We start from the raw sequence: 57,975 nt of genomic DNA on the forward strand, positions 1-57,975 counted from the left end.
AAACCCTTTTTCCGCTAGATTCCTAGCATGGGCCTTTCCCCTTCGGATAATGATGGCTAGTTATCCGACACCTAGAAGCCGGTAATAGTAGAGGCAAAGTAAAAAGAATTCATCAGACATGAAGTCTGAAATTTTGAAAGGCACGTTGAAACTGAAAAATCTCTGGCAGTCATGATATAAAAGAATTCCTTTTAATAGTAAAATTTATTCAGTAAGGGTTACTCTCTAGTGGCCTGTGGAGTTTTGGCAACTTGACTTAAGATCAAATGGTTTAGCCCGCGTTTCTCACCAGATAGAATTACACGGGGGAAGGGAAGGAGTGCTCCGCTAGGATAGGTTTTGAAGGATGGAGAAAGGCAAGGTGAGCTTTACACAAAGCCTATTGTTCAGATATTATTCATTACCTTTCTTTTACCAACACACAGAATAATACTGCCTGTTGGATGATATTTAACCTTCAGTGGGATTTGGTAGAAAGAGTCGCAGTCAGAAGACCTGGGATTCGTTCCCATCACGTATCTCTACCTAACCGTGGTTAAGACGCTATCTCTAAGCCTGTTTATTCGTCAGCCAAATGAATAGACTACGATCAACTTTGTCAAGCTCAAAGAACTGTTGAAAAGATCAGATGAGATAATGCATGTAAAATAAGATTTAGAATTTATAAAACATTATATAATGAGTTATAATGGGCATTTCCTACATGCCAGAAATTGTTGGGCACTGGTAATTAAAAAAGAGCCCTTTGCACTTGTAGTCTAGAAAACAAACATGTAGACACATATTAGCCCAAGGAAGCAAATGCTATAAGAAAAAAAATTTTTTTTAATGCTGGTAATACAGCAGAGGACACAAATCACTTTATTGGGGAAGTTGAAGAAAGGGGAAGTACCAGGGAAGGCTTGTGACAAGACGTGCTATTTGAATTGGACCTTGTTGGATAAATTCAGTATATGTTCAGAGGGATGGAAAAGCAAATAGCCTGAGCAAACGTGCAGTCGTGTTACAATGCATGCCTTGGGAAAGCCAAGAATTTCAGTATAATTAGAACACAAAGTTCATGGAAGTGGAATAACCAGAAAAGCAGACTGGGCAGGTTATGTTGAGTCTGTATTAGCAATTGTATAACTGTCAATATAGAAAACTATATTAACCATTGTATAAATGTTAATATAGAAAAATTATTCAGTTCCAATATAGGCTGCCATTATGGAAAATATACAAGAAACATAAAGCACCATCCCTCATCACTAGGGTGATGAACCATTCCAGTTTGCCCAGGACCAAGGAGTTTCCTAGGATGTGGGACTTTCAGTCTTAAAACCTGGAACTTCCCAGGCAAACTGGGATACGTCAGTCACTGTACTTACCACAAAAATAATCCACAGAAACTTGATCATAATATTCCATAGTATCTCTGAAAATATAGGCAGTAATCCATTTGTTTTTTGTAGGGAGCCTCATGCAATCTTTGGATTTCCTAATGCATTTCCTTCCCATTTTTGGCAAATGTGCCAAGTGTTCACGCTTACCTAAGTAGAGCTATAGGTACCAGATCTGTGACTGTGTAAATAGAGCTTATGGAATGCACAGGGTTAAGATTTTTATCTGTAACCAATTACTGTCTTTATCCCCTAAAAAGACATCTGAGCTCAAGACTAATCCTCTCTAACCCTATCTGTTTTTAAGATGAAATGTGAAAATATACTTACTTAATCTTTCCTATAATTAGCAGAAAAAAAAAAAAAAGGCCAACTGTACGTCTCTTGTGTCACCGTAAAGATTGGAAAGTGATAAAGCATTTGTGTATTGTGGTCTTCTTGGATGTTATACACCAGAGCTATGGAAACTTTCTGAATGGCTACTGAGCACTTGAAATGTGGCTAGCGAGACTGAGGAACTGAATTTTTATTTTTAAATATTATTTAATTTGTGTGAACTTAATATTTAAATAGCCAGACATGTCTAGTGGCTATCATTTTGGACAATAAAGTTATATAAGAACCATTTTATATGCTTTTACATGCGCTGGAAACAGAGAAAATATTTTTGGAACATTGAGAAATCTCAATCTCAATGGCTGTAAGCTTCAAATTAGGACATACTTACTGGCAACAGCATAGTTTATTTATAAAAATAAATGTTTGGGCTGCTTAAATGAAGCCAAATGAAGAACTATTTCTGCCTTTGCTAATGCAATCTCTGTGGTTAGCTTCAAAAACCCTTGTGAAGTAATTAAGAAATAAACATTTTATTTTCCAACTCCAGCTGAAATGAAGGCTTAATGATTTAATCAAATACACATTATTCATTGATAAAATAATGATTTCCCATTCAAGTTTTTTAAGTTTATTGCTTTCAACTTCATGATGACGAATCAAGTCAGAGGGCTAGGGTCAGAGATGATTATTTCTTCTAAGTGTTAATTTCATCTTTTAAAATATTCTGATGTTTCCTGTGTCTAAAATTCTCTCTTCCTTTGATCTCTCATGTCTGCTCTGTCCTTACACCTCTTTTGCCTTTTGCCCCACTATTTAAAATTATCAAATCATTCCTACTTACAATTTCCAGAAATATGTTCTGATTTTCTTGTGATAACTAGAGAAGATAGTTTTGTTTTGTTTTTTAATTTTCATTTATTTATTTATTTGGTTGCATTGGGTCTTCGTTGCTGTGCGCAGGCTTTCTCTAGTTGCAGTGAGCAGGGGCTACTCTTTGTTGCAGTGCGCGGGCTTTTCATTGTGGTGACTTCTCTTGTTGTGGAGCACAGGCTCTAGGCGCACGGGCTTCAGTTGTTGTGGCATGTCGGCTCAGTAGTTGTGGCTCGCGGGCTCTAGAGCACAGCCTCAGTAGTTGTGGCGCACGGGCTTAGTTGCTCCTCGGCATGTGGGATCTTCCCGGACCAGGGTTCGAACCCGTGTCCCCTGCATTGGCAGGCAGATTCTTAACCACTGTGCCACCAGGCAAGCCCAAAGATAGTTGTTGTTTTCATTATGTTATCAGTAGCTTTTGAATAGTTTAGATTTTGTATTTACAGACAAAAACTGTTAGGGCTAGCTCATTACATTAAACGGATCAGAGTAGTAAATCAAGAATATTATATGGTCTAACACAATATTCTAAGGTAATTGAAATGTTTTTAAATGTCAGAATGACTATGGTCTATTTCAGTCTTCATTCCATCCATCCACCTTTCTCTCTTCCCTTCTGTAGTAGACTTATCTGTTTTAACCATATATGTCTTTTAAACCAGGAGTCCCCAACCTTTCTGGCACCAGTGACCGGTTTTGTGGAAGACAGCTTTTGCACGGATGTGAGGTTAGGGGGATGGTCAGGCGGTAATGCGCGCAGTGGGGAGCGGTGGGGAGCGGCATATGAAGCTTCGCTCGCTCTCCTGCTGCTCACTTCCTGCTGTGCGGCCTGGTTCTTAACAGGAGCGCCCCCAACCAGGGGTTGGGGACCCCTGTTTTAAACCACTCAGTGGAGTTACTTTTTTTAATGAGAAAACCACCATCATGCAGAAACACCAAAACTTCCACACCATTGTTTCTCAAATATGTTCATATATGGTGAGCACTTGAAGCTATTGCTAGATTATTACAACATGATATATTCAATTCCATTATTCAAACTAATAATTTATCGAGCATATGACAATATTATATGCTTCTAACACATAGCATAACCACTAATTCTTATTTCCATACAAGTAAAACCAGTCTGCTAAATTAAGCATAATAGGTGATTCTCCCAGTCTTGTATTGTATTTGATACACATTTATTTGTTTAAATGAGTCATGGTAGAGCAAACATTTAACAACAGTTGTTACAGCAAGGTTAAGATTTAGAAGATTCTATTCACTAACTTTTTCTTTAGCATGGTGAAAAATATTATTATTCAATTTTAATAGAAAATACCTAAAACTAGTGTTGTGCACGAACATGATTTAAGAACTACTGGTTCAGACTATTCTAAGTTGAATTACATTGTCAAGTTTCAATGAGACGTGGTTTCCAGATGGGCATTTGCTCAGTTCCTAACTATTTTGCAATTTTTTTTTAACCATAAAGCATACATTGGAAAAGCAAGACTGGGAGAGGAGGGAATCAAAACAGTAAAACAAACCCTAACCTGGATTCAATTTGATTAAATGGTAAATATTTTCATTCTTTTTTCCATTCATTAGCTTGGGAATACCTGGTATGGCTGATAAGTCAAAGATGCCAGAAATATAATTCTCCTTTAGAGAAAGCCTGGCCAAGTGAGGGAAAGACCCCGTTTCCTCTGAATAAACAATTACTGTATCCAATGTTCCAGACCTATATCCAGAAAAACAAAGTTTAAAATAGCAATTGTCTGCTTCTTTACCTCCTACCAAAACAAACATTAACATACAATGTGAAACAATTAGCAAAATATTTTAAAAATAAGATTTATTTGAAGCAACTATACTCCAATAAAAATTTAAAAATATTTCTTTATTTTACCAATTTTAATTTATATTGCATTTGTTTTATACTGTGTATATTTTATATCTACATATAAATTATATAATTTTATTAGGGTTGAGTGCTCAAAATATTTTTCCTAATAAAGATATGTAATAAAAAAAAATGAGGGGCACCAATTTACTACCAAATAAGTGACTTGAGGGCTTGAGTCATTCAGGATTTGTCTTTATTTCTTCCATAGAAGCTAACTTTGAGCTTTGTATGTGGTATACAATGAATAACTATTTGTAGAATTAATATTTTTTTCTCTTCCATATTTTAAAAGCTACTCTTTTCCATTGAGTCTCTTTTTGTACATGGTGGGGATTTTGAGAAGTATTCCCTCTTGGATCATCTGATCTATTCCCAGACTGTTGGTAGAGTTGATTTTTATTATTCCTAATTTACCCCTGATGGATGAGTGTCGAGTGCTACTTTGAATATCATTGGTAAAGGTGAATTCATTATTTCCCTTGCAAAAAAAAAATACAGCGTGAAAGAGCAATGCTGCATTTCATCATGCACCACTCTCCTCCCGCTTCACTATACCTCCCTCCCACTAGCCTCCTTGCAGTTGCTCAAGCTGAGTTTTTTCTTGCCTCAGAGTTTTCACATACATAATCCTTCAACTGGAAGGCTCTTCTCACTGTCAGGCTTACTCACCCATCCCTAAGGTCTCAGTCTAAATGCCATTTTTTCAGGGAGGTCCCCATTTTATACTCCCTTCTACTACCCTATACTTTTTCTTCACAGCACTTATCACAGCTGTAATTAACAAATACCCACATAAATGTGTATATAGTGTCTCCTGCTTTCTAGACTGTAAGCCAAAGCTCTCCTTTTCTTATTATCCAACACCTAGCATGGCGTCTGGCACAGTTGGCCTTAACACTCTATTCTTTGAAAATAGTTGAATAAATAAATAAATATTTTGTAAATTTGACTTAAATGAACAGCTGAGAACAATGAGATTCCATAGGACTTCATCATTTTGTGCTGAGCCATTCTTCCTCCCTTCTCCCTATTGCTGCTTACCACGCATTTAAATTCTGTCTAGTCATTGCGGTATTCCTAGAGGTGCAAGAATCATTATTCAGTTGGGCAACTCATTATGACTCCATCAGGATTCTAACTTCTGCAAGTTTTTCAATTGCCAGTCATTTTCCTATAGCAGCCTTGGATGTCCCTTCTAGAGTATCCAAGGTATTGTTTAAAATCACAGACCGCATGTTCAACTGAACTGTCATTATCATGGTATTTCCAGTATTTTGAACTAGTAGGAGATGACTGTCATCATCCAGATGCTCACACAAAAATTATGACTTCCTCATTTTAGTCAAGTGGTATTTGCACCATACCATCATCTTTAAGCATGTCCTCCCTTGCAGTGTGACTGACAGACCGAGGTTCTCTTCTTGGCCACCGTAGGTGTTAAATGAAAAAGATATGAAAGAGTCTAGGCTAGTAAGGATGAGAGTATGGAAATTAACATTTATTGAGCACATAGTATGTGCCAGATATGGTACAAATATATACTCTCATTCAATCCTCATGACAACCCTGTGAGGTAGGTAGTATCCCCTTTTCACGCATGAGGAATCCCTTTTCTGACAACATAGATTGCCTCTTGAATTTTTCTGTTGACATTAGCTTTCATTTATCTACTGTTATCCTCCCTATTGGAGAGATTTTGGCAACTGTGTAACCTGAAAAGCCTACTTTCACTCAATAAATATGAATTTAATGAAATAACTTTCACAGTAGATCATTGGATGTTTGAAAATGGGAACCCATCATCCTTCCATCTCAGGTTACATCCTCTTCTAGTCCTTGTTAAAGACGTCCTTGCCTACTAAGCACTTTTGCTTGATTTCCATATTTCCCATTTATTAAATACACAGTGTATTCATCATCGACCCAATTGACCCTCTGGGCTCAGTCTCCCTAGTCTCATAGGGGCCAGGAAGCCAGACTGTTGAAAAGTACAAGTTGAATGTTCTTAATCATGAAATGACCCCTCCAGCTTCTAGTTAAAATGGTACCAACAGGGTTCACCTACCTCAGAATTAGATCAAAGGGGACCATATTTCTCCTATATACACCTTAGGGGGAGCTCAGAAGTCTTCCTTAATGGTTCTCCTTCAGCCCTGCATGAACGGACCAGGAATGAAGTCCTGTATGTCCTTCCTCCCCCTTCTCTCTGAAGGATGACCTTGGTCCTCATCTATACTCCTGAGCAAGTAGAACCGTCAGTTTTCTTCTCATCAACTTCTTTATCAGCTTTCTCTTCCCTCATTTGATTCCAATTTTCTGGACCTTATAATAGTCTAGATAAAAGCGTGTTTCAAAGGAAACCAGCCTGTGGTGGGAGGGACCAGCTTATCTGTGCCATGCTGCGACAAACACTGCAGACTTGTAAAACCTCCCTTGCATTGACACGGTCCATCCATCTACCCTGCATCTTCAGGACGGGGATAACAGAAATGAAACTGTACGTCTCAGTCTCGAGGGTGTATGGTGTGTGCAGCCTCATCTAGCATCATTTCAGGTTTCTAGGGAAATGTGCAGGGGAAGATGCAGGGTCCATGTCCCGTACCTCCCTTTATGTCCCAGTAGAAAGTCTTTTCTCTGTTCTTGGAGGAATTGGTTCCAAGAGTATATGATCTCCCAAAAATGTGTGTTGCCCCAGGATCTTCAAAGGACGCTATAGCTATAGGAGAGACTCTCCACGCTGACGCCCGCCACAGCTGCGTACAATTCAGGCACCACCAATTCTGGTACTTGCAACACAGCCTTGTCATTTGCAGTTCGAGCGGCAGTTTCCAGGCGTGAGTGTAGCTCTCTAAGTGAGGGGCGGCTGTCCTCACTCCAACGCCAGCAGGACTTCATGAGACCGTACCTGAAAGGGAAACAAGAGAAACAAGAGAAGCTGTCTCCTCTCCTAACAAACCTTAACAAAAGAAACCTACGAGTCTTTAATCTACTTCTCATTGCTGTGTCCCATATGCTTCCCAGAGAATACTGTTCCTTCTCATCCTCCTAATGCTAAGTCTCTGAATATCATCTTCTCAACAGGACCCTTTTTATAAAAGGAATGACTAAATATTTCTTAAACTACAATCAGTATGACAGAACAGTTTTTTTTTCCATTAGATTACCAAAAGCTCTTAAGTGTTTTCATCTTACATGTTATTAATTTGCATCATTCCAGACCATTGCTATAACTTATCTACCAGTATGAGCTACATTACAGCAAGGAAAATAAGAAGGTATGGAATAATACGATTCATACTAATTTCAGATAATGTAATTAGATGGTTCCTTCCTTTAATCCAGGTCATTTCCCCCCTTTATTACTTAGCTTCTCCAGGAAATTGCCTTAATCGAGATAGAAGTACTTACCACTTTGAATCTGTCTTTGCTTCAATCCAGTTTCTAGAGAATTTACAACATAGCCTGTTTTCAAACAGTCTTCATCAAGTCTCATTCCTGCCCAAGAACTTACAGTGATTTCCCACTGCTCACCATATAAAGTCAACATCCCACCCCCTAGCTTCTTACCACATAGTTCTTGCCTAACTGAAGCCCTCTCCTCCTGACAAGTCAGTGTCTTGCTATGCCCTAGATGTGGTTAGTAACACCCAACTCTGTCTTTGCTCGTGCTCTGCCCAATTCCTTGAATATCCTCTCCATGGTTATCCTTTCCCACAGGTTTAAGTCTCAATTCCTTTCCTTATAAACCTCAGCATGCACTGTGTTTCCCACACTCATTAATGTTGTACGATGAGACTTTGTATAAGATGCTACTTTAATAATACTGCTAACGTTTTACCAAGAACTTACTTATTATAAAAGGCATGGTAGGGAAACTTAACATGCATTATTTCATTGTAGCCTCACAATAATTTTGAGGTAGGATTATCATTATACCTATTTGAAGATAAGTAATCAACGCACAGTAAAGTAGTAGGACTAGGGCTGAACGTGTGTCTTTTTGACTCCATGAGATGAATCTGAGCTTTTAACCATTCTACTTATTGCCTCAAACTTTATGTTGATTTTCATGTTGTTTCTGATATCCTTCTTCAAGACCAGGTACTTTATCAGTTAAATGTCTCTCCCCAGTATCAAGGACAGCCTTTTATACACATAAAGCCTATGAGAAATATTTGTCAACAACTTCATTCTAGTATACCCGGCCAGTATCACTATACTGTGTGTATGTGTGTGTATATACACATAAAAATATATATCAACAGTTTTGATATTTAACATTTTTTAACATGCTTGATGCTGTAACTGTTTAATGTTGGGAAACCCAGGTGCTGGAAATTTACCTTTTCAGTGCTGAAAAATTTACAAAATAGCAACAACTTTAATAGAAATGTATATTAATATATTAACTCCTGCCTTCTTAAAAATAATTTAACCTTTTCTTATGTTCTATAACAACCTTTTTTTGTACTTTATTGGTTATAAAATTCTGAGGGTAATTTTTAATTTTTCCATTTTCTGCCTCTACGTTAGTTCACCAACTGTCCCTTTCTGCTGACAATTTGATATCCTCCTTCTCCTGTCTAATTTCTTCTCACCCCCCCCCCCTTTTGGTTGGCTTCCAACATGCTTAGAACTGGGAAAACAGATAATCAATATTTTTTTAAGTTAAATATTAAATAGGAACCAGTGAGTAACTGTAGTGCAATGGATTTTATGACAACTATATTAGAACTGAAGCTAGTAGTCTCTAACTGAGACTGACATTTAAATAGATAAAACACTACTGTATTTTCATTGGATTTGGTCTATTTTAAAAGCTTCCAGAAGAACTAAGCTTTAACAACGTTAGCAGACTTAAATTTCTAATATAGTACTCAGTGGTTGCCTCAATATTTTGTGTGTGTGTATGTATACACACATACATACATATGATATACATGTACATCGTATATGTGTGCAGATGTGTTTTACTGCATAGGTTTGGTTTAGGGTTGTACATTAACACATAAAGGACAGCTGAGGGTCATCTGAGCCACTTTGAAAGGGGCACGACTGATGAAGAGCAAAAAAAGATTTTAAAAACCATTTACATGGTGTGTGTGCAGCTACTGGGTCTCTTCATGATTTTCCTTCTTTGGAGATACTGTAGGACGCTGGTAGGAGGGACTTCAGGATATGGAGGTGCCCCTGTTGGTATGGAAAGAATGAGAGTAGTAAGAGAACTTAAGGGTCCTCTGGAATATAAAGTATAACTAACACTACTCTCCATCCACCTGGGCTAATTGCCTGCAAAAAGTATAGCCATAGGAAAAATAATAGATATAATATAATTGCTCCCTGGTGATCAAGTAAGGATATAGCTTAGAGAATTTTGGAAAAAAAGAGACGGGAGGGTGGGTACTGATAACTTAGCAGAACGTTGAGTCTTTAGGAAAATAACAAAATAAAGCAAAGTGAGAAATGAGATCTGCCCTCTACTTCCCAAACATGAGAAGGTGCTATAGTTTCTCCATCAAGTGGATTAATAAATCTAAAGACAATACTTTTATGTTTATGCAAGATCATCCTTGGAATCATCCTTGGATTTTAAAACATCCCATGGAATTGGTAAAGTCTGGAGGGAAAGAAAGGGAAAGAAAGCAAAAGAAAGTTAAAAACAGAAAGAGGGAAGGAGAGAGAGAGGGAGGGAATCAAGACATTACACGACTATCTCAAAAATCAGGATTCTGTGTCAACTCAGTTCAACCTTCAGAGATTGTACCGAAACCCCTTCCCATAGCAAATGTCATCCACCACCCAAATAAACATCCTTGTATATCTTTGTATAGGCGCACACTACTTTGGGGATCCTCCTTACCTAGCGTCACCATCTCGTAGAGCAGTATCCCAAAAGACCAGCTGTAAAAGAAACAAGGCCATGGATTTAATTTCTATTTCTGCCTTTCGTAAAGACAGCTCACTTAAATACCAGAGGCCTTCAGTAAGAACCCCATTACAAAGGCAATGAAAGGGAATCAAGGGTGACTGATACAATAAGCAGTGAGGTAGTGCCATTAGAAAGCATTTCTGGGCTTCCCTAGTGGCGCAGTGGTTGAGAATCTGCCTGCCAATGCAGGGGACGCGGGTTCAAGCCCTGGTCTGGGAAGATCCCACATGCCGCGGAGCAACTGGGCCCGTGAGCCACAACTACAGAGCCTGCGCGTCTGGAGCCTGTGCTCCGCAACAAGGGAGGCCGCGATAGTGAGAGGCCCGCGCACCGCGATGAGGAGTGGCCCCCGCTTGCCGCAACTAGAGAAAGCCCTCGCACAGAAACGAAGACCCAACACAGCCAAAAATAAAATAATTAATTAATTAATTAATTAATGAAAAAAAAAAAGAAAGCATTTCTGTCCAATCCCCTTAGAATCTAAACTATTTGAGTACTGAATTTATGTCTCCTTTTTTCTATATTACACATTAATAGATATTTACCATTATTTGCTAAATTGTGAGTGTTTGTGCAAACGTGCAAAGATATTCACCCAAACATACAGAAATTCCCCTCTGCATCTTTTTCATCCTTTCCATTTCTCCCTGCTGAAATTCTAGCCTTTATTCTTAGCTCAAGGCCAAGCAAGTTTTATCATTTATCTACTATTTCCTCAGTAGATCTAATTGCCCAAACCTAGGAAAAATATTAACAGAACAAGTTTTATACATAATTGGGGTAGGCATTTGCCTAAGCAGTATGATTCAAGAGATGTATATTTCACTATTCTATAATATCATCATTAAATGAGCAATATTTCCCAGTTAAACTTATTATTCCCAGACCTCTATTCAAAAGCAGATGTCAGCGAAGCAGCAATGAAATAAAAAAGCAGTCTTCTGGGGACTTCCCTGGAGGTCCAGTGGTTAAGACTCTGCACTTCCACTGCAGGGGGGCATGGGTTCAATCCCTGGTCAGGGAACTAAGCCCCCCCATGCCACGCAGTGCAGCCAAAAAATAAATAAATAAAATAAAAAAGCAGTCTCTTAATTGACTCACCACATCAACTCATGTTCTAAATTTCCCCCACAACTCATAACATTCATGGCTAGTAAGATATTCTATAGTATGTTTATGTGCTCCTCCGAGCAGTTGAGTTATATGGCTACCAAAAGTCAATCGCAGTTCTTTACAATCCTGTTTATGCCAATCCTATATGTAACTGTAATTATGTAATCAATTAAATATTATGTAAGCTGATTAAATATACATGCCAAAAGCATTAGCTCCCTGAAAACTAGATTGAATGCTTTGAAAATATTCTATAAAACCAAGCTGCTGAAAAGAAAATGTTGTCAAATTGTGTGGGTGAGACAACTGTAGAAAACTGGGAAAAAATTAACAATAAATGTCTGTAGTCAAATTGCATCACAATTGTTTTCAAGTTTCTTTCTCTATTTAGAGTCATCCCAAACTGAAACTCAAAAATAATTCATTATGGGTGCTATTTATACAAGAAACACAACACGTAACTTCATTTAGCATAGCAGGTCTATCCCCTTGGCCCTCCTCCAAAAGATTGATAATTAAATATCTACTTATATGTTTTAAGTTAAAATAAATTGAGTATACACACACACATATGTATTTATTTTAATAAGTCCTAGTTCAACTAAACTTTTGATTAAGCGGACCTACCTCTTTCAGATAAAACTAGATAAACAGATAAAACTCCACCAGATTAAGTCCTCAGATACTAGCATGAATAATCTATTCACTTTTTTTCTCTCCTAATTAAGGTTTCTAATCTAACACAGAGGGAATACTTCAAAAGGCACTACAAAGGATTGCAGGCAGATGTCAAATATGAGCTCTGCCGCATAACACACATTTTTGCTTGAGAGTCCGACTTCTCAGTAGAGATTTCATGGGGAGACATAATTGACAATAGACCCAGTCATGTTCACGAGCTGGAGGACACCTGGGTCAAGAAAGGAAGAAATCCACAGGGCAGGAACAAACCATACATGTCTCCTTTGATGCCAGCCGGTCTCAGCAGAAGCCGTTCTGGCGCGAGCCACTTGAGAGGTACGATGCGAGTAGACGAGATGGCCCCTCGGGAGTGGACTTCATAAGCCAGGCCCAGTCCGCAGAGCTTAGCAGTGAGATCACACTGGATCAGGATATTCCTGGCTGCCACATCCCCATGGAACAGATGCTTATCCTGGAGAAATTCCTGTCAACATGAGATCAAAGATGGATCAGCTCTCTGAGGTCATGGCTTAGGTCACAGGTAAAGAGAAACAAATCCTTGAAAAGACAAGGAGATTTTCTACTCTGAACAAGCCTCATTAATAATGACATATTGCTTCCAAATATTTATTAATTTTTTAATTAATTTTTATTTATTTATTTTTGGCTGTGTTGGGTCTACGTTGCTACATGAGGACTTTCTCTAGCTGCAGCGAGCAGGGGTTTATTGTGGTGGCTTCTCTTGTTGCAAAGCACGGGATCTAGGCGCGCAGGCTCAGTAGTTGTGGCACGCGGGCTCAGTAGTTGTGGCTCTTGCGGCATGTGGGCTTAGTTGCTCCACAGCATGTGGGATCTTCCTGGACCAGGGATCGAACCCGTGTTTCCTGCACTGGCAGGCAGATTCCTAACCACTGCGTCACCAGGGAAGTCCCACTTCCAAGTATTTATAATGAATCAGACATGTTTGCATTGTGTTTAAGATTAGCAAACTGATACCAATACTTCATTCCTCTTTTTAAAAAAATAAAACACTTTATTTTTTTAAGAGTTGTTTTAGGTTGACAGCAAAATTGAGTGGAAAATCCAGAGCACTCCCACATCCCTTCCCTCCCATTTCATAGTTTCCTCTATTATTAACAACTAGCATCAGTGTGATATATTTGTTACAACTGATGAACTGATACTGATACACTATTTTCAACTGAAGTCCAGAGTTTACATCAGGGTTCACTTTTCGCGTTGTACATTCTCTGGGGTTTGACAAATGATTTACACATTTTGGATACATTGATATACCCTTTATATTTTTGAAGACACATTTATTAGTAAATACACTAGCTTTGCTTTAAAACAAACAAATAAAGCTTAGCAAACTGACCAAATAATCCAAATAACATTTGTACTGGGTTTGGAAATTATAATCCCCTACTCTGACCCTGACCCTGGCCTGATTTTCCTCTCAGATAGGACCCAGCTAGACAAGGGGAAGGAGAGTAGGTTTCAAGTTTCTAGCAGCAGTCTCCCAAACAGGGTAATATATACATAGCAAAATTGAGTGGGGACTTCCCTGGTGGCACAGTGGCTGGGAGTCCGCCTGCCGGTGCAGGGGACACGGGTTCGGGCCCTGGTCCAGGAGGATCCCACATGCCGCGGAGCAACTGGGCCCGTGCGCCACAGCTGCTGAGCCTGTGCTCTCGAGCCCGAGAGCCACAATACTGAGCCCACACACCACAACTACTGAAGCCCATGTGCCTGGAGCCCGTGCTCTGCAACGGGAGAAGCCACCGCAACGAGAAGCCCACGCGCCAGAACAAAGACCCAATGCAGCCAAAAATAAATAAATAAATTTATTAAAAAAAAAAAAATTGAGTGTCATAATAATAAATTTATATACAGTTTTACATCATCTCATTTTGTCCCTAAAATAACTAGATGAGGTGAATTAGGGAAGTAACTTTCAGATAAATCTAAATGATTATATAAGGTCACACTGGTACTAAGTAGTAGTGACCAGAACCCAGTATTCTAATTCATAGGAAGTACTACAAATTCTACTAATACTTTTCAGGCCAGGCTGCAAATCAGAATTGCCTGAGAGATTTATAAATTCATAAGGTTTTCTCTCCGGATTTACTTAACCAAAATCTAGGAAGAGGGACCTGATAATCTATATTTTTAAGAAGTATCAAAATGATTATAGCACAGCCAAGAAGACATTTGAGAACCACTGCACCTGAATGACACTGATGTGTTGAAATCATTTCTCCCAACATCAAGGTGTTCAAGGCATACAGAGATGCTGAAAAACTATATGTGACTGAAGTGCTAGAGACTGAGGTCTATGATTACTAAACAAGAATGGTGTGAAAAAATAAAAGGTGAAGGTGGTAACTTCCAGTCATTGATGGTGAAGCAAACAGTGACTAGCAGGGATTTTTTCGGTTTTTTTGTTTTTTGTTTTTTTGTCTCAGGTGGGGTCTCAGAACAAAGATATTATACTCTAATGAGAAGAATTGAAGAATGTACTGATCTTGAGGTTGTTAAGAGTTAGAAAAAATACTATGATGTTGCCTCATAAGTGGTAAACTAGGGCTCTGAGGAATGCTTCAGTGTGATCACTGCATCTCTATGGCACCCCTGCAATTATGGTTCAGAATACAAGGTAAGCTCTGTCCTGATACCCTAACTTTTTATTGAAGTATAGTTGATTTACAGTGTTGTGTTAGTTTCAGATGTACAGCAAAGTGATTCAGATATATATGTATATATATATATACATATACACATATATGTATATATATATTCTTTTTCAGTTTCTTTTCCATTATAGGTTATTACAAGATATTGAATATAGTTTCCTGTGCTATACAGTAGGTCCTTGTTGTTTATCTGTTTTATATATAGTAGTGTGTATCTGTTAATCCCAAACTCCTCACTTATCCCTCCTCTCCCCTTTCCCCTCTGGTAATCGTAAGTTTGTTTTCAATGTTGTGAGTCTATTTCTGTTTTTTAAATAGTTCATTTGTCCTGATACTCTAACTTTATCAAGGAAATATACCAACTAGGCCATCCAAACACCATAGTTAACATTTATTTGTATGATGTGCTCTCTCTCCCTTGCTCCATGAGAACTTCAACTAACTTTTTCTCACTTCATCACCTCTTTTTTCCGAAGCTTTCTCTGATTCCATTTAGATCCCTTGTATATTTCATACCTCAAGGTGGCAAGATATATCAAATACTAAAATAGTAGCTTCACAGAGCCCTGATTTTCCATCGCTAATTTTACACACAATTATCTAAATAATTTCACAGGAATAGTCATCTAAATTTCCTGAGTAATTCTGGTAAAGGTAACTTTTTTTTTTCTCTTAAACCTTGAGTTCTTTCTCTTCCCTGTTTATTTAGGTTAGTTTAAAATAAAGAAATACTCTCACCTTTGCCCTTTCTTATTCCTCCTCTTCCACTTGTTCCTTGTTCTTTTTAAAGTATCTGTAATTCCTATCACATTCAGTATCAAAGCAAATCTACAACCTAACATGTTCTGAACTAGTATTTCTTGTTTTACAGGTATAAATTATAAGCTTCCTTCTGGTTTTGTAGCCTTTCACCCATTCAGTTTCTATTCCCATTTCTTCTCCCAACTTGCTTCCCCTTTCCCCTTTTACATCTGTTAACATTAGTATATATCTGGAAGTATGTGGACATACAGCTGTTGGCCCTGGTTTTTTACCCTTAAGACTGAGAAACCTTTTAAAACCCTTCCTGTTCCTTCTTTTTTTAAAAAATATAAATTTATTTATTTTATTTATTTATTTTTGGCTGCTTTGGGTCTTCATTGTTGCGCCTGGGCTTTCCCTAGTTGCTGCAAGCGGGGGCTACTCTTCATTGTGGTGCACAGGCCTCTCATCGCAGTGGCACCTCCGGTTGGGGAGCACAGGCTCGAGGCACACGGGCTTCAGTAGTTGTGGCATGCAGGCTCAGTAGATGTGGCTCATGGGCTCTAAAGCACAGGCTCAGCAATTGTGGCGCACGGGCTTAGTTGCTCCGTGGCATGTGGGATCTTCCCAGGGCTCGAACCTGTGTCCCCTGCATTGGCAAGCAGATTCCCAACCACTGTGCCACCAGGGAAGCCCCCCTGTTCCTTCTAAAAACCCTAAATTGGGACTTCCCTGGTGGCACAGTGGTTGAGACTCTGTGCTCCCAATGCAGGGGGCCTGGGTTTGATCCCTACTCTGGGAACTAGATCCCACATGCATGCTGCAACTAAGAGTTCGCATGCCGCAACTAAGATTTCGCATGCCACAACTAAGGAGCTGGCGAGCTGCAACTAAGGAGCCCGCCTGCTGCAATGAAGAAGCCCACGTAATGCAACTAAGAAGCCAGTGAGCTACAACTAAGGAGCCCGCCTGCCACAACTAAGACCCGATGCAACCAAATAAATAAATATTTTTTAAAAAAACACTTTAGGGCTTCCCTGGTGGCACAGTGGCTAAGAAACTGCCTGCCAATGCAGGGGACACAGGTTCGAACCCTGGTCCAGGAAGATCCCACATGCTGCAGAGCAACTAAGCCCGTGCGCCACAACTACTGAGCCTGCGCTCTAGAGCCCACAAGCCACAACTACTGAAACCTGCGTGCCACAACTACTGAAGCCCGGGGGCCTAGAGCCCATGTTCCACAACAAGAGAAGCCACCGCAATGAGAAGCCCACGTACCACAACGAAGAGTAGCCCCCGCTCACTGCAACTAGAGAAAGCCTGCACGCAGCAACGAAGACCCAACGCAGCCAAAAATAAATAAATAAATTTATTTTAAAAGAAAAACACTTCAAACTGACTACTTTCTTCCTAGAATTACCAATCCTGAATTATGTTATCTAAATAATTTCATGAAAGAATTGAAAACAATTTATTGGTGCTTGAGTTTCCGTCCCCTAGCTTCCATCTGATTTCCTTTATAATATATACCCCATTTGAGAGCATAACTGAGAAATATGACATTAAATACCAAGCTAACAAGAAAAATCACTGTCATCTGTTGTCATTTCTCCAAGCCTTACCACAGCCAAAAGGACCTGCTTCCCAATGTGATATATTTGTTTTTCTGTGAGGTCATAGGGAAGGCCATCCATGGTCATCACATCCTAAATAGATAGAGAAAAAAGAAGTATATCAAAATGACATGAACAGATCTGAAAGAAAAAATAGGGGCAGAGATATTCTTAAATGCAGTTATCAAAGCTAAAGAAAATACACAAAAATATAAGGACTATAAGATTCAAGGACAGATATAATGAGAGATTCTCAGATATGCAGAGAAGTACCATGATTTATCAGACCAGGAAAACAGTAAAGAATGTAGATAAGTAGCAGAATGAAGGAAGAACAGAATAGCAGGTAAGAAAGACAAGTATATATAAGACTATCCATTGGATAAAACAGCAATTTTCCTAGGGCAGAATATGTGTGTGTGTGTGTGTGTGAGTGTGTGTGTGAGAGAGAGAGAGAGAGATTAATTAAGCACATTAACTCAACACATCTTGACTGAATGCCTACTATGTGCCAGATTCCATCTTAGGAACTCAGAATACAAAAGTGAGCAAAATAAATATGTCTACTGCCTTCTGGAGCTTATACTGTGGCAAACATGTGAATCAGAATAAAATAATCATACATAAATACATGGTTACATATCTATAAGTGCCATGAAAGAAATGTAAAAGAGATCATATGATGGTGGAGGAAAGAGAGCTCATTCAGTTGGAGAAGAAAGGAAAGCTCTTGACGAGATCCGAAGAGTGAGTGGCCATTGACCCTACAAAGAAGGGAAAGGGAGAAGTCTGGTGTAATGAGAAAAGCATGCGAAAACAATCTGAAATAGAGAGGCATGCAGTCTGAAAAATAAAAAGAAACAAGTGAGGTTAGGGCACAGACCAAGTGACAGATGGATAACCTCTTATAAAGGTTTAAAATCTCATGATGTGCACATTGTCCTATTTGCATCACTGGATGGAAGAGGTCAACAAGGTCTCTTTTTCATAAACATTTAGTAATACGATGATCAGCCTACCTAGGAGGCTTGATTAATATTGAACTTTGTTCATCAGCAAGTGACGAGCTAACTAGGAAAACATGGAGCACTTCAAAAAGACGAGTAGATACAGAAGTGGTGAAATTGTAAGGAATAGGACTTGCACTTTAGCATGGAAATTTCTGAACATTAAAATTTTTTTAAATATGAATTGGAGATATACAAACTTGCAGGCTGAATTTCTCCTTAACTCAGCCTCGGCACACTAGGGTGGTGTTACGGAATGGAAAATATACTTGACACTAACAACCAAATTATTACTAACAGTAGTTAGGTTGTTATGCAATTATCATTAAAGCAGCTACCATTTTGAGTGCTTAATATGTACCAATCACTATGTTTTTCCAGACGTAATTTCCTTGAATTTTAATAAGTATTTATCATTACTCCCACTTTACAAATTCCAAAAACTCAGGCTCAGAGAGGTGATTTGCCCAAAGTCACATAGCTTGTAGGAGATGGAGCCCAAAGTCCATTCTCTAAATCTGCACTGCCCAATATGGTAGCCATCACCCACATATGCCTATTTAAACATATATTATTTAAAATTAAATAAATTTGAAAATTCAGTTTCTTAATCATATCAGCCTCATTTCAAGGGTTCTGTAGCCACATGTGATTAGTGGCTACCATATTGGACAGAGCAGATATTCCATCATCACTAAAAATTCTATTGGTTGGTGATAATCACTCTGTTATGCTATTATAATGTCTTTCTAATTTGTCATTTATCAGGCTAATTGACATGTGAACAGCTAATAAGCCAGGTCAAGCCTTTCCTTCCCAACACCTCTACCCTACCACTTACCCGGCGACAGGTCCAGAGAAAGCTGAGCAGGTCCCCCTGGGCCACATCCTCCAACACCATATAGAGCGGCAGCCCTTCTGTGCAGCAGCCTTCCAGCTGTACCAGGTTCTTGTGCTTCCCCAGGTACTGATAGAACCGGATTTGCCCTAAGAACTTCTGCACCTCTTGGAGCCCAGCTGGTTCTGTGGAGGACAGAAGAACCATGGGGAGTGAGCAGTCAGAGTGTCACCAATAAAATGGGGGTTCAAGTCAGGAAGCAACCTCAGATGATAAATTTCAAGGCTCCAAAGGGGAGTGAGTGTAGACAACAAGTAAAAAGAAAGAGAATCAATTAGAAGATGATCTTCAATGTCACTGATCTTTTGTCAAAGGTAACATAGAACCATAGGTCTTTAGAACTGGATGGGCTTTCCTCTGCCTAATAGACAAGTGTTCTGTTCACATTAAAATATTATCACACATTAAAATATTATCACTTCTAGACCTTTTGATTAATATTCTTGCTAATCCTATCCTTGTTCTGTTTTATGTATCCATCATTACTGGTCCATATCATGAGTATCAGCAAAAAGAAGAAAAATGCAGTAACTGGAAAAGATATCAAAACAGTGAAGAAAAATGAAGAAACAACCTCAAAATCCTCATTCAAGTAATATCTAATATGGAAAAATCGGTTTTAATAGCCTTGATAGGCAAGGTTGAGCTAGGGAAAGACCCAAAGAAGAACCTTTCTGTTGCGAGTTTTTACCTTCTATTCCCTTCTTATTCTGTGCCCAATTGTGACCACAACTATCTGTTGATTAACATCTTAATGTCTGCAAAGCCTGTTAGCATTCACTGTTGAGGGCTCACAGTAAACAAGTTAAAAGAGGAAAGGAAGTCCAACACTTCTCCTTTTACCTTTTAAAGCCTTGAGGACAACACTCTTGGGCTTATCAGGGTCCCCAGTATATATCTTGGTTCGGTAGATGGTCCCAAAACTACCATTGTGGATTTGCTCCAGAACTTCAGAGAGGTGCTCCCGGGGCACCTGCAGCTTAGCCAGGGCATGTGTGGAAGTTCGTAGAAGGCTTTCCACTGATGTCTCCTTAAGTGGTACAAACACACTTCCTTCAGGTCTTGCTGCTTCCCAGCTTAGGTCCCTAGATGGAGGCACGTGGGCAACACCTAAAACAAAGAGGTGGCACCAACAAGCTTTTTCCTAGCCTAGGGACTCCAAGAAAGCAGACCCTGGGACAAACCAGCAAGGAGTCCCTTCAGCAATTTTCTCTCTGGCCAATGTGACGATACCTTCTGATGCTTCTCTATGAACCAGCATCAATACAAACCTTGTAGAATTTATGTAATAATCCCATTACTTCTAAGACAACTGAAGATGGACCTCTGAAAATGGGTAATGGCATTTCATTTCAGTCTTCCTCAGAATTACAGTTCAGTATGAGTATAGTATGAAGATAATTAAGGAAGTTACTGAATAGGTATTCAAACCACAGACATCTAAAGGTGGTGGTAACTGCCAGTGGAGACTATCATTAAAGTCAACCAAACGGCTTCCCAAGGTGGAGGGTAGGTATGGATAACTACTCAACTCTAAGCTAAACTTATTCCTCCCTCAAGTTGTCCCCAAAGTCAAATTATTCCGTATTTCCAAGAGTCTCAATCAAAATATTCTTTTGGTACTTTCCCCCTTTCTAAACCAGCTTTTCTCCATTAGAGAAGAGAGATTCATTCTTTTTATTAAATCTTTATTCATTCATTAATTCATCCATTTATTCACCAAATATCACCTCCTCCATGCCAGGCACTGCTCTAGGTGATAGGAATAGGCAAAGTCCAGATTCTTATGAAGATTACCATCTAGTGGTAGGAGAGAGGAAGCAGATAATAATATACTAGGTAAGGAGTGTTATGGAGGAAAAGAGGGGAATAAGAAGCATCAGTTATGCAATTTTATGTTTGAAGGTCAGGAAAGGTCTTTCTGAGAAGATGACTTTTGAGAAATACCTGGAAGCAATTTGAGAGCAAACCATACTGGTATCAGGAAGAAGTGCAGAGGTTGAGGAAGGAGCATTCTTGACATATTTGAGGAAGAGTAATGAAATCAGTGCCCCTGGAACCAAGGGGATAACTGGAGGGTTACAGGAGATGAGGCCAGAGAGGGCCCAGATCATGTAAGGCCATTAAAAGAAATTTGTCTTGGACTTCCCTGGCAGCGCAGTGGTTAAGAATCCGCCTGCCCATGCAGGGGACACAGGTTCGATCCCTGGTCCAAGAAGATCCCACATGCCGCGGAGCAACTAACCCTGTGAGCCACAACTGCTGAGCCTGCGCTCTAGAGCCTGCGTGCCACGACTACTGAAGCCCGCGTGCCTAGAGCCCGTGCTCCGCAACAAGAGAAGCCACCGCAATGAGAAGCCCGCACACCGCAACAAAGAGTAGCCCCCGCTCACTGCAACAAGAGAAAGCCCACGCGCAGCAACGAAGACCCAACACAGCCAAAAAAATTAATTAATTAATGTTTTTAAAAAAGAATTTTGTCTTTTTTCATTCTAAGTTGAGAAGCAACTGGGAGTTTCATGCAGAGAATTGATAGGACTGACTTATGCCTTAAAAGAATCATTCTGCTGCTCTGAGGAGAATAGAGCATAAAAGGATACAGGCAGAAGCAGGGAAACCATTTAAGAGTGTATTACAGTTATCTATGAGAGGTGAGGGTGGCTTGAGTCTATTTTGAAGACATAGTTAACAGGATTTGCTAATGGATTAGAGACAGAGTGTGACAGAAAGAGGGGTCAAGGACATCTTCAAGATTTTAGACTGAACATATAGGGAGATGGGCTTGCCATTTACTAAGATAGGGAAGGCTGTTGGGAGAGGACATTGTGAGGGAATTTCAGGACCTTTGTTTTACACACATTACGTATTAGATGTGTACTAGGTCCAAACTGCAAAGTAGGTGGTTTAGTATAAAAATCTGAGTTCAAGGGGACTATAGTCAGAATAGAGAAAGTAATTGAATCCATAAGACTGAAAATGAGATCATTTACGAAGTGACTGTAGATTTAAAAGGAAAGAAAAAAGTGTTTCAAGAAGGAGGAAGTGCAAAATAGTGTCAAATGCTTTTGACCGGTCAAGTAGGATGAAGACCCAACAGAGCTGACACTGGTGATCTTGGAAAGAGTTCTTTTGGTGGATTGGAGGGGGTGGGGGAAGCCTTGTTTTAGTATGTTCAAAAGAGAATGTGACAAGTAGAAGTAGTGAGAGTGAGTTTAAACAAGTTCTTTGAGAAGTTTTTTGTAAGAGTGAATTATAAGAGAATTGGGATACAATTTAGAGAAGGATTAGGGATCAGCCACTGTAGAGTTTCATTTACTGTCAGGATATTGTTTTCCTTCTTTTTTCTCTGAGTTTCCTGTATGAGCTGATTCTCTTCCATTATATGCTCAGTGGTACTCCAGAATAGCACATTATCACCTCCTACCTAATGCTTCAAAGACTATTATGAAGGTTACCCCTTTACATCGTAAATTCCAGAAGCACAGGGTAGGGCTGTAATGCATTGTAGAGTAAAATGTCATCGTTCAAAGCTGGTTACAAAGCCTTGGGCTTTACCCAAGCCTTGCTCCCCAGTCCTTAGACACTCACATGGCCGAAGATTTGATAGTGCAATAGGACGAAGAAGACAGAAACAGGTTACAGGAGGCCTCTCTTGCCTACTCTTCTTTCAGCTAACAAGCATATATTACATTTCCTTGAGAAGAGCTCACCCCCCTCTCAACTACACAGGAGAGGGCCCATACCCACCATCTCATTGCAGGGTCCTCGAGACTTGGGCTCACTGAGTCTTGTGCCTTATTTTCTACAATCTCCATCTTCCCCGAGCCACTGCCCAGCCCCGGTTTGAACTTTACCTTGTAGTCCAGGAGACTGCTGGTGCTCTCTTTGTTCTCGGATGAAAAGCCACAGGATGACCCCAAGGAGAATGAGGAAGATCCCAACCAGAAGGGTTGGGATGATGATGATTTCATACTGCTGCTCCCGGACAACTAGGTAGGAAATCAAGCAAGTAGAGAAGAGACTGAAGAAGCAGCCTCACCTGGCTTCCCCTACCCATCAGTCTTCAGCTCACCACACACGATCATCTCTTCCTCCTGGTCCCTCTACCACAACTGGCATCAACTCCCTACTCTGAAATCCCAATGTCCCTGTCTCTTAGCCCATGAAGTATGCTCTGTGCCTCGTCTCTCATTTTTCCTACTGAGATGGAGGATGCAGCACATCTGGATCTATGACTGCCCCTCTCCCCCCTCCGCCCAAAGCCACTAGTGCCAATTCAGTTATCACCATTGTCTTCATTTCTATTAGAAATCAAATGATCTTCCTTCCAGAATCTATTCAGATCTCAATCTCCATCATCCTAAACTCAGAGGGCAGATCTCTATATCATCTGTACTTACTACACAACTTGTCACTGAGACTGCATTCCAACAGCATCCGCGTCATGCGCCTCTCATCCCCCATTGCCACACAGCAGTCCACTTCAGCGCTTGACCACCAGAGGATGCACAGAACAAGAGAGAATAATCCCCAAGGGTTGAGTTGTTCTGAAAAAAATAAGATAAAATGGGCTTCCCTGGTGGCGCAGTGGTTGAGAGTCTGCCTGCCAATGCATGGGACACGGGTTCGAGTCCTGGTCTGGGAAGATCCCACATGCCGCGAAGCAACTGGGCCCGTGAGCCACAATTACTGAGCCTGCGCATCTGGAGCCTGTGCTCCGCAACAAGAGAGGCCGCGATAGTGAGAGGCCCGCGCACCGCGATGAAGAGTGGCCCCCGCTCGCCACAACTAGAGAAAGCCCTGGCACAGAAACGAAGACCCAACACAGCCATAAATAAATAAATAAATAAATAAATAAATAAATAAATAAATAAATAAATAAATAAATAAATAAAAATAAAAAGAAAATTCTTATTAAAAAAAAAATAAGATAAAATGGAGCACACAGAGAATTTTAAGACACCTCTCCAAATAACTAGTTATTAAGTACACAGGTACCTGGAACGCTCCAAGCCACCAATTCATCTCTATCCAACTATCTGACATTCAAACTGGAAGAACTTTTTTTTCCTGCCATTTTTCTGTACGGCTAATCCAGCCCTGATCTGGTCTTATCCTTTCATGCCATTGTTTGTTTCTCAAATTATTTTAAAGGCTCCCCTCCTACCCTAGACTCCTGCTCCACTGGTCAAGTTCACGAATGGTGCACAATTGTGGTCCATGAGCTATGTAAGAAAGATCGATCTCTCTTACAGTCCTTAAGAAGGTCTAATTTTCTTTTTCTGTGTATCCCCTAATTTTTAAACAAAACACTTCATTTCATTTTTATACAAAACTAATTCAGACAATGAATCAATAGTTGGCAGATTTCAAGAGAGATGAGTTATGCATTTGCTTTCCTTCTCTGAAACATCCCTCTACCACATTCTCACTACCAGTGAGCAGATAGCAGTTATCAATAAAACTATTTAATTCTGCAACTCTTGGAGCTTTCCCTGCCCATCATATACAGATAGACACAGACACTCATTCTTACCAATATTTGGATGAAAGCAAGTGTCAGCACTAAGCTGTCTTCTCTTCCTCTCTTTTTTTTAACAAAAATGAAATATGTTCATATGATCCAAAAATAAAAATATAAAATAGTATACCATGAAAATCTTTTCCCCACCCCATCCTTCTCCATCTGTCCAGTTCCCAATTCTCCTCCAAGTAGACTATAGTTGCTAGTTTCTTGCTTACCTGGCCAGAGATTCTTTACAGGATTATATTCTATATCATCAGCATATATTTCTCTATACTTCTATATAATCAGCATATATTTCTATAGAATTCTATATAATCAGCTTATATTTCTATAGAATTCTATATAATCAGCATATATTTCCAAAAAGCCAATTCTTTCTTTCTGAAGAGAACTGGTGGTCATCACACTTCCATGTATATAAAAACTTTATTTTGCCCTTGGTTAACTTGATTCCATGGCCAGCAAAGCCAACTTCTTTAATTCTGATTGATCTGAAACAAATATGGTGATTTTTCACTGCCTAGGTTACTCTGAATATGTGATCTAGTTCTGTAGTGATTTAATAACAAGGTAAATTTTAGAAAATCATAATTGTAGCTTATATGATATTATACTATATTGTACACATGTGACATTAGCCATATTATGGTCCTGTCTGTTACATTACATGTTGTGTTTTATTATTGATACTAATAACCACTAATACCTTATTGAGGCAGAGTGTCTCAGTGCCGGAAACACATATGTAAAGAAACCTCCCAGCCAGCTGAGTCTTCTTTTCACTATTCCTGGAGTTCCATGAGTTTGTCTGAGGGGATGAGAGTTAAACAATCCCCTTACAACTCAGAAGAGAGACAGGTGTGTGGCTGGTTGACAGAAACCTAAGTAAACAGAGGAGTAGCCAGGAGAAGGAACATCGCAGAGAGAAAGGGAAATTCTTATCTGTGGGCTTGCTCATAGGGAGGGAAGTATGAAGGCAATGAATGGTAAGATAGCAAAGTCCATCTCATCGAGTTTGTAAGCCAAAAAGGCAAGGTGAAAGTTCCCACAACTCCACAAGACTGCATGAAAGGGAAAACACTTGTAAAAGGGCAAGAAACAGAGAGCCTTGAGAGGGTGGAGTGAAGAAGGTCCTAAAAATAAAACATTAGCTCAGCCAGGAGAATTCAAACATAATTTGCAAATGTCATTCTGATTCTTATTTTCCTTTCCTCTTACTTCCTTTTCGGTGCATTATCAGATGTAATTATTTTCGTTCAGGGAGCAGCCAGTTAAAAGAGTTTGGCTCTCCAGGGAGTCGGTTCTGTGAGCATAATCTCTCTCGCCACAGTACAAGAGGAGAAAAGCGTCAGCCAGCAGCCAGCGCCAACTCGTGAGCTCTGCCCAGAAACCAAGCCACACACGTGCTGACACATACCTGAGCACGAAATGTAAAGCCCTGTGCACATGTCCCCACGTAGAGCTGCTCAGGTGGCCTCCCACAATGACAGCACATGGCCAAACATACCTGTGGCCAAGGACCCAAGTCCATGCCTATACCCTTTTACCTGGGTAACACACTTACTACGGAGCACCCACCTTGGGATACAACATGACCTTCTATTGCGTTTCCTGAGCAAGGTTCTCACCATCAATTTTAATTGTGCTTAGACAGTTTAAAGAGACTGGGCTTAACAACACGTAGCAGCCCGACGAAACTGGATGCTGAAGCAAGGAAATAAACCTAGAATGTGGCGAGGCCCACTCAATAAATTGCTTTCCAGATGTTTGTATGATAAGCCCTTTCCGATGATTACACTTTGGCTAGAGGCATCTATAATATACCAAATGAATGTAGAATTTTTAAGGAATACGCGCCAGGTATACCCCTATATCCATGAACGCCTACACGGGAAACTTACCACACAGAGCCCTCCAAAGCACTTAGGTCACAAAATTCTTATAATCACTTGTAAGAACAATATTTCTCTCCACATCATTTTTCTCTCTGCAATTAGTTGAATATTAGCATTCAATGACCACATGACTTGGCCTGCCCACTCTGTGTCAAGCTAAGAAAAGCCATGGCTAGATGAAAAAACCTTCTGGGCTGACCGTTCTTATGGGTTTGATTCTAACCCATCTGATTATTAGAAGAATGTACCTGACCAGCATTTCTGTACAATATGACCATACTCTGTCCCCTTCAACTATATCTCACTGGGTTAAAAGAAAAAAATATGTTTGCTACTGCTTCGTCTCTTAATTGGACTGTAAAATCCTTAAGTATGCAAAACACAACCCTAGATGCCTTATCCTTTCATGCCATTGTTTCTCAGATTATTTTTAAAGGCTCCCCTCCCACCCAAGACTCCTGCTCCAGGGCCAAAGTAAATGTTCACAGCACCTGTCTGAACAATTGTGGTCCGTGTGTTATGTGGGAAAAGTCCACCTCCCCTATGGTCCTTAAGCAGGTCTAATTTTCTTTGTGTCTCACTTATTTTCTAAACAAAACATTTAATTTCATTTTTATACAAAGCTAATTCAGACAGCGAATAAAGAGTTGGCAGATTTCAAGTTCTCTCTTTAGTGCCATGTATTGCTACACGCAGGGCACTGGAATCAAGGGTCCAGTGAGGTTGTGCAATTGTTAATTCTGATAACTATATTTGACAGTGGAAAATATGTACATAGCTTGCCTAAAGTTTACACATATGTATGGTGCCAAATCTCTCAGGCAGGGTTCTGATTAAAACAATATTATTGCCTCATTTGTGGTTATCCTTCCTTATTTTTTCTCTTTTCATTTGCTCCTGACTTTCTGTTAGCATATTAAAAGATTTAGTTCCCCCGCCCCCCGAATCGAGAATCTAGAGGGACACAGAGCACTGTGAAGGAGATACAAATAGGAAGAGAATGAGAGTAAAATGGGAAGAGAAATTCACCCCAGATTTTTGCAAGACTGCAGTCTAGAAACCATAGAAGTGAATGATCACAAGTGGAATTGAACTAAGTATTCATATTAGCTCTCCAAAATCTTACACATATTTACAATGTAAGTGCAATGCACACTGCATCTTTTTTTTTTTTTTTAATTTTTTTTTTTTTTTTAATGCTATTCTTGTCTGCTTACATTCTTTTTATGTATGTATGTATGTATGTATGTATGGCTGTGTTGGGTCTTCGTTTCTGTGCGAGGGCCTTCTCTAGTTGTGGCAAGTGGGGGCCACTCTTCATCGCGGTGCGCGGGCCTCTCACCATCACGGCCTCTCGTTGCCGAGCACAGGCTCCAGACGCGCAGGCTCAGCAATTGTGGCTCACGGGCCGAGTTGCTCCACGGCATGTGGGATCTTCCCAGACCAGGGCTCGAACCCGCGTCCCCTGCATTGGCAGGCAGATTCTCAACCACTGCGCCACCAGGGAAGCCCCACACTGCATCTTTGCATCTGTTTTATTACACACAAAGAAAGATAGTTCTGTTTGCAATAATAACACAACTCTGATGAGTGACATTTCTGTTCAGTTAGCATAATAATGTCCCAGACATAAACAGCGATTTACTCGTGAGTGTCCAGAAGAAACTCTTCTTACCAAAATTCATCTACAAATAAAACTTTAAAAATTAGATGCAGGGACTTCCCTGGTGGTCCAGTGGTTAAGACTCCAAGCTTCCACTGCAGGGGACAGGGGTTCCATCCCTGGTCGGGGAACTAAGATCCCGCATGCCACAGGGTGAGGCCAAAAAAAAAAAAAAAAAAAAAAATTTAGATGCATTCTCCTGTACTCTGTCTGCCTATGTGTTGTGAGAAATTCCTCGAAAGACTGTATGACACATGGTCCCGCTCCCATAAGGTGTGATTAAATCCGCCGCTATGCCTGCCTCACCCTCAATCTTACCACCTGCATCTCTGCACAAGTGGATCTGCCAGCCATGTTCTCTTCATACAGACAAGTGCTCCGCTGCCTAGCTGGGCACGACACTGGGTCGAGGGGGTTATTAATAGCTGTGGGCTATGGGGCAGAGGACACAAAGACCCAAAGTGAGGAAGATAAAATATATGGAGATGGCACCCCGGGACGGAGACCGTCTGCCTTCTGGCTCTGTCACTCAGCCTTCCCTTCTCTTCCCCCATCATCCTTACCCCTGAGCTGTCTAGCCAAAAAATTCACTTAATGGAGTGACAATGTTAAGTTGGAAGCAAGATAGAAAAGAACTGCTCAGATCTAGAGGATTCCAGAATTACTTATCTCCAACATTCTGAAAACCGAGCTGTCCTTCCTGTTTTCAGATCCAATAAACATATATTGATGAACTACAGTGTGCATGTATCAGGCTAGGCTAGCCACTTTCACACACAGGAGGAAACTGAGGCTCAGAGAGATTAAGTTCTGAATTAGGATTTAAAAAAAAAAAAGGCAAGTAAATAAATGTCAGAGAAAGGTTTCATACCCCAGTCTTTTTGTTTTCTTTTGGCCATGCAGTTTGCGGGATCTTAATTTCCCGACCAGGGATTGAACCCGCACCCTCAGCAGTGAAAGCGCAGAGTCAACCACTGGAGCACCAGGTAATTTCCCACACCTCAGTCTTTTAACTACAAACCCAATGTTCTTTAAATTACTTCATTGGGACTTCCCTGGTGACGCAGTGGTTAAGAATCCGCCTGCCAATGCAGGGGACACGGATTCGAGCCCTGGTCCGGGAAGATCCCACATGCCGTGGAGCAACTAAGCTCATGCGCCACAACTACTGAGCCTGCACTCTAGAGCCTGCGAGCCACAACTACTGAGCCCACGAGCCACAACTACTGAAGCCTGCGCGCCTAGAGCCCATGCAACAAGAGAAACCACTGCAATGAGAAGCCCGTGCACCGCAATGAAGTGTAGCCTCTGCTGGCTGCAACTAGAGAAAGCCCGCACGCAGCAATGAAAACCCAATGCAGCCAAATAAATAAGTAAATAAATAATAAACTACTTCGTTACATGTATGTCCTTGCCATTCAAATGGTCAAGACACATAGTGTCAAGAAGGAATTATGTCAGAATCCAAAACAATCATGGAAACCACAATGCTGAAACTAAATTTCACCAAAAAATATACCATAAATTGGAAAGAACAGGTGAGTAGAATCTGTCTGTGTGTTCTCCAAGGTCACCTAGGGGCATGTCTGCATGTCTGTCTTCAAAATGCATTCTGAATATGAGTGTCGAATCAGAAGTGGTTTCCAGTACTCACCAGATGATGGAATCCAGGATCATTTTCTTTATCTGTTCATTTTCCTGGATCTGAGCCCAAGCCTATTTCTATCTTCCATTTTGGGGAAAAGGGCCTGGTTTCCAGGACTAGCAATATTCCACTGTGAGACCGAGGGTCAGGAAGGGGCCAGAACCCCCAGGGGACAGAGCCCTGGCCTAAGCCTTAGAGTTGCCCTGCCGGGTCTCAGAGCGCCTCAGGCTCTACCCTTCTCCTGCAGGTGCACTCGTGAGAGGACAAGTAGATGAAAGGCCTTGCTCTTTAAACCCAGAGAGTCAGACTTGCACAGATAACTCACCTTATGCCCAGTGATATCTCCTGGTGCAGATAAGGCGGACAGGAGAGGAGGTAGCCAGAGAGAATCCCTCATCCTCCCGTTCTTCTCAGATATGGAACGATTGCGACTGTGCTGCTCTCCACCCTCTTCCACCTTCCCAGAGACCTAAGGCTTGAAATGCACTTTGAACCATAAAAAAAGAGGCCCTGCCATGCTGCCTGCGAGTCCTGGCCATGTTGAAACAAAATCTTTTGACAACAAGACAGAGTGTTACCAGCTCTTCTTGCTTATTTTTCCTGTCAGGAATTTTTACCTCTTTGAGAATTCCTGAAATATACGTGATACACAGTAGAGATGAGGAAGCCTAAATTGTATCCTGGCTTCTCCTGAAAAGCTTGCTCCGTAGGGGAGGACATGGAATGCAAGATAGGCAGCCCCAGGATTCCCAGGCACGAGATGCAGTGCTCACATCACAAACAGCATCAGATTTTAAATATCATTATAGACATGAACACATTTTATGTTCTCTGAGGTGTTATACAAATTCGAGACATTTTATTTTTATTATAATGATCATTTTACTTATCACGTTCCTGATTCCATAACCCTCCATCCACCACGTGCAAATCTCCAAAGCCCGGAAATAATATATATATAATTATATTCTCTCTTGCTGGCTATTTTCTCTTCCTGGGATTACTAACCAACAGCAATTTCCCAAGCCCATAATAAAGATTATTGATAGGAAGGAAAGGCCAATGGCTTTTTAGCTCCTTTGCTGCCTCCCAACATCAACTCCCTGCAAAGTGCTGTCCACTCCTTTATTCATTCATTGAATATCAGTGATATGCTGGGCACTGTGGGTTATTACAAAAAAAAAAAAAGGAAAGGCCAAGAACATACAACCACCACCTGCTCTGAAAACAGAGTTGCCTCTGATCCATTTATTCTCTCCTACCTGATGGACACACCAAAGATGTCTGTATGTGCTGCTTGGGGCTTGTTTCAAATACTTTGTCAGTCACACTGCATTTCCAGGGATCAGTCCCCATCTTTATGATTCACCCCGCTTGGCTTTTCCTTCTAAGGGGGAGCTTCTGGTACTTTAAAAATCTTCTGACCATTTCCCCTATAAGCGAGGAGATCTATTTTGTTGTCCTGCCACGCCTCCAGCCTTTTCTAACACACAGCCCTCTGCAGAGAGGAGGGCGGAAAGAAGACAGTCTGATTAATTGCTGAACATGTCTACATTTAACTACTGTATCTTCTTATTAGAGAAAACCTGAAGATGTTTCTGTTCACTGGACAAACACCTTATACCACGTTGAAAGAAATTATGCAGTGAGAAAATGTGTATTTGTAGAGGTTGTGGAATATGTTTATAAGCTTGCCAATCAGGAAATGCTAATATGACAAACAGTTCACCGTTAAAAAAAAAAAAAAAAGAAAGAAGGAAGACAGTCTGCAAAAGATTGCGGGAAACACACACACACACACACACACACACAGAAGCACACTTTCTCGTTCTCTGATAAATGAGTCCCAGATGCAGGCAGGCAGAGAGACAAATAGACAGGAGACTCCACAATCAGGAAATCAGCTCAGCCTCCGTTCACCTCAGTGCTTTGTCATACAGGGTGTGTCCTTGTCAGGGCTCTATACACAGAAGGTAATTCCAGGTAAACAATAGCAAATGCCTGGCAAGATGAAAAAGGCACCTGTGGGAACACATCGCCACCTCATTCTGCACCTTCAGGAGCAAACAGTAGATTCCCCGCCTCAGGAGTGGGCCAGCGTGCTTCTGAGCTGAGCCGTCTGGAGTCCGGGGAAGTAGGATCAGCGCTGACCTGGTGCTCGGATTACAGAGCAGAGGTTTGAAGTTCTAAGTCTGGGTTAGTAGGTGATTCACTGAGCATATCACTTGACCTTGTCGTTCCTTCTCTTCCTAATTTCGGGACCAAGACACCTGCTTCTCTCCTGAGGGTAGTAAAGAACTACAGAGAGCTGCAGGAAATGAATGACACCAGAAAAGGGGCAGGCCGGCCAAGAAGTCCCCACAACCAGGAATTCCCCCTCGCCTCTCTCAAATTCTGAAGGCTCCCTTGGACCTGCATCTTCCTACCCACATCATGGCAGCCCCAGAACCTCACAAGTTTTCATTCCTATCCCTCCCCTGCCTGTAATTTCCTTTGGGGTAATAGTAAGAGAAGGAGCTCTGGAGTAGGGCTTCTATTTGAATCTCAGTTCTACTATTCACCATGACTGTGTATAAGTTATCCTAACTTTCTGAGCCTCTGTTTTTCCACCTGTAAAGTGGAGACGATAATATCTACCTTCCAAGGCTGTTGAAAATTATATGGGATAATTTATGTAAAATACCTGGTGTCGTGCCAGGTCCATTACAGGCAATCCATATACAGTATATTAGTCTCTCCCTTCTTCACCTGTTTTCCAGGTTGGGAGGTAGTCACACAGCTGTACCAATCAGGTAAGCATATACAAATAAAAAACCAAAACAAAAAAACCATTATCAAAATACTTATAATATTTATGGATCTAAGTATATGTAGTCCTGTGTTTGAAGAGCGAGTTAAAGTAATCACAAATTAACGTGGGTTTTAAAAATCTGCATACAGGGACTTCCCTGGTGGCGAAGTGGATAAGGCTCCACGCTCCCAATGCAGGAGCCCGGGTTCGATCCCTGCTCAGGGAACTAGATCCTACATGTATGCCTCAACTAAGAGTTCCCATGCCACAACTAAGTAACCTGTGAGCCACAACTAAGGAGCCCACCTGCCGCAACTAAGACCCACTGCAACCAAATAAATAAATAAATATTTTTTAAAAATTTGCATACACCAACAAGGTGTGATTTGAAAGCCTAAGTATTATACCTGCTAGGAGGTGTCTGAATTTAACAATCATGTTGGGCTTCCCTGGTGGCACAGTGGTTATGAATCCGCCTGCCAATGCAGGAGACACAGGTTTGAGCCCTGGTCCGGGAAGATCCCACATGCTGCGGAGCAACTAAGCCCGTGCGCCACAACTACTGAGCCTGCACTCTAGAGCCCAGAAGCCACAACTACTGAAGCCCACACGCCTAGAGCCCGTGAGCCACAACAAGAGAAGCCACCGCAGTGGGAAGCCTGCGCACCACAACCAGAGAAAGCCCACGCACCAGACGGAAGTGTAGCCCCCGCTCACCACAACCAGAGAAAGCCCATGTGCAGCAACAAAGACCCAACACAGCCAAAAATAAATAAATAAATAAATAAAATAAATTTTAAAAAAAGAAGACACAATCATGTTGAGGAAGGGAGATTTAAACATGGTGGATCAAAGAGCATCATGCTGTGAACAAAGGTACAAAAACAGACAGAATGCTCTAATAAATAGTGATATAATTAATTAGTTAATTAACCTCTGTCTCTAGATTCCTCAACTCCTTCTAGCTGGTTCCATTGATACCATCTATCTGCTGGCTCAATCTTCACCCAGGTCCTGAACCCATCTTGACAGAGGCAGTAAGGAGATCAATAGTGATCAGTAGTCTCAGTTCCCTTCTCCCCTTCCTCTCACCATCCTCCCCAGTTTGAGAGGACAAAACCTCGATCCATTTTCACAAGGCATGTCTGGTCACCCGTGCTTTGGATCCAAGCACTGTCCAATCTGGGGTCCCATCCTGACTCCATCCTCATGGGTGGATAGGGTCTTACTGTCCTCTCTGCCTAAATGAATCCTCCTTCATGAGATCAGAACTTTGCTCTATACTCTGGTTACTGAGGTTCTGCTACGAATGGGAAGACATCTCCCCCCAGATAAACACCCCTGCCGGCCTAGAGCCTGAATCATGGCCATCACCCCATCCCTGCTCTATTTCATGTCTACCCACACACCCCGGGACCTCTGGCCCCTGTGTTCTGTTCACGCCACCAAAAACCCAAGTTGCTTATTCTTGCCTGCATTTGACTCTATAACTGAACTGTCCATCTTTACCTACCATCTACCTCTGCAACCTAGTTAGTTTATCTCACATCTCTTGCTCAGGCGTTTGGTCGTAAAGCTGATGAAAATTTAGAGAAAAAAGTCACCAGTGGATACAGGCAACATGGAGATCACTCTTGGCCATAGAAAGAGTAGTGTCAGGGCAGCAGCAGAGCCAGAGAGTGGTGTGGTTCAGGGAATAAATAGAAAGTGAGGATGTGGAGAAAATGTGTTTAGGCAGCTTTTTAAAGATGTTTAGCTATGAATGAGAAGACTAAGATAAGGAGTTCAGGGAGAGCTCTTATAGGTGGTTTGTTTGGAAACTTAGGGCTCCAGCAAGATGAGGAAGGGAACTAGCAACATCCCAGCATGAGGTAATCTTTTATTCTAAAAACAAAACAAATCAAACTTTGAGCCCGAGAGGCATGTTCTAAACCTGAATATATGACAAAGCTTAACACACACATACACACACACACACCTACCCATAGACACACTCACACACAATGACACTGCAAAATAGAAAGATTAATAGAACATGTAAATATCCGATAAATAAAACACATATTTAGAAATTTAATATAAAGAAGTCAGCATGAAAAAAACAAGCAGATTCTCAAACTTGGGCTGTACACTAGAATCTTTTAGCGAGCTTTTTAAAAAAAATACTAGTACTAGTACTGGAGCTCACCACCTCCCAACCCTGGAAGAGATTATGATGATTATGAATCCAATAGATTATGATTTCACCTATCAGCATTGAAAAAAGGAAGAGTATCTCCATGTTTCCCAGGAGATACTAAACTATACCTGGTATTGAGAAGTACTGAGATAGATTACGCATTATATGAATTATGCATAATATGCATATTATGGGTTACTCATTTGGCAAAAATACTTTAGATCCTTGCTTCACCCCTATGTAAAAATAAATTTTAGTTGGAAAAATGACTGTATGTTTTAAGAAACAGAAAAAATAACAGTATAAGTTATATTGGATTGGCAAGGACTTGCTAAATTTTAAAGAAAAGATTCTTTCCAATAGAAAAAAAAAAGAGATCAACCAATGAACAAATAAAAGCATAGAAATTTTATAGCAATAAATAAAATTATTAAGGTGCCAATAAATAAATGGCCATGGAAAATGAAAAACTGAAGAAAACAAATTCATCAAACCAAAATGTTTAACAAATATGGAACCATAGGGGAGTAAAATTAAAGATATTCAATTTAACTAGTAATTAAATAATACACATTAAAAGAAAAACAAGATGCAATTTTTTTTTTTTTTTTTTTTTGCTTATCCACTTAAGAAAAAAATGAAAGAAAGAACTTTGATGCACTGAGGAGCTTTATTAAAAAGCTCACTCTTTTTCAGTTTTTTAAGGAACCTCCATACTGTTCTCCATAGTGGCTGTATCAATTTACATTCCCACCAACAGTGCAAGAGGGTTTAAAAAAAAAAAACAACAAAAGCTCACTCTTTTTTTTGACACATTATCAAAATTTCAACATTTACAGAAACAAATTTGGCAATATGTAAATGAAGAGCCTTAAGGACATTTATAATTTTGACCCGATAATTTCTATCCTAGGAGTCAATTATAAGAAGATCTTTTTTAAATGGAAGATGTTTCTGAACACAGACAAACATTTTTATTGTACTGTCATCTATTTCTCTTGAAAGCAAAAATATACATTTACTTCAAAATAATCCCAGGACTTGAAGGAGAGTGGGTGGAGATGTAAAAAAAACAAGATTGACCATGTGTTGAAAAGTGTTGAATTAGGGTGATTAATACATCGGTAGCCATCTTCCCATCCTACCTACTTTTTTCTGTTTTTGTATAGATTTGAAATTTTCTACAAAAAAAGATAAAAAAGATATCTTTTTTCTATAAAAAAGATAAAAATTTAAACAAATTGTCATCAAAAAGAGTGTAATGGTTAATTTTTGTGTCAATTTGGCTAGGCCATGCTACCAGGATATTTGGTCAAACATTATTCTAAATGTTTCTGTGAAGGAATTTTTTAAATGAGATTAACATTTAACTCAGTGAACTTTGAGTAAAACAGATTACCCTCCATAATGTGGGTGGGCTTCATCAAATCAGCTGAAAGTCTTCATAGAAAAAGACTGACCTGCCCAGAAGAAGAGGGAATTCTGCCAGCAGACTACCTTTGGATTCAAACGGCAACTCTTCCCTGGGTTTTCACTTACCCTGAAGATTTTGAACTTGCCAAGTATCCATGGATTTCATATATCTTCATAGATTGGATAGGTAGATATATTGATGACTGATAGATAGCTAGATAAATACACACACACACACACACACACACACACACACACACACACTTCTTGCTGATTCTATTTCTCTGGAGAACCTTAACTAATACAAAGAGGGATGTTAAATTTTTCTATAGCTACAGAGTGGAATACTATAAATACATTAACTTTATGTTCATGAAAATTTTTAATAAATGGGGAATTTTAATGGTAGCACATTAAATGATAAAAGCAGATTTTTAAAATATACATATATAAGCGAAGATCACACCGGTACTGGTTAGGGGGAAACACCTGTGCAGGGGAACCCAAAAGAGAAATATATCAGAATGTTACAGCAACAATGGTGACAGTAAGATTGATTTTTTTCCTCCATTTTTTATTTTTCAGATAGTCTGAATTAAGCCTTCATTATTTTATAATAAAAAAATGAAAAGGAAGAAAGTCTGGAAGGCAGAAAAATTTGAAAGCAGAGACATCAAAAGAAAACTGGCTGAGGGTGACAGAAAAGACAGAAGAAAAACTCTTCTTTAAAATCTTCTTCTTAACTAGTGATCAGAATTAAAGATAAGGTAGAATCACTAAGTCAAGATTTATGGCTTCAAAGAGGGCTCTCTTGGCTTAAAGTCAAGGTGAAGCTCTGACGTTTATCAAGTCCTTTCTTATTGCTTGCTGGAGGCATTATCTTTCCTATCTGGGAAACAGACAAGTTGGAACTTTCGGGAACAAAGTTAATATATCATCTTCATCAAACTGTGGTATAGTAGAAAGAACACAGGCACCAGAGGTGGAGATGCAGAATGGATTTATCTCAACCTTGTAAAGCCTTGGTTTTCTAATTTTTACAACTGAGATCATCATGACCACTTAGCTCAGAGGATTCTAGTGAGAATTAATAAGATTGTAAAAGTGATAGATGCAAAAATCCTCAACAAAATACTAGCAAACGGAATCCAACAGCACATTAAAGGGATCATACACCATGATCAAGTGTGGTTTATCCCAGGAATGCATACACAAATCAATCATTGTGATACACCGCATTAACAATCAAGTATGCACAAATCAATCAATGTGATACACCACATTAACAAATTGAAGGATAAAAATCATATGATCATCTCAATAGATGCAGAAAAAGCTTTTGACAAAATTCAACCCCCATTTATGATAAAAGCCCTCCAGAAAGTATGCATAGAGGGAACTTACCTCAACATAATAAAGGTCATATATGACAAACCCACAGCCAGCATCATTCTCAACGGTGAAACACTGAAACCATTTCCACTAAGATCAGGAACAAGACAAGGTTGCCCACTCTCAGCACTATTATTCAACATAGTTTTGGAAGTGTTAGCCACAGCAATCAGAGAAGAAAAAATATAAAAGGAATTAAAATTGGAAAAGAAGAAGTAAAACTGTCACTGTTTGCAGATGACATGATACTATATGTAGAGAATCCTAAAGATGCTACCACAAAATTACTGGAGCTAATCAATGAATTTGGCAAAGTAGCTGAATATGAAATTAATGCACAGAAATCTCTTGCATTCCTATACAATAATGATGAAAAATCTGAAAGAGAATTTAAAGAAACACTCCCATTTACCATTGCAACAAAAAGAATAAAATACCTAGGAAAAAACCTACCTAAGAAGACAAAAGACCTGTATGCAGAGAACTGTAAGACACTGATGAAAGAAATTAAAGATGATACAAACAGATGGAGAGATATACCATGTTCTTGGATTGGAAGATTCAACATTGTGAAAATGACTATACTACCCAAAGCAATCTACAGATTCAATGCAATCCCTATCAAACTACCAATGGCATTTTTCACAGAAGTAGAACAAAAAAAATTCACAATTTGTATGGAAGCACAAAGGACCCCGTATAGCCAAAGCTATCTTTTGAAAGAAAAACAGAGCTGGAGGAACCAGGCTTCCTGACTTCAGACTATACTACAAAGCTACAGTAATAAAGACAGTATAGTACTGGCACAAAAACAGAAATATAGATCAATGGAACAGGATAGAAAGCCCAGAGATAAACCCATGCACATATGGTCACCATACCTTTGATATAGGAGGCAAGAATATACAGTGGAGAAAAGATAGCCTCTTCAATAAGTGGTGCTGGGAAAACTGGACAGCTACATGTAAAAGAATGAAATTAGAATACTCCCTAACACCATACACACAAAAAAGCTCAAAATGGATTAAAGACCTAAATGTAAGGCCAGACACTCTAAAACTTATAGAGGAAAGCATGGGCAGAACACTCTATGACATAATTCACAGCAAGATCCTTTTTGACCCACCTCCTAGAGAAATGGAAATAAAAACAATGATAAACAAATGGGACTGAATGAAACTTAAAAGGTTTTGCACAGCAAAGGAAACCATAAACAAGACAAAAAGACACCCTTCTGAATGGGAGAACATATTTACAAACAAAGCAACTGACAAAAGATTAATCTCCAAAATATACAAGCAGCTCTTTCAGCTCATTATCAAAAAAACAAACAACCCATATCAGAAATGGGCAGAAGACCTAAATAGACATTTCTCCAAAGAAGACATAAAGATTGCTTACAGACACATGAAAGGATGCTCAACATCAGTAATCGTCAGAGAAATGCAGATGTAACTACAACGAGGTATCACCTCACACCGGTAAGAATGGGCATCATCAAAAAATCTACAAACAATAAATGCTCGAGAGGGTGTGGAGAAAAGGGAACCCTCTTGCACTGTTGGTGGGAATGTAAATTGATACAGCCACTATGAAGAACAGTACGGAGTTTCCTTAAAAATCTAAAAATAGAACTACCATATGACCCAGCCATCCCACGACTGGGCACATAACCTGAGAAAACCAGCATTCAAAAAGAGACATGTAGCACAATGTTTATTGCAGCAGTATTTACAGTAGCCAGGTCATAGTAGCAACCTAAGTGTCCATAGACAGATGAATGGATAAAGAAGATGTAGCACATATATATAATGGAATATTATTCAACCATAAAAGGAAATGAAATTGAGTTATTAGTAGTGAGGTGTATGGACCTAGAGACTGTCATACAGACTGAAGTAAGTCAGAAAGAGGAAAACCAATACTGTGCATACATTATATATGCACACATATATATATATGGAATTAAAAACAATGGTTTTGCAGAAGCTAGGGGCAAGACAGGAATAAATATGCAGACGGAGAGAATAAACTTCAGGAGACGGGAGGGGGAAGGGTAAGCTTGGACGAAGTGAGACAGCGGCATGGAGATATATATACTCCCAAATGTAACATAGATAGCTAGTGGGAAGCAGCCGCATGGCACTGGGAGATTAGCTCAGTGCTTTGTGTACGCCTAGAGGTGTAGGATAGGGAGGGTGGGAGGGAGACAAAATAGGGAGGGAAAAAAAAAAAAAAAAGATTGTAAAAGTGTTCTTCAATGGTAGTAGTTACAAGTTCCTCTTCTAACAAGAATTCATGTGTGTAGCATAATTACTTTTCAGACCAAGGGGTCCAACGTACCATTCCTGAATAATATACTCTACTTGACGGTCTCTAACTCTGATTACTACTGGCCCACCACAATGATTTCAAGAGAGTGTGGCTTTCCTTCAAAGCACTGGCATAAATGTGGATAAAATCCCTTTCTTCTTAACACAGGCACAACATAATGAAAGTGCCAAAAGACTTGCTAAATGTTAAAGGAGAATAGTTGGAAAATAAATTCAGTGAGCAAAAAAACGCAGAACCACCGCGTGTGCGCACGCAAATATGGCGAATGTGGGTGTGGGTGAGTAGGGTGCGTAGGCGTGTATTTTCTTAAATAGAAGTGAGCGATTCTTCTATAGCTGGCCTGTTATCTTAATATAGCCCCAGTGCAGCCCAACAGCTGGCCCCATCTCAGCCATCTGCCTTTGTCCCTTTCTTCCCTGCTCTGAACTTATATGCATGAGGAAGATGCTTTGTTTTTAGATGCTTCTTTCCTTGAGGTCTTTTATATCTTCCACAACAAAGGCCAAAAAGGCATACTCCCAAGCTTCAGCTACCTTTCAGTTTTTATTACAAGTCTCAGAAGTATAGCCCAATGCATTTCTGAAACCCAATATACCCATTTCTGCTACTATTTAGCTGTGTACTCTTGAGCAAATTACTTAATTTCTCTTAAAACTCATTTTTTTTCACCTGTTAAATTGGGTTTACAGTATTATCTAACTCCAAGAGTCGCTGTAAGAATTAAATGATCCTTAGAACAATACCTAGCACATAGCAAACAGTAGCTATTATTTATTCCTATAATAATTATAGAAATAAAAATATTCCTATAATAATAACTATTATTATTATTATTCAAATTATGATATCTTCAAATGACCTCTCCTTCTGGATAAGATTTCATACCAATGTCATGACATAATAGCACAATTAGAATACTCACACATCTGTGTATCACAGGAATAAGAAAATTATTTCCTGAAATCTAAATTTAATGTATCCTTATAGTAAATATTACCAGGCTTGTACTACAATTTTCTCACCTTCCTTCTGTGAAGTATCTGATTTTTTTAAATCTTAAATTTTCAACTTTTGTGTTCTTTTTTATAAATTGCTTCATAGTTTTAAAATTTAAAACATCATATACTTACAATAAAAGTAGATAAAACTGATTGTAGATTTCCTTTCCCCAACTCTAACCCCCTCCCAGATTTAAACCAGTGTGGCTGAAGGAGCTTTTTGAAAGTTTCAGCACCCAAGATGCATCAATTAAGTCCGAATCAGAGTCTCTGGGAATGGGAACAAAGTACTGGGATCTGCTAAAGCTCTGAAGGTTAATTCCAGTATGCAACCAAGTTTGGGAACTCTGCCTTAAACCCGCATTACCTTCCTTTCTTACTTAATACAGAGGAAACTCACCAGGCTCTAATTTAATAGATAAGGTTCTGGGACTTTCCTGGTGGCACAGTGGTTAAGAATCCGCCTGCCAATGCAGGGGACACAGGTTTGAGCCCTGGTCCGGGAAGATCCCACATGCCGTGAAGCAACTAAGCCCGTGTGCCACAACTACTGAGCCTGTGCTCTAGAGCCCGCGAGCCACAACTACTGAAGACTGCGTGCTTAGAGCCCGTGCTCCACAACAAGAGAAGCCACCGCAATGAGTAGCCCGCGCACTGCAACTAGAGAAAGCTCGTGTGCAACAACGAAGACCCAACGCAGCCAAAAATGAAAAATATATATTTATTTTTAAAAATACATAAGGTTATTTTTATTTTTTCATCTTTATTGGAGTATAATTGCTTTACAATGTTGTATTAGCTTCTGCTGTACAACACAGTGAATCAGCTATACGTATACATATATCCCGATATCCCTTCCCTCTTGAACCTCCCTTCCACTTTCCCTATCCAACCACTCTAGGTCATCACAGAGCACCGAGCTGATCACGCTGAATAGATAAGGCTCTAAATTGGCAGCTATGTTTTAGTACTCTCTCTTTCGCTCTCTTTGGCCAAATATTATCATTCCCCTGTGTTTTAATTCCTAATCTATAACATAATGTATTGTCATTCTTACACTACCTAACCAGAGACATTCTGACAAATGACATAAAACATATGAGAGGACATTTACAGTTTTAGAATAAAAGGATTTCAGAATCATGTTCCACCCTCCCGCACCCAACACACACACACACACACACCCCACACACGCCCACTGCCATCTCTTCTGAAGTTCCCTTGCTTCCCACAGGTAAAGCTTTTCTATAGTAATAACTTGGGGATCTGTTAAGCTTTGTTAAGGTATTCCAGAGAACTTCAAGCCAACTCTGCTCATTGCCCTATCATTTATTAGTCATACTTTTTCTCATATATCACTACTAATAATCTTTAGGGAGACAAAGTTCAATGCATCTTAAAAAAGATGATATGAGATTCACCTAGGAGAAAAATCTGATATCGAATGAATTTTAAATAAAGCTATACCTGTACCAGCGTGGATGCCAGTATAATGAGGCCCTGGCATTAATCTTCAGGCTTCGGCTGCCTTCTGCCCTGGAATTCACCATATTTTCCTCACCCAGATTATTTCTCAATAGAAAGTTCTAGGAGAAATGTACAGTAAAAGGGAAGAAACCTCTCCTAATACAGGCAAAGGAGTCACGAGATCTAAGTAATGATTCTGGGTCAGCAAGTTCTTGTGTGTGACCTTAAACAAGTCAATTAACATCTCTTTGGCAAAGGGTTGTATGTAAAGCACCAAGAAATAATATGTAAAGAGTAAAAATACAAGGCATTATAATTATTTATTGATATCCAATGGAGAATATTCAAGAAAGCAGAACTATGATGAAACCAAGTATGTATAAAATATATTTACATAGTAGAAGAGAATTCAGAAGTGTAAAACCAGAGAAAGATGGACAACAGGGTTTTTCTCTATCCTTCTAAGTAGGGAATTTAATACCTTATATCATTCCCTCAAAAGGGGTATGCAATCCTGTCCTTCTACTAGAATCTCTATTTGGTGTCTGTCAACAGACTGAAATCTACAGAAAAATCAATAACTGTAAATGCACCCCTACAAAGATGCAGAAAGCAGTTTAAAGCAAAGGGATGCAAAGATTACCTGAAACTCCCGCCACCCTCCTGGGTTCTTGATTTGTCCTGGGAATAAAAATGTGGCAGGGACATGAACTTTAAAGGTTTGCTTGATCTTACATTTTGAAATGAAAGAGCAAAAAAGATCCCAAGAAAGATAGGACAAGAGAACAACGATCATGAGGTTAGTGTCTAAATTCCAGAGGAAAACCCTCAGAGTTGTTGCCTAACACATTCAACTGAACAACAAAACTATATTAAGTACTGTTCACCATCCCTTGCTCTGGTTTTTTCTCTATATATCTCTCCTAACATATTTTGGACCTTTTTCCAGGACCCAGGTAGCAAGATTAAATTCAGGTATTGTATCCGTGGACCCACATTATCTTTCCCTCCTTTTCCACTAAACCCAGGCTCTTTTCACGAGTGAGCATGGAGCAGAGTTCAGACAATAAACCAAATGAAGCAATCTGCTTTGGACTCCACCCTTAACTGATATTTATGCTCGGCACAGCTTCCTTGATACTGGTTTTTGCTTCCTGCTACTGCCTAGTACCTTTTATGGCATATAGTTAAAATGACAAACACTTATACAGTGCTCACCATGTGTTCGGCACTGTTCTAAGCACTTTACATATAGATAAAGAAACTGTGTCACAGAGAGGTTAAGTAACTTGCTCTAGATCACACAGCTAGTAAGCAGGGTTTTGGAACTTCAACCCAGGTTGTGTGGCTTTAGAATCTGTGTTTTTACATTATACTATATACTGCTTCCATAGCAGACTCTCAAAAACTTTTTTTCTTTTTTGAAAATTAAAATTACCTTTAGGGACTTCCCTGGTGGCGCAGTGGTTAAGAATCTGCCTGCCAATGCAGGGGACACGGGTTCGAGCCCTGGTCCGGGAAGATCCCACATGCCGCGGAGCAACTAAGCCTGTGCCACAACTACTGAGCCTGTGCTGTAGAGCCCTCGAGCCACAACTACTGAGCCCGCGTGCTACAACTACTGAAGCTCGCGTGCCTAGAGCCCATGCTGCACAACAAGAGAAGCCACCGCAATGAGAAGCCCGTGCACCACAACGAAGAGTAGCCCCCGCTCGCTGCAAGTAGAGAAAGCCTGCGTGCAGCAACGAAGACCCAACGCAGCCAAAAATAAATAAATAAATAAGTTTATATTTTTAAAAATTACCTTTAATATTGCTTTCGGGCTTTTTTAAAATTGAGATATAATTCGCATACCATAAAATTCACCCTTTTAAAGTATACAATTCAGTGCTTTTTAGCATTTTCAGAAGGTTGTGCAACCACACTGCTAGACTATTTTAATCCCCCTCCACAAAAAAAACCCTGTGCCGGTAGCAGTCACTCCCCAGTGCCCACCTCCCCGCTCCAAGTCCCTGGGCAATCACTAATCTATTTTCCGTCTTTAAAGGTTCACCTATTTGGGATATTTCATATAAATTGAATCATACAATTTGTGACCTTCTGTGTCTGGTTTGTTTCACTCAGCAAGTTTTCAAGTTTCATCCATTGTATTAGTGGGGATTCTCTGAGAAACAGAACCAACAGGATATATAGAGAAAGACATACATAAGAGGAGATTTATTATAGGAATTGGTTCACAAGGCTATGGAGGCCAAGAAGTCCCACAATCTGCCATCTGCAAGCTGGAGAACCAGGAAATCTGGGGCTAGAATTCAATCTGAGGCTGGAGGCCTGAAAACAGGGGTCCCAGAGTCTGAAGTCCATATTTCTCCTTATGCCAATAATGCATGGTCTTAATTACTGCAGCTGTGTAGTACGTTTTAAAATTATTAAGTCTGGGGAATTTCCCTGGCGGTCCAGTGGTTAGGACTCAGCGCTTTCACTTCTGAGGACCTGGGTTAAATTCAACCCCGGGTCGAGGAACTAAGATCCCACAAGCCGTGTAGCGTGGCCAAAAAAAAAAAAAAAAAAAAATTAAAATTATTAAGTCTGAGTCCTACAACTTTGTTCTCTTTTTGAAGATTTTTTTGGATACTCTAAAGTCCCTTGTGTTCCCTCTTATATGAATTTTAGAATCAGCTTGACCATTTCTGAAAAAAAAATCTGGAATTTCAGCAGAGACTGCATTGACTGTGCCCATCAACTTGGGAGGACTGCCGTCTTAACAATATTAAGTCTTCCTACTTCCTACAGGATGTCTTTCTACTGATTCAGTTCTTTCATTTCTTTCAATGATATTTTGTAGTTTTCAGTGTACAAGTCTCATTTATTGTTAGCATTTGCAGGTCTATGGCCTCTAAAGGTTAAATCAGAATTTGTGTATGGTTTGGTGATACCACAGAATGTTCTGTGTCTGAGAAAATCAGTTCTAGAACAGGTTGCACAGTACATGTCTCCTAGAAGCTGGCCAGACATGCCTTATATAAGATAATAGAAGCCCACTACTGATCTCTCTCATATCTGGATAAGTACACAGACTATACAGCACCACACTCTGTAGCTCTCAGTGTCAGAAACCAGTTTATTTTCTTTGACTTCCTGAGTTGGTCTCAGTTTCTTAGGTTGCCATGAATTGGCAGGACTAGAGAATGTAACAAAAGAGTCACATCTCTAAATTGCTAGCAACATAAATGTTTCTATAAACCTAACCTACAAAAAAAATCTGTTCCCTGGGCACCCAAAATTTGTTTGATTAAGGTTGAAATAAAAGCCACAGAGGTGCAGCCTCCAATACAGCTGTTAAACTCAGATATAAAGATATGGGGATTTCCATCTAGCACAGAGTTCTATCCCAAGGTTCAGTGAACTTTTTCAGAGTGATTGATCTCACACACTATCTAGCTCTCTATAAGCCCACAACCTGTGGCCTTGCTGATACTATCAAGTTTTTATTGCCCATCTGTTTGTAGATAACCTAAGCTCATACTTTTATTTGTAAGTCAGCTTGCCTCTAGTTCCCAGTGCATTAACTCAGTGAATTAAAAATAATCAATTTTAATATCAGCCCAAGAAAAGCAGACCTAGAAAGATAAAGGTGGTGGTGATGAAGGGGAGGTGCTTTACAGACAATTACAAAATAGCGTTTGGTTAATCTACATTTCTTTTTTTCCCAATCCTAAAAACTTGGAGTGTTCTTCAGAGTTATTTATTTATTTATTTTTGGCCATGCAGCATGTAGGATCTTAGTTCCCCGACCAGGGATTGAACCCGCGCCCCCTGCAGTGGAAGCGTGGAGTTTTAACCACTGGACCACCAGGGAAGTCCCTTAAGTTATCTGCATTTTTATGGTAGCAAGTCATTCAGAATAATCCATGGCTGTTTTAAGAACTTCCTACTGCATGTGGAAACTAAGATCTAAGTGAAAAGGTGACTCGCCTAGGGTCAGAAAATAAATCAGAGATCTAATCAGATGTGGGACCTTCTGATCATGAATCCATTATTAGACCATCTTAAGAGTGGAACATGTGTGAGGACAAGAAAGACAGGGCATGAAATCGAGGTCACTTGGTGTTAAGGGAGCTATTTGGGCTTCAAGAAGGGACGCAAACGCAGCAGTTTCACCTTTCAGTGCCAAAAAGCCATTCTACTCCCACACCATAAACCACCACTGTATCTCCTGTGCCACTACAGACACAGCTCCCTGCTAAAGAAACTATAAAAACAGCAACCCTGCCTTCCATTTCTTATTCTGCTTTACAGGTACACTGTGAGATGCAACATGAACTCCACAAATGCATTCTAAACATGTACAACCAGAAGGGCCCTTTGAAAGCAACCAAAAAAGCCCTAACCTCCATAAGTAGCTGGTGAGGAAACTGAGGCACAGGATTTCGGTGTCTCCCAACAGCTAATTAGAACTTAAGCTAAGACTAGCCTCGTGTGCCTTGAATGTCCATCTGGTGCTCTTTTACTATAATTTTCCACCCTTCAAGAGGCTGACTGGATATTTGATCTCTTCTTTAAGTTAAGTTTTGTACAGATGAGGATAAGGAGGAAGATCCTAGTTCTTAGAATTCATAATGTGCCTATAGTTTCATAGTTTCTTCTGCCTGCCAGGCCTTTGGGTTGTATATGTGTCTGGATTAACCTCTGGAAATCTACCCCATACGTTTCCAAGGTTTTAGAGACTTTACATTCCAGTTGTATTTTCCTTGCTGGCACTGCAGGGCTTTAAGAATATTCTTGTGAATATTCTGCTTATTTATCCCTCCCCCAAAACTCATTTTGATTCATACTAAGATATCAGCCCCAAGGAACACTCAAGGGGTGAGGCACTGGAACCTATGGGGAAAGACCACGGAGGTAGGAGGCAGGGCAGCTTTAGACCACACTGGTTGGATTTGTGGAATCTGCTTATAAATCCGGTAGAAAACAAGGCAGTCAAGACAGATTTTCAGCATTCCCAAGCTCCCCTCCCCCTTCCTTGAACCACAAGCCAAGCTTGTCACTTCTACTCAGATAAACAAGTCCTTTCCTGCTGCTGTAGCCTCTAACTAGCCAGAGGCAGCACTGACTTTGACTCTCAGCTGGAGGGGCATTGTACAGCACATAGGCAAGGGTCAGCAGGCGATTTCCTTGTCTGGGTTAAGCTAACCCCATCTGACTTAAAAGGGACTTCGGAGAAGTTGATCCTAATGACACAAACTAGGGGTGGCTGGGTCTACAATTGGTCTTGAAAACTGATTATTCTCAGAAAAAAATAATGCTTAAGATCATCTTCTCTAAGCTCTAAATTATCATCTTTGGCAAATATTTTTCATCATTCAGGTGACAGCATAATATGAATATAACATAAATGGTGTCTCCCGGAGTTGTTCAACCCAACACCCCACATTTATCCAACAAAACAGTACATTTGGTTAAATCATTCAAAACGATGATCGGATGAAAACTAATAATTTTGAAGTCTTCTCCAGGAAGCTAACTGGCTTAACATATGAGTATTATATATGTATTATTGAGATTTTTCTGTGGCTACAACGTACACTTTGAAACACATTTTTTTCTTAAACTTTAGCATGTGCTACAATTTGTTCTTAGTAGAATTCCAACATAGCCTAGAATTATATACATATAATAATTTTAATTTAGATCAATGTTCTAGAAACAGCACCATATATCTATGTATTTTGTCACCTGACAACTTTAAGAACCACTGTTAAGTATACAAAGATGGGGCAGTTTACTATGACTGAAGGTATAAGATGTTAACAGCTGTACAAGAAAAAAATTGAAGCAGGTTTCCCTTTCATTTATCATTCTTGCCAGTAATTTAGTCGATGAAAGTATAAAAGTGTAGGTCCAAAAAATTCAATCACTATCTTCAAGTTGCTATGATCATGCAATTGTCAAGAATTGGTTTTATTGAGGTGGAGTGGCCAAGAGGGTGGAGTAAAAGACCCTGAGCTCACCTCTGCCCACCAGCACACAAAAATTACAGCTGTTTACAGAGCAACTAGAGATGAGAATGCCCTGAAGACTAGCAGAAAAGATTTTTCAGGATTAAAGATACAAAGAAGGAATCACAATGAGATGAGTAGGAGGAGCAGAGAAAGGTCTAATCAAGACCCACACCCGCAGCTGGGTGACCCACAAACTGGAGGATAATAACAATTGCAGAGGTTCTCATCAAGGAGTGAGGTTCTGAGTCCCACACTGGGCTCCCAAGCCTGGGGTTCCTGCACCAGGAAGTTGAGCCCCTAGAATGCCTGGCTTTGAAGGTCAGTAGGGCTTGCACAGGGAGAGTTGGAGGGCTTGCATAGGGTGAGTTGCATAGGGAGAGCTGCCTTGGAAAAAGAGACTCACTCTTAAAGGGCTCACACAAAATCTCACATGTTGCAAGACCCAGTGAAGAGTCAGTAGTTTTAAAGGAGCTTGGGTTAAACTCATGTGCTGATCTTGGAGAGCCTCCCAGAGAGGCAGGAAGAAACTGGGATTCCCTCTGGGGACATAGATGCTGACAGAAGCCATTTTGGGAACTCATTCTACTACAAGAACACTGGTGCTGGTGAATCCGAGTGGGGCCTGAGCACGGAGGCCTCCTTTTGTTCACCACTTCTTATAGGCAAGACTCCAGCCTCCATGACCTTCCCTGAGTTCCAAAGGGCGGATTTGAACAGTTGCTAATCTAGGGAGGAGCAGCCAGGAAACCACCTGAGGAAAGATTAAGGGGACCAGAGAAGCCCATCAAGATTAAGAGACGACCACCTGAGATGAGATTAAGGGAGGGCAAGCCCTGCTCATACCCTAATCTTGTCAGAGACCCCACCTTTGAACCACTGCTGTAAAACCCTTCATCAAATCCTCTGGGGTTGAGACACACAGTTTTTTGAGGCAGAAGCCCAGTGTGTCTCCCTTTGCCTGGCAGAGTATTGAACAATAAAGCCATCCTTTTCTATTTCACCCAACACTCTGTCTCCAGGATTTGATTCGGCACCAGTGTACAGAGAGGCCGAGCTTTCGGTAACACTGGCAAGCACCGTTTTGGAATCCTCCCTCTAGCCTATTAGCACCAGGGGCTTACCTGCCCACCAGCCAGTAGACACCAGTCCTAGGACCCCACAGGCCAAGAAACCAGCCATATGGGGGGAACCAGCCCTGGGAACCCCCCCACCTCAAGCCCCACAAGCAGTCACCCAAGGACCCAGTTCCACCCTCCAGTGGGCCAGCATCCTCCACATGAGGCAGGGCCTGAGAGCCACTGGCTGGGGGCAAGCCCTGCCTACCAGCACACCTACAGTAGTCAGCTCACCACAACAGATGGGCCCTATAGGATGTCTCCTGTATAAGCCACTTCTCCAAGATCAGGATATATAACCAACCTAATATATGTGTGTGTATATATATATATATATATATATATATATATATATATATATACACGGGGCTTCCTTGGTGGCGCAGTGGTTGAGAATCTGCCTGCCAATGCAGGGGACACGGGTTCGTAGCCCTGGGAAGATCCCACATGCCGCGGAGCAACTAGGCCCGTGAGCCACAACTACTGAGCCTGCGCGTCTGGAGCCTGTGCTCCACAACAGGAGAGGCCGCGATAGTGAGAGGCCCGCGCACCGCGATGAAGAGTGGCCCCCGCCTACTGCAACTAGAGAAAGCCCTCGCACAGAAACGAAGACCCAACACAGCCATAAATAAATAAATAATTTTAAAAAAAAAAAGACTGCAAGAGGTAACTGTTCATAGAGTCAATACAGTCAGAGAAAGTTAAGCCAAAAAAAAAAAAAAACCCTGAAAAAATAAATAACAAACAGAAATAAACAATTACCAGGTAAAGAATTCAAAGCATTAGTAATAAGGATGTTAACTAAATTAAGGAAAAGAATAGATGAACACCGTGGGAGTTTTAACAAAGAACTAGAATATATTTTTAAAAACTCAATCAAAAATGACGAACTCAATAACAAATAAAAAACACACTAGAAAAAAAAAACACACTAGAAAGAATGAATAGCAGACTAAGTGATACAGAAGAACACATACGTGATCTGGAAGATAGAATAATGGAAATCACCAATCATAACAGCAAAAAGAAAAGCAAATTTTAATAAATGAAGTCAATCTAAGAGATCTCTGGGATAACATTAAGTGCACCAATATTTGCATTAAAGGGGTTATCAAAGGAGGAGACAGAGGGAAGGGGATCAAAACTCATTTATAATCACTTCAAAAAGAATAAAATACCTAGGAATAAACCTACCTAAGGAGGCAGAAGAACTGTACTCTGAAAACTATAAGACACTGATGAAAGAAATTGAAGATGACACAAACAGATGGAAAGATATATCCTGTTCCTGGATTGGAAGAATTAATATTGTTAAAATTACCAGGCTACCCAAGGCAATCTACAGATTCAATGTAACTTCTATTAAAATATCAACGGTATTTTTCACAGAACTAGAACAAATACTTAAGAAAGTTGTATGGAAACACAAAAGACTCCAAATAACCAAAACAATCTTGAGAAAGATGAGCAGAGCTGGAGGAATCACTCTCCCTGACTTCAGACTAGACTACAAAGCTACAGTAATCAAAATAGCACAGTACTGGCACAAAAACATACACACAGATCGATAGAACAGAATAGAAAGCAGAAATAAACCCATGCACTTATGGTCAATTAATCTACAACAAAGGAAGCGAGAATATACAACAGAGAAAAGACAGTCTCTTCAACAAGTGGTGCTGGGAAAACTGGACAGCTACATAAAACAATGAGATTAGAACATTTCTTTACACCATATACAAGAATAAACTCAAAATGGTTAAAGGACCTAAATGTAAGACCTAAAACCATAAAATTCCTAAAAAAGACCATAGGCAGAACACTCTTTGACATAAATCATAGCAGTATTTTCTTGGATCAGTCTCCTAAGGCAAAAGAAATAAAAGTAAAAATAACCAAATGGGACCTAATTAAACTTAAATGCTTTTGCACAGCAAAGGAAACCACCAACAAAACAAAAAGACAACCTATGGAATGGGAGAAAGTGTTTGCAAATGACACAACCAACAGGGGCTTAATACACAAAATACACAAACAGTTCATCCAACTCAATATTAAAAAAACCCAAACAACCCAATTAAAAAAATGGCCAGAAGACCTGAATAGACATTTTTCCAAAGAAGACATACAGATGGCTAACAGGCAAATGAAAAGATGCTCAACATCACTAATCAGCAAGGAAATGCAAATCAAAAGCACAATGAGATATCATCTCACACCTGTCAGAATAGCTTTAAATAACAAATTTTGGAAGGGATGTAGAGATAAGGGAACTCTTGTACTCTGTGGGAATGTAAATTGGTGCAGTTGCTATGGAAAACAGTATGGATGTTCCTCAGAAAATTAAACATAGGATTACCATATGACCCAGCAAATCCACTCCTGGGTGTATATCCGGAAACATGAAAACACTTATTTGAAAAGATACATGCACACCAATGTTCAAAGCAGCATTATTTATAATAGCCAAAATATGGAAGCAACCCAAGTGGCCATCAACAGACAAATGGATAAAAAAAGACGTATATACATTATATATGTATATATATTGGAATATTACTCAGCCATAAAAAAAGAATGAAATTCTGCCATTTGCAGCAACATGGATGGACCTAGAGAACAGCATGCATAGTAAAATAAGTCAGACAGAGAAAGACAAATACTGTATTCACATTTACTTGTGGAATATAAAAAATAAAACAAATGAAAGTATATAGCAAAACAGAACAGACCCACAGATATAGAAAACAAATTAGTAGTTACCAGTGGGGAGAGGGAAGGGGGAAGGAGCAAGATACGGGTATGGGATTAAGAGATAACAAACTACTTTGTATAAAATACATAAGCAACAAGGATATATTGCACAGCACAGGGAATAATAGCCATTATTTTGTAATAACTTTTAACAGAGTAAAATCTATAAAAATACTGAATCACTATGCTGTACACCTGAAACTAATATAATATTGTAAATCAACTATACTTCAATAAAAAAGAAAAAGAGAAGACAAATTAAGAAGGAAACCGAAATTCGGTAAACGAAGAACAGCATTATCAGACTGCACAATTTTTAAGCGTGATTACAGATATTATCTCATCTCATTTAAATATCACAACAACCCCGTGAGGTAATTACGTTCTTAATTATGCATAAGAGATGAGGAACTGAAGCTGAAAGCAGGGAGCCCAAGGCGGCACTTCTGAACGACTGTATTGTCCTGTGACAAGTCCTGTAAATCCTGTATATGCTTGTTTCTATATATCTCCCCTCTCCTGACGGCCTCCTCTCCAGTAATACACAGAGACCCCCTCATCACTTTGCTTTCTGGCTGCCTCTGTCCTTGCCAGAATTGCTGAGGCAAGTTTAGCCTCTCCTTAAAAAAAGACAGAAGCCAAAACCCACGAGATGCTTGTTCCAAAGAAATACAGATTCATTCACCTGGTAATCGCTGTTCACATAAAATAGAAACAGCCACTCGCAACCATCCCACTTTCGGCCGCCTCCCTTTTTTTCTTCCCAAACATCAAAGTCCACCCAGAGCTGCATCACTGCCATCCCCCTCCCACCCTTAGTACCCCCAAACCCTTTTTACTACCGTGTCCTTCCTGTGGTCACTCTGTATTTCAGATGAAACTGGCCCAGCCAGGAAAAAAAAAAAAAAAAAGACTGTTTTGGGTAGGGCAAAGCTGTGCCGTCCTCAAGGAAATGCTTTTCAGTCCCTCCTTCCCACTGTGGGGCGTGGCTGCCAGCAAAGGATGGAGTTTGGGCGGGTTCCCCACAAAGGAAAGTCTGCGGGCACTGAGGTTTCCGGGACTCACCACACATGAACCAGCAGGAAACCTCTGCCGAAACTGTAAAAGGTGGACTTGTTGCTGATCAACTTATTCATTTCCTTCACTAGCGATTGCTAGACAGGTATAAAGGAGACGCCTGTCCAGGTGAAATTATAGTCATGATAAAGCGCAACAGCGCCACCTCCTGTGCGACCCAATAACAGCTGCCTTCATTAGTGCTCAGAATGGTCAGGATTTGACTTTAGCTCCAGGGACAATCGCAACCCCAAGTCTTTACTGGGTGCACCAGATTATGTTGACCACTGCTATGACATGAGGCAATAGATATGGGACAAGTGAAAATAAAAATCCCAGGAGTAGGTAATCAATCATTCACAAATGCTTTTTACATAATCCGTGTGCTCGATTCTCCTCTAGGGATATAGTGATGAACAACTAGTTAGGTTACTGGCCCATATGGAATTTATGTTAACTTTTTAAGTTATTTATTTATTTATCTATCTATCTATCTATCTATCTATCTATCTATTTATTTATTTATGGCTGTGTTGGGTCTTTGTTGCTGCGCCTGGGCTTTCTCTAGTTGCAGCGAGCGGGGACTGTTCTTCGTTTCCGTGCGCGGGCTTCTCATTGCGGTGGCCTCTCTTGTTGCGGATCACGGGCTCTAGGCACACGGGCTCCAGTATTATTTGTGGAATGTGGGCTCAGTAGTTGTGGCGCATGGGCTTAGTTGCTCTGCGGCATGTGGGATCTTTCCAGGTCTCGAACCCGTGTCCCCTGCATTGGCAGGCGGATTCTTAACCATTGTGCCACCAGGGAAGTCGCCCCACGTGGATTTTACAATCATAGGAGACACTGAAGAAAATACACAGCTGGGAGAATTCCAAATTAGATACTAACACCTGATACACGTTCTATTCAAGAAATATAGGTCATAGATTGAATAGACGACCAGTTTGCTCAGCATTGTTAACAAACTAAGCAGAAATTGGGCATCATTAGAACAGAAAGAATTTGGGTGCAATGTGATGTGGCACATTTAGAGACTGAGGTACTTCAGTTCTCTAGTCTTTGCTAGTAACAGTTTTATTTCCTTCGGATCTCTTAAAATAGGATGAATTGTACTGAATGCCACTGAATTGACATTTAAGAATGGTTGATGGTTAATTCTGTTATGGGAATTTTACCTCAATTTTTAAAAAAAGAATGGATGAAGTCTCATCAGTCAAATTTTCTTCCCATCCTTTATGTCATAATTGATGAATAAAAGACACATGAGGGGCTTCCCTGGTGGCGCAGCGGTTGAGAATCTGCCTGCCAATGCAGGAGACACGGGTTCGAGCCCTGGTCTGGGAAGATCCCACATGCCGCGGAGCAACTAGGCCCGTGAGCCACAACTACTGAGCCTGCGCGTCTGGAGCTTGTGCTCCGCAACAAGAGAGGCCGCGACAGTGAGAGGCCCGCGCACCGCGATGAAGAGTGGCCCCCGCTTGCCGCAACTAGAGAAAGCCCTCGCACAGAAACGAAGACCCAACACAGCCAAAAATAAATATAAATAAATAAAAATTTTAAAAGATAGTCGCATTATTAAAAAAAAAAAAGACACATGAACTGATCTGAGCTTTATATTATGTAATCTCCTACTCTACTTCCCCAAAAACCCTGATCTCCTTGAAGGCAGAGACCATGGCTTACTCATTTTTGTAATTCCTGCAGCATCCAACATACTGCTAGATACCCATTCTGATACACAGAATTGTGTTTAAAAATCTAGTTTTTGTAAAGGACCCACTACAGTCATAGAAGTAATAACCTCTAGGACCTAGAAATTTTTTAAAATATATACAGATAGAACAAAGGGGGATTCAAAAGTTTATTCTCCAATTTTAATAAACAATTCAAATAAATGATGAATTTTTAAAATTTCTGAGATAGAGAAAACTCTGGAAATAACTGCACAGACACAGAAACACCTACATACATGCTAGATAGAGAATCTTAAACAGAAGCTATAAACAGGAGGCATATATGTATCACTGGTCCCACACATATATGCATGAATAAGGTGTCTAGATACCCCTTATTTCTCTTTTCTCTCCAAGTGTTCATTCCCTTATAATTTCAATTATTACCTCTGCCTCAAATTTCTGTCCCTCTTACTCATTTTCAGCAATGCTTCAGTCCATCCTTCCCTGCCAGATGGCTATTTCGGCCTCGCCATTCGTTCAATCAGCATTTATTGAATGCCCATTTTCCGCTCTGCCCATATTAAGTACTGAACAGCAAGAGGTCACACTGAAATATATACTGGGGACCTCTTCATTCTGCAGTTTAGTCCATACACACCTCTACCAGATCCTCTAAATTCCTACAACAACACTCGTTCCTGTGTTATTTAGTGTATTCTGTCGGATTCTACAAATGTGAGGAGGAATTCCAGCTTGAAGACTGGTGGGGTGGACCCTCCTGAAATCTGTTTACGTGAGGCATGGAGAAAGCCCTAGAAAATTGTTAATTATAAGGAAAGAGTCAGAGCAAGAAGGCTTTGCCCAATGACAAGAATAGAATGATGTTCAGCGTTGTGTCTGTCTCTTAAAGTCCTTTGGCCTAGACCTCATAACATAACTGAGCCTCAGGAAAGGTGACCGTAAGTACAACTGGGAGAGTTATTTCACAAAACAGAAAAACAAAACAAAGCCAAAAAACTATGATAGACTTTGGGTAGCATTGCTTTGGAACTGTTTCAAAGGAAGTTAACACAAAAGCGAGGCAAATGGATTCTTCCAACTTTATCTGAAAACAATCCAACTTCACCATAGGAGGGCAGCAGGGGACCATACACAGCTTCACAGGCCCAGAGGCTTACAAAGGTTTGCATGGCACATGGAAACAGAACAATGATGCAAGCTGTAAACAGAGTCAGCAATGGACTCGCTGCAGCAATGCCCCCCACCTAAATGGGGCGTCTCAGGAATTGAAAGAACAGTAGATATTGCCAACTAAAAATTGTCACTCGCCATCTGGTTCTACAAGGATGAAGTCACTAGCCACAGCAATCCCTGACCTTCAACACACCTTAAAAGGGGTTCAGGGTGGAGATCAGGAATGAGGGTCTCTGTGCTCTGGGAAAAACTGGCAGAACAGGCCTTCAGATAGTTAGATATTTTCAGGAGGAGATTTTATGAGCCCAATTTCTTGCATCTTCTGATATCTAGAAAAGCACTAAAATCACTCACGTAGGCATCTGCTCCTGGTGACCAGCAGTAACCCTCTGCCAAAATGTGAGCTTGACTGCACATACCCCCTTCTCTAATATCTTATATATACCGACATTTCCCCCTACCTCTTCAGAGCAGTGAGGACCATAGCCCAGGAGACATCTTCTCGTTTCCCTATCTACTGGCTGGATGACAGCAGGACAAGCTGAAAACATGTATTAAAGACAACAGACCCATAGCAAGGAAAGAGATTTTATTCCTAAGAAGCCACTGGGAGGAAAATTGCCCATGGGAACCACTCAACCAAAAGCGTCCATAAGAAAAAAGTGTATTATAGTAAGCCACTGAAATTTACGATGGTTTGTTACAGCAGCTAGAATTAATTACCCTGAGAAATGCAGGCATACCACTTTTTCAGAGCCACTGTTCTCCACATAAATAAAAGGGAAATAAAAAGTCTTGCAGTAAAGGTAAAAGATAATCTATATAGTGCTCGGTACATAGGATACATTAGTGAGATATATGTAAATTGTGAGGAAAATACGAAGGTTTGCTTATGTTTTTATCTTGAAGTATATGAAAGTAAGCTTTCTCACTAAAATTCACTGTATTTTTATATAAAAGAGTGACAATGGAATACTCACTGAATCTGCATGTCAGAGGGTCACGTGTCACGTATGCAGGATGAGGTATCCTGAGAAAAGAAATGCAATTACATGAAAAAAGGGGTTGATAACTTACATTTGTTTATATATGTTTAACATAATGCAATCTATAATGATATCAATGTGGTTTATTTTGTAAAATCAAAACCATTAAATAGTATAATCCTGGCAATACCTTGAAATGAGAAGTAATAAATTGTCCTATATAGATGCACCTGTATACTTAAGAGAATTGTCACATTTAAAATGTTATCCACTTTTCTTTTATATGAAGGCAGGTCTCCTAAATTTGCTATTTTTTCTGTGTTCAGTGACTGACAGGAGTATGCTAGCAGATAGTTGTAGAAAAGATGAACACCTTCAAGGTAAAAGTGATATTTTCACAATGTGTAAAAATTGAACTTTTTTGAAAAGAACCCTTGCTATGGGGTTTGAAAACGGGTTTTTGGAGATGTTATTATTCATTATCTTGTATTTTTTTGTTGCTGAAATGATATATTTTTCACCTCTGAATTCTCTCATATTTACATATTTCTAAAACTTTTTAAAATTTCTAACCTCTCTAAAAATTATATAAATGAATAGTTTCCACTTACTTTGAAAGCAATTATTATGTAACAATTTCTAACTAGTTTACATAACTGTTTTGATACCAGATAGATAATTTTCTATGCAAATTCCAACAAAACATTTAAATAGTTGGTAGATGG

The 57,975-nt window shown here is 40.0% G+C and overlaps 1 protein-coding gene across 2 annotated transcripts; it reads right to left on the reverse strand.

Moving 5' to 3' along the window:
• Nucleotides 1-4,569: 4,569 nt before the first annotated feature.
• STYK1 (serine/threonine/tyrosine kinase 1) lies at nucleotides 4,570-57,290 on the reverse strand. 2 transcript variants are annotated; one of them, XM_059935300.1, is made up of 10 exons: nucleotides 57,245-57,290; nucleotides 23,567-23,713; nucleotides 23,021-23,155; nucleotides 20,010-20,276; nucleotides 19,110-19,291; nucleotides 17,271-17,354; nucleotides 12,484-12,692; nucleotides 10,346-10,386; nucleotides 9,579-9,675; nucleotides 4,570-7,390 (listed from the first exon to the last, which is right to left on the reverse strand). In XM_059935300.1, exons 2-10 carry the CDS (start codon nucleotides 23,628-23,630, stop codon nucleotides 7,186-7,188), a joined length of 1,284 nt encoding a protein of 427 aa, XP_059791283.1. In that variant the 5' UTR covers nucleotides 23,631-23,713; nucleotides 57,245-57,290; the 3' UTR covers nucleotides 4,570-7,185. The 2 variants fall into 2 exon arrangements, with proteins under 2 accessions (XP_059791283.1, XP_059791280.1); XM_059935297.1 differs by lacking the exon at nucleotides 57,245-57,290 and adding an exon at nucleotides 53,184-53,263.
• Between the last annotated feature and the right edge of the window lie 685 nt (nucleotides 57,291-57,975).

Source organism: Balaenoptera ricei, chromosome 10, assembly GCF_028023285.1.
Source record: "Balaenoptera ricei isolate mBalRic1 chromosome 10, mBalRic1.hap2, whole genome shotgun sequence".
NCBI lineage: Eukaryota > Metazoa > Chordata > Mammalia > Artiodactyla > Balaenopteridae > Balaenoptera > Balaenoptera ricei.

What these genes read in the sequence shown, in the direction of transcription:
- STYK1 (XM_059935300.1), bottom strand. Translation starts at nt 23,630, where the DNA reads ATGGGGGATGAGAGGCGCATGACGCGGATGCTGTTGGAATGCAGTCTC. An exon ending in GCTGGCATCAAAGGAGACAT is followed by an intron (nt 10,387 to 12,483) that starts GTATGGTTTGTT and finishes TTTCTTTTACAG; the next exon opens with CTGGTCTTTTGGGATACTGC. An exon ending in CTACGAGATGGTGACGCTAG is followed by an intron (nt 9,676 to 10,345) that starts GTAAGGAGGATC and finishes CCATACCAACAG; the next exon opens with GGGCACCTCCATATCCTGAA.